We start from the raw sequence: 72,089 nt of genomic DNA, 5'->3' as shown, positions 1-72,089 counted from the left end.
GAGTGCGCGTTCCTTTTGCTGTTGGGTGAATTCATCCCGAAGCTACTGCGGTTCCAACTCAACAGCGTGGGAACGTGCGCAGGGAGGGCTCTGCTGCTCAGTCCCCAGACTTTCTGGTGTGTCTGTGACTCCAGGATTCATGACGCCACTGCCTGGAGGGGGAAGAGACGTGAAAAACACAGTTTGTCGGAGTAGACAGAAATGCCAAGACCTAAAACTAGAGTTCCAGTTATGTGTTTAGCTGCAGTTGAAATGAGAATTTATTCAGCAGGAAGGACATCAGCCAGCTGGGGAGAGCTTTCTGAGGCAGCAGGGAACGGCATGGAGTCTAGTGAGGCGCGTGCAGGTTTACCTGCCTGGAATGCTGGATCCAAGGCAGAAAATAAGGGGAGATGCTAACAGGACCATGGTAACTGCGACTCTGATTATTCACGTAACAGGCCACGATAACCGTGAGGCAGAGTATTTGGAATTTTGGTTGGTTGAGCAGTTGGGATATAACACAATAGGAAATAAATTAGCTGCTGGATGAACTGGGTGATTGAGTCCTGGATTAAGGTAGTGATTGCAGGAATAAATAAGAGTAGAACAAGACATTACATGGAAGAAAAACTGGTCAAACTTGGCAAATGTTTAATGTGAAATTATCTAAATTTCTTGAGGGCTCACTCTCTGGGTTGAATTTGGACCACAGACGCTGTTGTTTTGGGAAGAGACTGATTTTATAAAACTTTGAGGAACTCAGTCTTTGAAGTTGAAAATGTCTAAAATTCTGAATCCAGATAGGAGGTTATAGGTTGGGGTTTGGGTCAAAGCCCGATTTTATCCTACTTGCAAGCTAATACTTTTGTTGGGGGTTGGTTAAAACTTTGCACAGTCCTTCAGTAACCTGTGCCTAGTCATTTGGGAAGCTTTAGTCCAGATAGTTGGGAGGTAGAAGTTTGGTGAATTTGGAGAGGAGGGGAGAAATTAGATGTAAAGATACATTATCAATTATATTTCTCCTTTACAGGTATATATTTACTCTCCTTAAGTTGGAATTAGACACTTCAGGTCAAGAATATGCTTGATACCATTGATTATATGTGAATTGTAATTCCTGTTTCACAGACAAGGTGGAGGAAACTGTGATCTCTGCATTGGAGGCAAATGTATATGTATGATTTGTGGAGCAGAATTACCTTTTCATTCATCTCTTCTTGCATTGTTGATGGCAAAGGATACACACATACACATCTTTGAACTTTGAACTTTGGATTTAGTTTTCAAAAGAACACAGGTAGAATCGTATACTTAGGAATTGAGTGGGATATTTATACACTGCTTCTTTTCCTAAGAATTAAGTAGGTTAAGTTTGTAAAAATGGTGAAGAAACTGTAAAGTGCTTTGCAAATATTGTTAAAATCATGCTGTTTCCAGACCTAGTTTCTTTTGGAATCCATCGGTTAGAAAATGCGGATAAATAAATGTATTTTTAGAAGTTGAAATACTGGAACATCATTACCAAACATCATCTAATAGAATTGAAAAATTCTGAATTCCTTCTCAAATATGATTTTATCACTTTTTAATATTCATCATTCAGTCTTTTAAAATGCCTGTTATGAGTTTACATCATAGTATTTATGCAGTTTTGTATCCTTCAAGAAATTAACCTGTATTAAAAAATGTATACGCAGAGCAGAGCCCGCAGCACTTGTAGGAGGCGGAGAGGCGGTTCGGTTGTCGCAGCTGGAGGGGTGCTCCCAGCACCCAGTGCCTAGAGGCCAGAGATGCTGGTAAACAGCTTACATGCTTAGGACAGCCCCCAGCAACAACGAATTATCTGCCCCAAAATGTTTGAGGTGCTGAGGTTGAGAAACCTCACCCTAGCAGAGATTTGTCACTGTTGTCACTGTCTTCTTTGTCTTTTTTGCATTGTTCTTATTTCCCATGGCTTGCTGTCTTAACTGATTACTCCAGTTGCGTAAGCTTCCCATATCCTTACCCTGTGAAGCCTCCCTCTTCCAGTTCTCAGGCACTGCAGTCAGAACAAGTGGCCTCTGCTTTCCAGGGTTGCCCGTGCTTCTCTTCATCTCTGAGCTTGTGTTTGGGAAGAATATCTGATTCTGTTAATTTATAGCAGTGACGGAATGATGGCCCATGGGGATTATCTCAAAACCAGACCAAGCCAGTTGCTTGTTAACCCAGAAGAGCCTGGATTAGAAGGGTTTTAGTTTCTGTGGAGGAAGATTTTTAAGGCACTTAAGCAGCAACTTATTCTGCAAATCTATCTTCACAATTAGTTCTACTCAGCTTCAACTTTTCACAATTTATTTTCCTCAAAATTTTAACTCAGAAGTCCTAAAAAATCTTCATATCTTTCTCATAACTCCATCCCTCTCTCCCCTTATTTTCATCTGTAACATTTTTGGCAGAATTGTTTTATTTACACATCCAGATTTCCTGGAAAGAGACAGAGGCAGATGGTTTGAGGTGCAATATGGGAGAAAGGTGAGGTCATGAGGGTGGGTTTAAGATATACTGCAGGATGTGGGATAGACAGATATCAACATTGGGGGAGTGACCAGAGCCATTGTGTGTGTGTGTGTGTGTGTGTGTGTGTGTGTGTGTATGTTAGATGGTTGAAAGTTACAGTCCTTTATGTGGGTCGCTATGTCTCTCCTTGTGTCTGCACTTACTTGAAATGGTGTACAAGAGTTTCAAATTAGTGTGGAAATCTAAATTATGTACATGTTTCCACTTTTGGATTTTTAAGTTATATTTCATAAGTGGATGTAATTTAATACATTCAGTATTAAATCGATGTTTTATGTCCTTTGTGATTGATTTAGTTTATAATTTATAGTTTATTATTTCACTTTGTGCCAGCTAACTGTATTAGTTTTAATTCTTAGAGACTAGCTTGTCTGAAAAAGTGGGTGGGTTGGAATATGCGTATAACTGTAGACACACTCTCCTATCTTGAACTTTCACTTGTAGCTCTTTGGTGTAGATATTTGTAGAAAATAATTTGACTAGTTTCTAATGAAGAAATAGATAATGTAGCTAGGTTTGAAGTCGCATTGTAGAAGTCGCTTCTCCAAGACTGCAGCAGTAAAGGCACTTAAGTATGTTGCTGAAACATAAGACAAGACTGTTCCTTGAAATCTGCCTTTGTCCTACAAGAGAACAGCTTTGTTAATGGAATTTAGTTCTTTAAGATCAGAGTGAATACATAAATGTTAGAAGCCTTGGTCAGCACAGTGTGATGCCTAAGACATGGTTGATGTCTCAAGTTCCTTAGGAAGAAAATACAATTTTATGTTGGGGAAAATGCTCTTATTATCTGGTTTTTAAATTGCACAAGTGAAAAGGCTGTACAGAGCACCTCAATTACAAGTGATTTTTCCTGAGGAGTGGGAATGTGCCAGCCTTAGCTTATTCTTACAGATCGTCTCATATATTGTAATTGAGTTTTCCTGTAAACACGAAGATCTGTGATGTCAAAAGATTTTTGCAGATTTTCTTCCTCTATTCATAATATTGTCTGATCAACTTTCTTTCATAGAAAAGGAACATGATTCACTTTGTTTCTTATGTAATATTGCTCTCCCACACAAAGATGGCACTGAGCCACCGTCAGTGAGCTGTGCGGATGGTCTCTTCTCCTCTGATGTCAATGGCATGTTCATTCTATGTTTTTTGCCCTGTTACATTTAATTTAGATCAGAACAGAAGATTGTAGTCTTTAGATTTAGGAGTTAGGAAGGAAGCTTTTGTTTGCAGGCATTCCTGGGAAGCAAGATGCTGTCCCCTGATGGAACATGAGAAATAACCCTAAGGGCTGGCACTTAGGGCATACTTACTGTATGCCAGGTTTCTGGATGGAGTTGATACACCAAATGCCCAGGTTAGGGTGTATCAACTCACATTCCACAACATCTCTGTAAGGCTCTGTTACTCTCATTTTATAAATGAGGGAACAGGATCAGGGAGGGTAAGCTATCCAAGTCAGAAAAGCCCTTTAGCTATTAACTGGGGAAGCCAGGATTTGAATGTGTTCAGTCTGGCTCCAGAATTCATGCTCTTAAAAACTTAACTGCCTCTAAGAAACATATGCTTTAAAAAATATAATGAGTTTGTTAGATTCTGCCTCTGTAAGAAGGTTGGATCATTTTACAATCAGAGCATAATTGAGGCTCTTTGTGCTTAGAGTATTTGAGCCATTTGGCTTTTGGTCAGTCAAGTTCTTTGCAAGGTTTTTGGTTGTTTTCATTTTTGATGTTAGAAAGTGTTCGCAATTAAGAGAGGGTAAGCAGCTAACAGGAACATTTTATGCACAATACCATTTCAGTTTTGCCAGAGATAAATTTATATATGTATTCATTTTTTAAAAGCTGAGGACAGGTAATAAATCTCTGGATGGTGAGATATGGGTTCTATCTTTTACAAAAGTATCTATTAGAAAAGTAATCCCTTATGTAATTTTGTGATCAAGTACTCACAAAAGACATCAGGGGAAAAAAAACGTTTTTTTAATGGCAGTACCTTTAGTAAATACCAGTATCCTGGTGTCTTTCAAAAAAGTTACAGGAAATAAAATGCTTTTCTCAAATTATAAAAGAGAATAGACCTGCTAAGCTCTCCAGTGGCAAGGAGGTCAAGTTCTGTTTTTTCTGCTTAGTGTCTGCTGGCCATTTTCCTCTTATTCCTGTGTGTGTGTAGGTCGGTGAGTTTTTGGTGTAGCTTTACTTCCCCCCTCCCCTGGTTTTTCTTTTAACTGTGAAAATTAGTTATCTGTTTTCTCCATATCACAGGTACAATCTAATTATTCTTCTGCCAGTTTTACACATAGGCATTTGCTTGATATACTATGTTTGTTTTTCCCTAAATTTTTATCTTAAAAACTTCTATATTTTCTAAAAGGTTGGTAATACATACAGTCCAATGAACATCTATATACTTTTTACCTAAGTTTACTAACGGTTATCTTTTGCCACATTTGTTTTCTCTCTCTTAATATATATTGTTTTTTTGTTCTGAACTCCTAATTTCATACCCTTAAATACCTCAGTTTGCTTCTTACAAGTTTAAGGGCATTGTCCTTACATAACCAAAAAGATTGTTTTCTCTTTTTAAGTGTGGGGATGTTCAAATTTCCCATGGAGCTTGTAGGTACTAGGCGCCATGTGAATTTATTTTATGCAGATTTCTGGTGATTACAACTAAGGACTGGAAAGTAAAATGCTGTTGGTCTGCTTTTTATGTATAGATAATGTCATAGTAAAGAGACATTGACAAATAACTACCCTGCAGGATGGAGCATTTTATATAAGAACAATGGCACAATAAGGCAATAGCCTAGAGGTTATCATAGCATTATGACCTCTTAGGATAAAGATATTAGTAAGGATGAGCCTGGCTCAAGAAGATGCTAAAGTAGAGGACAGACAAACAAACAAAACCCAGTACTAGTCCAAGTGGAAAGGTATCTGGCACATAGATAAACTTCAGTTATCTAGAAAGTTTCCTCAGTGGAACCTGTCATTTTCCTTTGATGTCAGATCACTACCATGTTACTGTAGTCTCAGTTAACTGGATTTTGTCTTCATCACTGTCAGGAAACAGATCTGTTTTCTCCATTGTTGAGGACTTTACATGATTAGGACATCCTCAGTGAGTGTTATATGCTTTAGCAGAAGGGAGAAAAGGAGTTAAAGGTCGGCATCCTTTGAGTCTTTCCTGGTCTGTTCCCTGTGGTTCCTGTTGCCCTGCTTGGGTAATGTATCCGAGTGATAAAAGCAGCTCCAGGTCTGTATTCAGGGACTACAATAGAATATTCATTTTTTTCATTGTTCATTGTTTTATTATTTTTACTCCTAGATTTGTAGGTTTGTTTCCCTGTTGAGTATTTTTTTATTCCCTATTAATTAAAAAAAATTACTTAGGCTGAATGGGTTAGAATTTTCTCTATAAAAACTTAATTGCTTTTTCTCAACTACTATGTCTTCCTATTAAAAAAATATTTTTTAAACACTTAGCAGTTATCATTCCCTGCAAAAATTAGACCAAAGGGAAATGTAGAATGTCTTCATGGTTATCTGATTCTATCCAATAAAAGGTATAAAATTGACTATGTTATTGACATGAAACCTTATTTAAAAAAACCCTTTTCATTTTGGGGTAAATTTAGACTCACAGAATGGTAGTGCTAGAAGGAAGTTTTGTACTCTTGGTTGGGTTACTTAACATCTCTGTGCCTCATCTTAAGATTAATTGTACTCGTCTTATATGGTTGATTTGAGGTTTAAATGAGATAGTATATTCATTGATTGATTAAGCCATAATTTACTGAATTCTTACCTGCTAGGCACTGTATGCTATTGTAAGCACATTAATTCATTTAATCCAGGTAACAACACTATTAGGTACAGATACTGCCATTTCACTTATTTTACAGACAGGGAAAGTGAGGCACAAAGAGGGAGGTAACTTGTCCAAGATCACTCAGCTAGTAAGTGGCAGAGCTGGGGTTCTAACCCATGCAGTTTAGTTCTACTTATAAATAAAAGCTAGTGCTTGCTAAACTATTGAAATATGAAGTAAGACGTTGACCATGTACTTCCATGGTTATTGAAAAACTTAGTTGCAACAGCAGTATGACAGTTACAATGCTGTCCAGAAAGTCACGCAAAATGGTGCTGAAAGTTGCATGGGTAGTTGCAGAGACAGGTATCTGAAATGCGCTCATAGCATCAGTGGAAGATTTTTTTAAAACCTTATCTAGTGAATAGATCTATAATAATTTTATTTTTAACAAATTGCACTTTGCAAATGCTAGACCTATTAGACATTCTGATACTTCTTGGATGAGTATCATAGGATCACATTTCCTGATAATTGATGCATGGCTGTCTTATCAGCAAGGTATAGGCTGCTTATTTTTAATAAATATAAATGAAAACAGATATTTCCATGGACCAGTAAGTGGATTCCTTAATTCTTATGGCAGACATTTACTGAGCCCCTATTTTCTTTCTTACTCTGTCCTAGGTAATGAGGGTACATCACAGAACAAATCTAAGTCCATGCTCTTATGGAACTTACATTTAGGTCGTGGAGGGATGTGTCAATAAATGATAGTGTGAAGGAAGGCAAAGCAGGGCTAGAAGGAGTGTGATTGGGACATAGGCTTTCAGACAGGATGATGAGAGACAGCTTGTGAAGAAATTGAGTAGATGTCTGAATGAAGTGTGGCAGCCAGCGCTGCTCTGGGGGAGGACGGTCCAGGCAGAGGGACAGGCATTGAGGCTCATGTGACTGCAGAGTAAGGGGACAGTGGCAGAAGGTAAGGTGAGACAGATACGGGAGTGGAGTGGGGGAAATGCAGCCTCCTGTAAGGATCATGTCAGCCTTGTACACCATGGCTAGGACTTCGAGCAGCTGGGAAACCTTTGGAAGGTTTTGAGCAGAAGACTGACATGATATGACTTCACTTCAACATTAGTCCTCTGGCTGTTGTGGGAAAAGGGGACTGCAGTGGGGCGAGAGCGGAGGCCAGTTATTTGTCATGAGCTTTGACTGTCTAGAACCTTTTAAATCTTGCTTTGCTTGGTACATTTTCAGCCTTAAGAATTTCATCTCCCTAATTTAGACTCCTCAGCCTTTCATTTGCAACTGGGACACAGACACGTACACTAGTCTTCTTAAGTAGCTCCTCTAATCAGGAGCATCGCTGGAGACCTGGCTTCTGGCTGAGCAGGCGTGTGTGCTTGCTGAAGTCTTGCCAATGCTGTGCACCTTTCAGACAGCTGTGACAGGTTTCCCCCTGGTCATTTAAAGCTTGTGTTTGTGATACACAAGGGGCATTGGAGAGGCAGGGCTCTCCACTAGGGTTGATGTTTTTCACAAGATGTTTTGGGGGTAATTATGGGATATACTCCTGCTTCTGGGGATACCTGGATAGTCTTGAGGAAGATAAAAGTGGGGAGGGTGCCAGTATTATTGTCAAGTAATACAGTAATACTTCAAGTAAAAGAATATTGTTTGGGAAGTATGGGAATTGAATGAGATCATAATGGAGAATGCTTTATCGTTTATGGAAAAGTCTGTAGATTCTGGGCCAGGTTTCCGTTGTAGGATTTGCACGTTGATTTGCAAGAAACACAAAACCTTGTATTCATATTTGTGTCTGGTGTTCCTTTGCTTGGCTCATGATGTCTCTTGGTTCGTGCTTGTTCTTATAGAAGCAATGATATTGCCAGCGTTTATTAGGGCATATATTTTCATAGGTTGATGGAACCTGGGAGAGTCTAGCCAGTAACAGGGGTCAGGAATAGGGTAGCCGATTAGGAACTGGAGTAGACAAGTAGGCAGCTTGGAACTAGGGCATCAGGTCTGTATCAAAGGGGAGATAAGATACAAATACGAGTAGATCAGAGGCCAGGGTCTATTCAGACGTGGCTGAGGAGGGGAGTGAATATTTAAGTGCATCAGTGAGATTTGGTGTTAGAGCTGCATCGGTCCCTACTTTTTGAGCTTTTGACTGGTTGCTAAGGTATAGGAACAGATCTCAGTTAAGTAGGTGCAGACTCCACAAGTGGGAGCAGGCAATTCTGTGGCATCTGACGGAGCCAAGTAGCGCAGGAGCTGGAGACCAGTATGGGCTCCTGTAGGGGAAGCTGTGCCAGTTTCAATCACTAGCTGTGGAAATCAAATATATATATTTGGTGTATAAGAAGTACATTCTTCTGTATTATTTTGTTACATGTTTTTCCACATCTTCAAGGTAGATGTCAGTTTAGATTTTAAACTGGTTTAAAAGATCCCTATTATATGCTATATTTAGATAATTTTTTTCTTTTCTTTTCTTTTCTTTTTTTTTTTTTTTAGTCATAGCAAAAGTGTGAACCAGTAACTTACCTTGTTCATGATGAGGGTAATAAAATTATTCTATAAAGTTATGAAGATTGAAACCAAAGTTGTCTCCTTGGCACTGTCTTCTAATTGCTGTGTGACCTTGGGCTTGTTATAGATCTCAATTTAATTGTCTTTATTTTAGTTTTATTTTATTTTTATTTTATTTATTTATTTACTTATTTATTAAATGGAGGTGCTGGGGATTGAACCCAGGACCCTGTGCATGCTGATCACATGCTCTACAACCTGAGCTGTCCCCTCTCCTCCTGCTCTGTTGCTTCTTAAAGCAGTCTCTTGTCTCCAGGGCCCTGGCAGCTTGGCAGGGGCAGGGTTGTGTTTTGCAATGACCGAGACCAGGGTGCCCTGTATGCTGTGCTGGGCATGACAATCAGACTGCCGGGCCTGTAGGGGCTGGCTGTGCCACGGGACTGGCCACCTCACACCTGTGTCTGCAAAAATCAAGGTGTGCTGGGTACAACCTCTGGTCAGGATCCACATCTTGCAGCTTTCCTTCTGCTGCTCTGCTCCAAGGAGACCCTTTCCAGAGAGAGGGGATCCCCAGGCCCTCATTGTCCTGCCCCCTGTGACTCGCATGGCCACCCTGACCTGCAGCACAGGTGGCGGGGAGGTTGCGTGTGGCTCCCTGAGGAGCTGGTGTCCAGGGCAGCCTTGCCCCAGGGACAGCTGAGGGAGAGCTGAATCTTTGCCCTAAATATATGTGAATGTTTTACAACCAAGTAAGTTAGGGAATATTCCTTTAAATAGTAATCACTTATCATGAGATTGAAATGTTAAATACAGGAAAGTTCCCCTCACGTGTGGCTTTTCCTGAACACACACATAAAGCACAGCCTCATCCATGTGTGTCCAGGCCTGAAGGTGCCCCTCGGTCACTGGCCCCAGGGCAAGGCGGGGCCGCCCTGTGGGATTGATCGGGCTGGTGGCGGGGACCCCTTTGAGGCTGCTGTCTCTTCTGGTCCAGCTGCCCTTTTAGGAGATAAGATTAACTGTCAAAAGCTTTTCCTTTACAAAATAGACAATGTCAAGGATGCCTTGTATGAACAAAAAATAATTATGGAAACAAACTTCTAAATTAGGAGTTTGGGACTAACAGATGCACACGGCTACATCTAAAATACATAACCAACAAGGGCCTACCGTACAGCACAGGGGACTGTATTCAGTCTCTTGTAATAACCGATAATGGAAAAGAATCTGAAAAAGAACAGATTTACATGTATAACCGAGTCACTCTGCTATACACATGAAACTAACGCAACTTGTAAATCACTACCCTTTAGTTTTTAAAAAATTCTAGTTTTCAGATAATTGATTTTCTTCAGCAAATGTTTCCTTGCTGACTTTTCATTGTTCTGTCTGAAATAACTGAAGATGGGTTGGGTTCACTGGTGACTAACCTACAAATGGGTAACCTTGATGATAAAATAATCTTAGTATATCTCATTACAGTATAATGTAATGTAATATAGCACAATAATACAATAAAATAACTATATTCTGTTCCACAGGAGGAAAATATAATCATGGACCCACAGGAGTTTGAAGCTGGAGGGGCAGAACTCATCTCTCATCGGCTGAAAGGAGTTGTCAGGGAAGCACCTGGACATTTGTTGGCTTCTGGAAGGAGTGTGATCCTGTGTTAGACACTTCAGAAAAGAGAGGGGAGGGGTATAGCTTAGTGGTAGAGCGGGTGCTTAGCACGCACGAGGTCCTGGGTTCAGTCCACAGCACCTCCAGTAAAATAAATAAATAAACCTAATTACCTCCCCACAAAAATAAATAAATATAAATAAATAAATAATGAAAAATACTTAAAAAAATTAAAACTTTGGAAAAGAGAAATCTGGGACCGATGAGATCCTTACCTGCCCAGACCCTTAAATTCTCGTTGTCTATCCCTGGACACAAGCACAGCATTTCTGAGGTGTCTGGGACTCTCACAGGCCCCCCAGCCCTGGGAGACCGGCCCCCACATTGGACAGACCTTCCAGCTCTCAGGAGGTGGATGAGGGCTGGGCCCCGCTGCCCCACAGACACACATCCTTGGTATCTCCTTCCTTGTGACACCTGGGTCTCTAGTCTGCACTGTGTAATGACTCCCCTGAGTGAGGAACATAGCACTGGGCATCTAGAAAAGATGTTATGAATAGCTGTCAGTTGATCTTAAAGCTTTGACTTATGAGTGGATGGCTGCTTCTGAAACATAGATAAAAAGACGGCCTGCAGCTAAGCCGAGTGCAGCCTCCTCAGCTCCAGCCTGGAATTCTGCACTGTTGCTTTGGTCCTTCTAGAAATAGAGGTAATGTCTTCCAGTCGGTCCACCGGGTGGACTTTGGAAGGTGGAAGATGCCTGGCTCCTCGCACTCCATTCCATCACATCCAGACTCCAGACACTGACCTCTCCTTGGTGGTGATTTTCGTGTCTCCAAGGAAAGTGGTGGCAAAGTACATTTGGCATCCATGTGGGCTCCCACTAATATAGATAGAGATGTTAAGGGTGGATGTGGCCTTCAAATTGCCACAAATTAGACAAATGGGTTCGCCATCCCCCAGCTGCCGGGGACACCGTGCCTGGGGTGAGGCCCCAGGGTGCTGGTTGCCCTGGCTGGCACCGGGAAGTTGTTCAGTAACCGAAGGTGTTGATCTGGCTCTGAATCTCTGCTTTCTGGAGAAGGGTTGTTTTATTTTGTTTTTCAAATTCTGCCGTCTAAACCCAACCTGAAATTTTTGGTAATGTAGTTTATTCTTTTTAACTTGTATGTGTGTATACTTGTTAAATGTTTTGTTTTACAATAGTTTTACACTGCTGTGTTTTGTTTTTTTTTAACTGATGTGTAGTTACAGTGTGTCAATGTCTGGTGTACAGCACAGTGTCCCAGTCATGCATTGCATACATATATTCATTTTTATATTCTTTTTTACTAAAGGTTATTAGAAGATATTGAGTATAATTACCTGTGCTGTACAGAAATTTGTTTTAAGTATTTTTATATATAGTTAATATTTGCAAATTTCAAACTTCTAAATTTATCCCTTCTCAGCCCCTATTTCCCCACCACCAGTAATAAAAGATTGTTTACTAACTCTGTGAGTCTGTTTCTGTTTTGTCGATGAGTTCATTAGTGTCTTAGATTCCACATATGAATGATATATGGTGTTTTTCTTTCTCTTCCTGGCTTATTTCACTTAAAATGACGCTCTCCAAATCCACCCACATTGCTGCCTGCTTGTTTCTAATGCTGACTTTTATAGTCACTCACCCTCTTTCTGTGGTTTGGTTTGGGGGCAAAAATTTGAGCTCATTGGCTGTGGCAGCAGGAAGAAGCATAGATGGCTGGATGGCCCGTCTGGAGGGCCACCGCTGGTAGGCAGGTGCTTTACCACCGGTAGAGACCCCTGTGTGGCACTGTCCCCGTGATGCCACCCATTGGCCGGGCCACTTTCTTGCATCAGTCACCTTCCAAATGCCCTCCTGCCCTGCTGGCGCAGGCTGGCCGATCACTCGTCTCCACTTTGCATTTTTCACTTGCCAGTAAATATGTCCTGGAGACCACAGCACATGAGTGGTGACATTCCTCTACCTTTCTGTAGATGCATAGGCTCCCACAGACACCACCCTCGTTCCTGTTTGCAAGCTGTGCCTCACCATCCGGTGCTCTCCTTCCTTGAGCATGTCCCCCCCCAACCCCGCCACACATACACACTTCTAGAGGAGGCCCAGGAACAGCTCGTGTGGGTGCTCTGAGTGCACCTGTCACATGTATTCTGTGCACAGGATTCAGGCACAGGTGACCAGGAGCTTGGGGGGTCAGCCTCCCTCTGGGGGGTTCTGGTGGAGCCGGGGATGGCTGCTGACCGTTGCATTAGGTGTCTGTTAGGTGACAACAGGACCCTCACCTGTTGGGGACAGAAAGCCTTCTCTCCCTCCTCTTGGTCTTAGCTTTGCTGTCACCTTGGGGGAGCTCCTCAAGGGAAACTCTTGGCAGTCATATGCTTTGACTCTCTGATTTCTGTTTAATAACCTGCTTTATGTTCTCAGGTTAGGTGCAGAGTAGGAGGTGCAGAAACTCATGCTCATCTTCTGCCCTGAGGTGAAGGCACCAGTCAGGGGAGCCTTCCTGTTTGTGGGCCCCAGACTTGGGAAGGGCGCCCTGTGCTTGACCATCTGTGGATGCACAGTGGGGCTTTGGGAGTTCTGTCACCCCTGTGATGCTGGAAGTAAATTTTTCTCCACATTGGGTTCTCCTGGAGAGTGGATGGGCCGTCGTGGTGTAGGGTGTCATCACCACTCTAAAGAAGCTGGTGACCCAGCAGCACGTTCAGGGCCACTGCTCAGAACTTTGGGGCTCTGGGGACACTGGCACCATCCCTTCCTCCTGCCTCCTGCCCTGTTTGCACAGGAAGTGCCTTCTTTCTGCCTGTGCAGGGACGGCTGTCAGTGCTGGAAAGTAAAGGCCACATTCAAGGCTGGGTTTGCATGTGTCTACATTGAAATTAGTCAAAAGTAAGAAAACTGAAAATTCAGTTCCTCAGCCACATTCCAAGGACTTGATCACCACAGGTGGCCGGCAGCTACCTCGGTGGACAGCAGAGAACATTTCCACCACCCCGGAGACTCCATTTATTTTACACTAAGTGACAAAGATGTGCCTTGTTTTCAGCACTGATTTCTTTGTCCATCTTTGCTGTGAGATAAACTACCTAATGTGACCTTCTTCTCTGTTCTGGTCTTTATAAGTATGTGACCTGATGCACGCAGCCCCTTTCCAGAACATCTTGCCAAGAGTCCACATGAAATGTGAACCAGTGTCCTCTGACCAGGATGGGGGAGCACATCTGTGTGGCCAGAGGGCTCAAGGTGTTTTGTTTTGAGTTTAGTGCCTGTTCATTGGGATAATGGGTAATTTAATATAGTTAACTGAGTATTGAATCACTGAAGTATTTAGGGCTGAAATGATGTCTTGGATGTGTGTCAGAAAAGCTTGGGGAGGGGGAGACGGTACAGCTCAGTGGTAGAGTGTGTGCCTCGCCTACACAAGGTCCTGGCTTCAGTCCCCAGTATCTCCATTAAAATAAATAAGCCTCATCCCCCCCCAAAAAATAAAACCCCTGAATTGCTTAGAAGCAGGGATGTTGAGTATCTGTCCAACAAGAGTGGCAAGAGTTCGTGATCCTTGCAGCAGATGGGCACAGAGGGTTCACTGTCCTGTGCTCTGCTTTTGATTACTTTGGATTTTTCAATACATTGTTGGCTGGATTTGCATTTCTCTACTTATTAGTGAAGTTGAGCATCTTTTCATGCGCAGTTTAAAAAATAATGACAATAACAAATACTGGTGATGTAATAGAAAAGAACAAATCTGACTCCACGTTAGATCTGTTCCTTTTGCTTTAACCCTGTGCCCTGTTTTCCAGGCTTAGCCTTGCCGGCTCTGCACCTTTTGGGAAACAATGTTGCCTTTAGCCTGAAATAGAGAGGAGAGCCTGTTCTCCAGGCACTGGGCTTTAAGGCTGTCAGCGCTTCTGCACTCCGGGAACAACAAGCTGCAGACTAGAAAGTAACATTTGTTTTGTTGGAGGTTTTGCAGGAGCACCATGACCTGGTGCACGTGGACAGCTGCAGGAGCAAAGAACTCCTACAGCAAGAAGTTTACAACAACTAGCACACATCCCACTCTTTTTTTTTTTTTTTTTTTTTTGTATAGAATGAGCATGTATTCTGACTGGGGGAGGATGGTTCTCCAAGGCATTAGTCGGCCATCCTCTCAGTCGGCTGGCTTTCCAAATAAAGTTGCCATTCTTTGCCCCAACACCTCATCTTTTGATTTATTGGCCTGTCGTGCAGTGAGCAGAGTTTGGACTCGGTAACAGTTTGGCACATACAGCAAAGCGATTCCGTTATACATATAAATACTTACATATTTCTTCTCTTCAGATTTTTCTCCATTATATGTCATTATAAGAAATGGAATATTATTCTTTGTGCTCTACAGTAGGACCTTATTGTTTATTTTATATAGAGTCATGTGTATCTGTTAACCCCAAACTCCTAATTTATCCCTCCCCCACCCTGTGCCCTTTGGGAACCATTGTTTGTTTTCTGTGTGCAGGAAGCATTTTTAGAAGCAGATTCCGGTGAGCTATAGGCAATGTACATTTAAAATTCTGGTAGATATTGCCAAATGGCTTTTCAAAAAAGACCGTACAACTTCACACACCCACCAACAACATTTGGGAGTGCCTTGCCAACTCTGCACATTATCAACCACTTTTCTTTTTTGACAATCTGGGAAGACAGATTCTCACTGTTGCTTTAATTTGCTTTCCTTTTGTTAGGATTGAGGCTGGGTATCTCTCTGCCTCCCCCTCCCAGAACACACAGACATCCCTGTTCATTGGAAAATACACATACAGAAAAAGCAAATTTCTACTGTATAGCACAGGGAACTATATTCAATATCTGGTAGTAACCTGTAATGAAAAAGAATATGAAAAGGAATATATGTATGTACATGTATGACTGAAACATTAGGCTGTGCACCAGAAATTGACACATTATAACTGACCATACTTCAATTAAAATTTTTTTTAATTAAAAAAAGAAAATACACATACAGAAACGTGCACAAAGCTTTATTTTACGTGTGTGTGTGTGTGTGTGTGTGTGTGTGCACGTGCGGGCATACACACACATTAATGAATAGATACCAAGAAAACACTTGGGCAACCATCACTCAGGTCAAGAAACAGAACACAGAATGTGACAAGCACCCCAAAGCACACCCTGCCCCCAAACTCCTCTCTGATCATAATCCCCTCCCTCCCGCAGAGGTAACCACTAACTTGTGGTCACACCCAAATAATACAGTCTATTTTGGCCTATATTTGAATTCTCTGTGGATGGAATCATATCACACACGTCCTTTGCCCTGTGTTGTGTTTGTGAGATTCATGCCCTGTTGCATGGTGATCGGGTGTCATTTCACACGATTAAAAATCATTTCAAATTCTCTCTACACTGGGGGCTGGGGGTCTTCTCTCTCCCTTCAGTGTCTCACTGGTGTTGTAAAATCTCCCCACATTTCTAGGGAGAAAGATTAAGAAGGTGGGATGGGGGCTGGGAATTGGGAAGAAGCTGAGGCTCAGAGAAGCCAAACAGCCAGCAGGCGCCAGCCCAGATTCACATCCACGACTGTCTGACACCAGAGTCCAGGCTCACTGCCCCATCCCAAGGAGATGAAGCAGCTCCACACAGACCAGGGGCGTCCAGGGTGACCCAGGCTCTGTACAGGGCACATCTCAGACAGCGAGGACTGTAGGGATGCAGAAGAGACTGAGTTCAAGGAAGGCTTCCTGGAGGGGGCAGCAGTTGACCTTTGCTCTGACCCTTCTTCCTCCCCAAGGCCCCTGAGCCCCTAGCCCAGGGTGGGGGCTCCAGATGCTCTCACCTCTGGGCAGTGTCTTCTTGGAAATGACTTGCCTGCCTGGCCCCAGATGGGTCCTGAGACAGGTTAGAAGGTGGAAGCCATGGGCCTGTGCTGGGCCTCTGGGAACCCTGTCGTGACTTACCCTCTGCCCTCGCCTTGCAGACACAGCCCTGGACTGTGACCTGAACTGTGAAGTCAGGCAGGACAGGGGCTTTGTGGACAAGGCAGGGGATCTCTGGCTGGGCCTAGAAAAGGGGATGGGGCTTGGAGCTGCTCCAGGCTGGGTTAAGAGGGATGAGGCCCCTCAGGTGTCCCCCTGCCTCCCAGCTGATGCCGAGGTCGGGGGGGACAAAGAGGAACCAGGCATGGCTGGGGGTCTTCCACTGGGAGAAAAATCATCAAGAATTTTCAAGCACACAGGTGCCCAAACCTTCCTTTGAAGGGAAAAGTCCTTCTGGATTTTCAGTCTAGACTGGGGGTCAGCAAACATTACTCCAAGAGCAAGCTAGTAAATATTTGAGGCTTTGGAGCCATACTGTCTCCACTGCAGGTAATTGGTTCTGCCACTGTGGGATGAGAGAGCCGCAGGCAACACGGAAACAAAGGGAGGTGACAGTGTCCCAGTAAAACTCCACTCAGAAAAACAGGCAGTGGCTGAGCAGTAGTATGTCAACCCCATAACCCAGGTGGAAAGGGAAAGCTACCAAGGATGAAACTATGAGCTTTGGGCTGGACTGTGGTGGCACTTGGTGCCCTGGGAGCTCAGAGAAGAAGGGTCAGGATGGGTTTGTGAGCAAGGAGGAGTTACTTAAGTCCACTTGAGCTGGGCTGCAGAGCGATGCCAGAGGGAGTACATTCCAGGTGTGGGGACAGCAGGGGCCAACACCTGAAGGGAGGAATGAATCTTACAGTCAGGAAGTTGCCTAGGGAAAGAGGATGCTGGCTGGAGACATAACACGGACATCCCTGAAAGACAGCCTTGTAGTTAGACTTGACGGTGTGGGCACTAGGGAGCCATTTCCATTTCTTGAGCAGGAGCGGACCTATCCTCAGAGGGTGGGGTGAAGATGAACAGATGGGGCTCAGAGGATGGCCAGGGGGACACTGGGGGGGTTCTGGTTGGTCTGCGACCCCACCACCAGCTCTGCTTTGCCATTGGCAGCAGAAGTGGGTCTGGGGGCCTGGTGAGTGTGGAGCCATACCGCTGGTGAGCTGTGACAGGGACAATCTGCACTATGATGACCAGGATAACGGAGCGGCACGTGCACTGCCTGCAAGGTGAGGGGGCCACGGGGCGGCTTGTGTTCCTGGACTTTCAGCATCGCTGCTCAGCTACCCTGCAGGGATTCTGACCCACATGAGCGGCTCTGAAGGCAGAGCTCAGGGCCAGAGTTTCAGCTCCTGATACACCGTGATGTTCCTTCAAACCTACCTCAGACTGGCAGCTGGCCCTCCCCACACGCCCAGTGCCACCCGGCACACACACCAGGGCAGAGCTCTGGAAGTGAGCTGACTCCCCTCTCTCCCCCTCTAGGGGAGTGGAGAATGCCGACATGACTGAAGCGCCTACTGTGAGCCGGGCCCTTTTCCAGAACTCCCTGACCATTCAAGCCAGAGGGCAGCATCTCCTCACTTCAGAGGTGAGGATGCTGAAGCCCCTGGAGGCACTCCGCCAGTCTGCAGCAGATCCAAGCTTTCCTATTCCAGCACCAAATCCGGCCTCCTCCCCGAGTGCTCTACGTTCCTTGGCCCTAAGGATCACAGGGACTGAAGAGGGTGGTCAGAGGGGTCCTCAGTTCCTCTCCCCCACTTTTGGCCAAGATCCAAGCAATTGCCTGTGGTGAACATCACTGCTGGGGCTTGGCACGTGGGGTCTAATAACCACAGGATTTAGGGGCTCCCAGGACTGAGGGGTGTGTGGCCCCTACAAGATCCTGAACCTTCTGGCTGAGATGAGGACATCAGAGCCAGAGAGCTGAGGGAGCCACAGCAGGAGGGAATGTCCGTGTGGAGAGACGGGGGACACAGGGGCTTTGCTGCCTCTGCCTGGAATTGCTTTCTCATCACCCGCATCTTCAGCCTCACCTCTGGCAGGTACTGGGTGCCTGCTGTGGGCCAGGCACCATGACAGGCATGTCACGTGGTTCTTTCATCCTCATAGCCTGAAATCAACCCTTTGGAAACGTTATCATCCCCACTCTATAGCTGAGGAAACTGAGGCCCAGTGAGAACAGCAACTGAATTCCAGGGATGTCCTCACCGGGTGGATTCTGTATCCCAGCGCAGGCTGCCTGACTCCTGAGATCTGCACTGACTCCCTCTGCTAACAGAAGTTGGGGGTCCTCGGGCAGCTCCTGTGGGATCAGTCTTCTATGTGGATTGTTTCAGAGCTGCACGCCCATTCCTCTGAAGTGGGGACCTGTGTGGTCCCCATTTTGCAGGTGAGGAAACTGAAGCAGCTCAGAAAGGTGAAGGGCCTTGGCCAAGGTCACAGAACCCACATTTCCTGGGCTCAAGTTGAGGCTTATCTGAATCCCACCGTGAACAGAGAATCCCTAAAGCCTGCACCTTCCAAACCCCTCATCTTATGGCTGGTGAAGTGGAGCCCCAAAGGGGAGCAGAGTCTAGCCCAGGCCCACAGTGGTCATTGGCAGCAATGGGACGCAGGTCTCAGTGGAGTCCCTCACATATAGTTTCCATTTTACAGATGGGCCAATTGAGGTGTGGAAAAATAAATGGCACAGAGAAGACTAAAGGGAGAGTCAGGGTGGTAAACCCAACTTGAGCGCACAGAGCTTCCCGAGACCCCCTCTCTTCCCTGCCAGATCCCCCAAGACCTGTTCGGGGGCAGGGCTCCTGGCTTCAGCCAGCCTGACCCTGGGCCCGTTTCTCTACAAGTTCAGATTTTCTGCCATCCCAGCCCTGAGCCCCTGCCCCTGGCCTGAGCAGTGCTCTGCCTCACCTGTGTTGGTAAGCTGGGGGTCTCGGCCAAGGGCGGTGTGAAATTGGTGCTGTGTGCCTTCAACTTACTTATAATACAGTGCTGCATGTCAATTATCTCTCAATAAAACTGGAAGAAATAAATTGCGACTTGGGAGACACAGATTTGGGTAAAACTGAGTGTTTCAAGGACGGGAGTCAGGGGCTTATAAAGACAAAAAGCCAAGAGGGTGTCAAAAGTTGCCTGATGAGAATTGTGACTGACACTGACGTGAGCCAGTCAGGAAACACGTGTCCTTAAGGAATCACAGCTTATTTCAGGGTGGGGGCTTAGTAAGTAGCTGAAGTTTCTGGCAGGTGTTCCGGATGACGTCATTAGGGCAATAAATGCTCACAGGGCCGGATTCTCTGTGGGCTGAGACATGCATAAGTCTCACCTCCTTCGTGAGCCCTCTCGAGCAATGCAGACTCCATTCTTGTTTTTCTTTCACAAAGGCAGTCTTCTGCTGCCGGGTGCAGTGACCTCAGCTCAGCCTGGAGGACGTTCAGGTGAGCTTCAGCTCACTGGCTAGTGCTGGAGGGAGAGCAGCGTCTGCCATCGACCTCTTCCCTGCAGGCGCGGCAGCGCCCACGCCCGCTGAGAATGAGCACAGCTACCTGTGCTCAGGCTTGAGCTGGGGTGGGGGCGGGGAGCGGTCCTCCTCCCTTCTAGACTCATCTGGCTGGTCTAAGAATTAACCTGACATGAGGCAGACTAACAGGAGGAAAATAAAAATTGAATAACACGTATACTTCCTGTGTATACCCATGGGAGACAGCCAGGGTAAACTGAGTGAACTCACCAAGAAGGCTGCAGCCCTCACCTTCAACATCCTCTTCAGCTAAAGACTAAAGAGGAAGCTGCAGGCAGCGGTCAGTTACAGAGGTCAGCTACATGGAATGCCCGGAGGAATGAGAAGTTCAGTTAGACAAGGGCTGGAAAGGTGTCACTTTGGTTTAGATGTGGGAGTCATGAGTGACTCGCTGCGTGGGAATGGAGGAAGGGAAGACACACCAGAGTGGGTGGGGACAGACTGCTGGTGGGGAAGCAGGCAAATCCTTCAGGAAGTTTGTCGTCAGAAGTAAGACTGTCTGGTTCACGTGAGAGGGAAGAAACAGAGGGAGATGTTTACAGAGAGGGAAATTTGAAATCATCACTGAGAAGGAAGAAGGTGCAAGTTAACTAAATAAAAGTAGTAGGATCGCTGGGCAGTGCGTGACTTTCTTTAGCAGCACTTAGATGCCTGGGGGGATGTAAGGGGGAAGAGTGACAATCAGTCTGTTGTGCAGTTGGGAGTTTTGCCAAGTAAGCACACTGAAAAGACAGAAAAGGGAATAAAGGATCTAAGTAGGAGTTATTAAAAATTTAGCTCCTGGAAATTGTTGAGAAGGAGAGTATTTCCTTTACCATCTTACATTCAGTGATTGGGAACCTGCAAATTAAATTGACTAAAGCTGATTACTGTGAGAAAAAAATTATGTATGAACACATGCAGGAGTTCACAAAGCAATGGGATTTGAAGGGGTAGCTAAAAGTGGGGGCTTATATGCAATTTAATAAGTGACAGGAAAAGGAGAAAGGCATTTTCTGAAAAACAAATTACTTCTTGGTGAGAGGGGAGAGAAAGGGCACTTATGGTAGAACAAGTGACATTTAGGGAAGATAGATAACGCCTTAGGAGAATGTATGGGAGAGATGGCATGTTTGTGACAATGTCCGTTTGAGTCTGGTGCTCAGAACTTGTCTCTAATTTTAAGACTGTTTCCAAAAAGTAAATAAATAGAGAAAATGAAAAGCCTGAGGCAGATTTCGTTTCTCCATGAGGAAACATCTGTGAATCAGTGTTTAAGGTAACATATAGAAAGCTTGATGGCACTGTAACGATTGTTGTGATCCATCAGAACACTGCAACAGCCACAGCAGATCCAAACGCTGTCCGCCTAAATCTTTAGGTCTATAGACAGTGATTAACGCTGGAAAATTCAAAAAAGCTATCAATCAACACGGCTCCATATCAACGACAAGTTTGGTGGGTGGCTGGGTGCTGTTTAAACAGCTGGCATCCGGGCTCAGTTTGAGTATATAATACTCCAGAGTGCTGGGTTTTATTCCCAAAATCTGCTTAAAAGTCAATGAGATGCAGAGAAACGTGATTTAAAATACTACATCAATTTTAATCATGCCCATAGAATGCAAGAGTATTTTCCCTTAATAAACAGTGTCAGTATCTTACATAACGGGAAGTAAATGAAATGTTAAGCAAACAGCCCAGCAGGTAAATGTTTACTATTTATCTTGCACATCATATAATTATTCTTCAAAATCTCCACATATTCTTCACGTGCTTTCGAAACCAGATCTGGACTTAGACGTGACTCGTCCATCAAGGCTATGAGAGAGTCTCTAGGACTTAGATCCAAGTTCAGTAGTAGCTGGAAAGAAAATGAAAGAATTAGATTCTTTACTTAAAATACTTCATAGGTAACTAAATGTCAGTTTATTTTTTAAGAAAAGCTGAGACTCTTCTAAGTTTTAAGAAGAACGAAAAATACCTACATACGATTACAACACAAAATACAAGATTAGTACTCTAGACTTTGCCCAGGGCTGCATGTTGAATTAACTGCCCCTGTGGCTAAGGATCAGAGCCCCCGGTTTTCTCATTCTTCATTCATTTACTCGGCAACCATGTACTAAGTCACTGTGACAAGCACTGGAATCACAAGATGAAGATGACAGAGCCCACCCTGAAAAATCATGTACCGTAAACTGGAAAAATAGATGAACCGGCAATTTCGGTACAGAGACATAAATGCCATGACAGGTATAAAAGAGGGCACAGTTGGAACACTCAGAAGGGACGTCCAGCTTTGTGTCAATACTGTCCCCTCTTTGGTGGCCGTGACGTGTAAGCAGATACCCGAAGGAGGAGGAGAAAGTGTGGGCGGGAGAGGCAAGAAGCAAACACACAGAGCGGAGGCAGGAAGGGCGCCCGCGGAGCCGGACGCAGTCGGACCAGCCGCTGGAGCACAGGGGCAGGGCAGGGGAGGAAAGAGATACGGCTGAAGCCTTTGGCAAGAGCCAGATCGATGTGGGTGTTTTTCTTCCAAGCTAAGGAATTTGGAATTTTTCCTGAGGGCAAAATGTTAACCCCTGACAAAGTGAATGACAGGAAATTAATTGTCATCCACCAGGGGACAGGTACATGAGCTGTGATTGCTTGAGTCTGGGTTTTTGGCCTCAGTCACTACCAAACTCGAGAAGCTGACGACCTCCATGCTTTCTGAGAACAGGTCCGTGTGCAGGTGACAGGCCCACGGGGACAGCGGGAGAGGAAGGGCACAGCCAGAAATAGAGAGAGAACACAAACTTCCTGAGTTTTTTTTAAAGCTATGGGTCATGATGAATAAATGAGGAATAAGTACACTTATCATTATGAATGAAATTATGCTTTCACGTTTTTCATTAGATATGTGTAAGAAAAGAATTTTACATAGTATCTGTTATTCAAACAATAGGAAGAGGTGCCATTTCTGTTTACAGTGTATTTTGGAAATCAATGTCTAAATTTAATTCAGAAATGTTGGCAACATACCTTCTTTTAATTCTCTATCTGTATTATTCTCCAACTACTTCCGCATCTGAAATAAGTCAAATATTATTTTTAATGTGTAAGTTAAACAAGAAACACTATCATAGGAATGACAGCTAGCTTAAGAAATGTGGCCTTTAAATAAATACTTTTAGGGACTTGACCTAACTTGAGGATTGCTTAAATAGAAAAAATAATCACAGGACTAAAATAAAATAAATTCCTACTTACTTTGATTTTAGATAATAGAGAACATATATATGTAAGGCTATTTAGATTCCCCTGATGGAAAGCACAATAAACACTGCCCTGTCGGATACACAAAATCTCAGAGGGCGATGCCCAATCTTATTAGCACAAAGAGTTTAAACAATTCAAGTCATGTTCTACACTGAATGCATTACTCTGCAGTTCTCAGAAAAACTGCCCTTTATAAAAGTTTAGTTTTTTTTCACGTTAATGGATTTTTCCTTAAAATGAGATTTCCATTCCTGCACTTTTAATTTTAAGGTCTGTTCTTGCTAATGTTTTTAGCACAGAACTGCAGATGCATAAAATGAAGAAAAGTGTTCTGTTATAATGTCAAGTGAAGATTCTACTGGCAAACAAGTTAAGAAAATGTATTTTGCTCTCTGTATATGACTAAAATATTTATATCAGAAAATCTGCTTGAAGAAAAGAAAAGGAGAGACTAGCGACAGTTTCAAAAGTTGGATTCTGATTCACAACTTCCTAGAGTTAGAAATACGGAAAACAATACGTAATTCTTTAAATGTAACTTTGTTTCCATTCTAGAAATTAGGGCCAATTTTTTGAAACTTGACTTAATTAGTTAGGTATTTAACTATGAAATGTGTGGGGACATTTCAAACTACAAATGTCCCCACCTACAGTGTTCTTTTAAAAACCTTTCTTATAAAAGTCACCCGCTCACTAAACAGGGTCTAAACTAGTCCACCAGACATAATAAACACTGCGGTGGTAACAGCGACACGAGAGCTGAGGCCTTTGTAAATGTTAGGTGCAAAGACAAAATTTGGGGCTACCATTTGCCAGTATTTTCAGACTGTTTTCCATAAAACTGTCTGACAAGAGCATTCTACAGAGGCTTTCTGCCATCAACAACGTGGCAACAGTGCCAGGTGGGTCCTGTGAAGTGAAAAACGCCTAACAGATGAAGGGAGAAGACTTTACTGAAATAAATTCATATAACCGTTAATAAACACTACGCAAAATGTAGATCACACTTTCACATGAGCTGAATGTAAGATTACTATCTTTTCCTCTGCAAAGCTATTTTTCTAAATAGGTACTTCTGGGACCTTTATGTTTATTTCTACGTGAGGACCCCCATGTTCAGATGGTGGAAGTGGTCTGAAGTCCAACATTAATAAGGAGAAGGCACCTGCAGTTTTACTTAAACTTTTCCATTTAACAAAAACACAGAAAGGTGAGAAAATTATACACAGGAAGACAATGTATCAGCAAGTTTTAATTCTAATGGTTTTTAATTAGGAGCATTCTCTCCTAACTGGCAGTTTGCAGACTATGTCCCATAGAAATGGAAGGTCCCACTGGGGACACTGCAGGATTGAGGTCAAAACTGAGGTCACAGGCTGAAAGATAATGCTGCCCTCTCTTTCCGAGATCAATTTGATAAAAACACACTTGCCACACACGTATACACACACGTTCATTTCCAAAGTGAATATGTTTTCAGATTATTGAAACTTTTCAGTTATACTTTGGTACCATTCTTATTTTAAATGTTATAAACATAAATACAATTCCAGAAATGTAATAAAATCAAGTCATTTAACTGCTTTGATTCATTATCCTGTTGTAAATAGGTTAATGTATGAAGGAAATGACACTTGTCAGTTTGTAACTATTAAATGCATGTATTTTGCAGCAGAGAAAAGAAACGAGAAAGTATTTGTTGATCAAGGAGCTAAAAAATTAAGTACAGAGAAAAAAGTGAATGAAAGAAAAAGAACTGGAAGAAGTTGAGTGATTGTCTTTCAAAAGATAACATGCTTCCTCATTTGTCCATTCAGACAAAATGAAATGAGGGCAGGAGGGAGTCCACAGGGCAGAGAGCTGATAGCAGAAACAAGGTTACTGAACTCTGCCTCTGCCTTATGAGAAGTGAGCTTAACTACTGTGATAGTTTGATTAGAATTAAAATTCAGAGTGGATGGGCCCTGCCTTGGAAGCCTACTTTTAAAAGAAACGTGACCAGATTCTGCTGAGACGCAGTGCTGTGTCATGTCAAAAGTTAAAGTCTTAGGAATGTTCATCGTTTTAGCTCTGGTGCACTGCTATAATCCCATTTAGAAAAAGGGCTGCTAAACTGAATGGACATTTGAGAAATTTAAGTTACTTAAATAAATCCTTAGAAAATGTTTGAAAGTGTCAGTAATACACGAAAAGTCCAAAATCAATGAGTGTAAAATTTAGTCTTCCTATTTAAAATAGATCTGAAGGACATTTATTAACTATTGTGGCCATGCTTCACGTTAGGCATATCAATACTAAAACACTCTTGAACACAAAAAAATCTTTAAAACAGAGAAATTTTGTCTGTTATAATACTGTCTGGAATCCATTTTTAAGTTTTCAGTTCTCAGAAAAAAATTCTATGTGCAAGAAAATCTAACAGTGATGTATCTGCTCAGGCTAATTTAAACTTTTTGTATTTTATAGTAATATAATTAAATAACACAATTGAGTAAAATTGTAAAATTGCTTCTGACATGTAGGACAAAACACCCCAGAAATAAACTAGAATGTGAAATCTGAGGGTAAAAATCAGCAAAACAGATACGGGGTCCACCTGTCACCGCTACAACGATGTCACGTGACAAAGCTATACTTCATTCAGCGGTAAGAGAGGCAATAAACCCAAGTGTTAAGAACTGGAAAAAACTTGCTTCGACAACCAGCACGACTGAAGTCACAGACTTAGAGCAACACTTCTGTCAAGTTAGAAAAAAATGCTGAGTAAGCTGGAACTTCACAGTAGGAACAGTCCAAAATGTTAAAACCTTGCACATAAAGGAGAATGTTAAATTCAACCCCAATGCCATTTTTAACATTTTGCTTTCTAGAGCCATAGCTGAAAAGCTGTGGAAGTATGTTGTTTTGTAAAGCCCCATGCAAAAACCCATCCCTTCCTGTCATTTTAAACAGTATCTTCATACCTCTCATAGCATTACTTTATGTTTTCCCAGCAGAAATAATTACATCCCTAGCAATTCCACAAGTCACCTTCTTTCTCTAAGTCTGACTAAGAAATCTGTAAGCAGTAAATGTACAGTAACTCCTGTGAGGCGCCCGGCAGTGCTGAGGGAGACGTGTCTCTGCACCCGGACAGAGCGGGGCTTGTTAACCTCCCTGCTAAATCTAGCATGATTCGGCCCCACGGCCCCACGGAAGAACTACGTGTACCTCGGAACTACAACACTGAGGTTAAAATAAATCATTTTCCAGTGTATGTAGAAGTACTAAAACATAGACACCTCTTTCCCCAAAAAACATTAAAGGAGAAAACTGTCCTCAGGAGCTTTCTCTTGCATTGCTTTTGCACTCACACTCTTCCACCATCATCCTGCAAGGTGACACACTGTCGATTTTTTGGTGACAACTAATGAAAACATTTCGAGTTTGCATCATGCTTAGCCACTGGCGGAAGTGTTAGCCATGCATTTTTTTTTTTTTTAACACCACGCAGTCCGGTTTCATGACTCTGAAGCACTTAGACTCAATTTACCCACAACACTGTCTACGAAACCTGAGCTTTTTTCTTCTTTGATTTATTATGACACGAAGCCAAGTGAGAAGAAATGGGTTGAGACCTCACTTAACAAGGGCCCGTGTTACCCTTCTCTGCATCAAGAAGATCATGAAAACACCATCAAACCATAAACCAACGCACACCGCTTTAAATGGCTATTTTAACAACGATACACAATGCAAACTGGTTGTAATTTAAACACTCCCTATCGTTGCCACCTCGGCATTCCTGCAGGTGAGGGCAAGACAGAGACATAAGTGAACTTCTTGTTAAAAATTTAAGTATTTGCTTTACTTGACTACATATTTAGAAATGTTCTACAACTGCTCAGTAAGACATTTCATAACAATTAAAATAACAATGCTATAAGTAAAATAGCAATTAAGGATATACTCTTACAGAAGAAAATGATAAAAATTTTAAACTTAAAAATGGAACTTAATATTTTTAGTGTTACAAGTTTATTGAATTCATAAAAAGAATTTATCTTGGATTCCTTTAACTAAAAAGCATCCGCATGTGGTTAAGTAGCTCAATGCCAATCATTTACTTAACTTAGGGGTAGAAAAACTGGGCTGTAGCAAAACTTGAAAATTACTATCAACCAATGCCAAAACGAAATCAATCAGAAACTAAGCCAATCAATGGAAAGTGGATCTCTAGTTATTTGGCACTAATACTTAACTTCTAAAATAGAATTTAAAATGGAGCTTTTTAAGAAATTTAACATTTGTCAGTTTAGTTGCATCTATTGAATAAAGTTAATGACAGGTATCTCTTGAAAACTACAAATCCAGGGACTTTAAAAAATTATAAAATTTGTCTCCTTTCTTTATTAGAACAATTAACTATGGCTTCTAATTAGTGTGCATCAGTCAAAGAAACAACTCAGAATTTCATCAAATTAAAAACAAGAATTGTATCAGAAATCTGAAACCCAAGGAAAAAAAGATAATATAACTAACCCGGAACAAGGGAACGCTCAAGTTAGTTGAAGGGTCGGAAAAAGTCCTGAAGCGCCTTCTTCGAGTAGGACTCCTTTTGGCCTCCACGCAAGTACCTGCAGCAGAAGGCGGTGCGCCAACAGGCCTTGCAGGAACAAAGCCAGCGAAAGAGCTCTTGTGCTGTCTCTCCAGCAGAAGCTTAGTGCTCACCTCGGCCAGCCTCTCATTAACCCTGCGAGGATCGCAAAACACAGATTTCATTCATTTCATTTTCTTCCTATGTGTCTTTTTACAGTTGCTATAATAGTAAACAGATTGTCCCATTAAACTGCGTTTTAACACCAAAAATACGTCAGCGAAGACCTACTGTAAACAATTACAGTTTAAAACTGTCCTAAAGAAGGACGTACGTGCCTGGGGGGGGCGCTTAACTAACAAGTACTTCAAAGTGGGAAGAGTCAGAGATGGAGACGCCCCCACAGAGGACCCCCACTGCCTTCTGCACCGGCTGCATCTAGACATACTCACCCTCAGTAAACCAGTTTAGAAATAAAAGATAAACCATTCCTCAAAGCCATTTTCAAGCATTTGCTTTCACCCCCCTTATATACACATTTCACTCATTACCTGGGAGAAAGGAAGCATGCGGCACTGAGCAACAGTTTAGAGCCACCACCTCTGGGGGGCACCAGGCGGCACAGTCGATGGTGGGAAAGAACTCCGACAGCGCCAGGGGCAATTTCAAGTGACCCCAATTTCCCAAAGCTCACTTTGTTACTTCGCTTTTACCAGAGGCCTACATCAGCACCTGTTTTCCATAATCAAACTCTCAAGCGGATTTTCACTTTTATGGGAAAAAACCAAAAAGCCAGAATAGCGCTGGGTGTCTGTTTTAGCCCGAGCCATCAGAGGGGCATCAAGCGCCCCGAGCAGCGAGAGGGGCCCCACCGAGCTCCTTCCGCAGAACCACACTCAGTGTCCCGGCATCACGCCGCCACGGCTTAGGACTGTGTCCGTGAGCGCCTGTGCTTTATGCATATTTATTTCATGCATCCACCAGCAAGATGTGTCCTAAGGTAACTGCCTCTTTGCTTTACATCGACAACTTTCATAGGAACGCTCTACTTTTGGATAGCGGGGAGACCTGTAGCTTGTAACACTGCTACTCAGGCACCGAAGGTGGGACCCGCCCTTTCTATCTCCCACACACCCCCTTGGGCAGGCCACCACATTCTTCTTAGCCACTTTGTGAACCACTATGCTGCCCTTCAACCCTATGTGAAGTTCCCCCTATGCCCCAAGCATGCCTTTATGTAGCAGAGACAAACTTAGAAGGGTACAGTACTTCGTCTCAGGGTGCCCACGAGCGGTGACACCAAATATCACAATCAAGAAAGTAAATTCACCAAACACCAGCATGGGGTCCCTTGGGTTTACATTCTGCTCTTCCAAAACACAGTTAATTTTAAACTCATTATCATTTCTATTTATGGGAATTCCAGCTAGAAATTTTAATATGGCTGTCTAAATTACAAAGTTTGCAAAACCCCTAGCTTAAAGACTAGATCAGGTTAAATATATGCAAATATAAAAAATAAAGTCATGTAAAAGCAACAAAAGGCAGGGAGATGCAAACTGCCCTGGACTGACATTTTAAAGGGGAGTTCATTTGCTAACATCATTTCCCCAAATTACACTATCTAGTTAGTTTTCACTTGCTGCTCACCTCATGAACCTGGCTCAGTAAGAATTATGCCTTAGAGGCAAATTAATGACCTGAGTTATTTTCTATAATTCTACGTTTTGACTTACGAGGTAAGTTCACTTGCCAAAGACTTTCTATTTTCTAGCTCTTGCAGGTATAGTTGTTTGTATTTTTCCAATTTGTTTTCATTACAATCACTTTTAAGTTCAGGCTCCAGATCTTTAACTCTGGGTTCCGTTTGACTAACTGAAGCACGCTTATACTCTTTCAACACGTTTTCTTGAAATCCTGCTTGTGCCTAAAGCAAATTAAAACGATACAACTTTAAAAATAATTATAACCTGAGTAATTACAGTCTATTTGTTCCCTTTAGTTTTGAGTCAATGACTCAGAGAGCAATTTTAAGTGTGAGAAAAAAGCTGAATGTTAAACTACTTATCATCAATGTCAAGTGAATTAAATCTGAATTACAAAATTAAAGTTGAATCACTCTTATATTAGTACTCATGTAATGTGATAGTTCAAAGAATAAAAGGATCAATTTAAAATTTTAAAAGTTGAACAATACAACTTAAGAGCAATCCCCGAGTGTGGCACAGTATTTACATCACAATATATTCTTCTCCTCCTAGTAGTCTTGACTTACACCAATTGGTCTTAAAAATGATTCTCTAGTGAGAATTGTTCTGAAAGACCAATTTAGTGATAGTGATGATGGAAACTGAATTATTTAAAGGGAGTAACAAATGCGGCCTTCCTTCCAGAAATCTATGAAACAAACTGCTATATGGGAAGTAGAGGAAACACATAAAATATACACATCAGAACTGTAATTCTCAGCAAAGTGAGTTAGAGCACGTTACAGATCAGTGTCTCACCTGTAAAAACTGGCTGATTTCTTTTAGTTTCTCTACTACATCATGTCTTGCTTGTTCTTCAGTTTCCTGTCTGTGCTGCACAGCCCGCCTGAGCTCTTTCAGTGCTTCTACTGCATCCCATCTTGCTTGCTCTCCAGGCTCCCGTTTGTAATGCTCCACTTGGCTGCGTTCCACTGGGTTCATTTCGAGGTGACGTCTCAGGTTTACTGCTTCTTCCTCCAACTTCTTCTTCTCCTCCTCTAGTGCTTCACATTTCCTTTGCATCTCTTTCACAGGTAACAACTCCTTTAGAAGAAGCTGACTTTCTGAACTCAGATGGAGAACTACTGAAGATGTAGACTCCTCTTTTGCTGGCAGATCAGCATTCTGCATGAAAAAGATAAAATTGTTTGGTAATGAGGTTAGCAGACTGAGAACAGCCTAACTCTAACCCAGCATCAAAGGTTGAAATAAATTCAGTTACAATAAAGTGGCATGTCTACCTTGTGGAATGGAGAAACTCAAATTACTCAGAAAATCAAGAAAAAAAGTTCAAACCACCAAGAGTCACAAAAATATACTGTTTATTTTCATCATCTTTGTTATACATTTGTATTTGATTTTACAATCTTATTTTCTGTAGTTGTTTCATGTCTTTCCTACATAAAATGACTACAAGTCACCTCTTAGTAGAAAGTCTCTTACCCCTTCCTTCCCCAAGTCTCAACTCTTCATGATTTTTAAAGTTTAGAGAGATCATATTGAGTTACTTAGGGCTGAATTAATAAATGCCTCCCAAAACAAGACTTTGAAAAAAAGACTGCAATTAATACATCTTACAAATATGGATTCTAATGCCATAAGCCTTTCTCTGAACTACAAATATTTTATGCTAGTTTGAATTGCATGCCAAGGAGCAATGAATGATTCACAGAGTTAAGGAGAAATCTATCTCCTAGTGTAGTGGTTTAGTAAGATGACCCATACATTTTTCTAAACACACAAAAAAGCCTTAATTCTTGTAATCCTTTGTGGCTCTCCACAAAACAAGAGAACATACTTAACAAAAACAAACAAAAAAACTTGCTGGAATTTCAGTGACACTGACTTGGGAAGAACTGCTTTCCTTCAGATAGAAGGATTATTTGCTGAGACAAGGCAGGCAGAGGTGGTGGTTGTAAAACATCTCTACAAATTCGTTGGCACTTCCCCTGTGAAATTCCCTCCCCTGAAGTATGCACTGGCCTCAGTTAACTGGTTTCCAGGGGACAGAATGCGGGGGCACTGCTGTGTGGTTTCTAAGGCTAAATGGCCTCTGACTTTCACTCCATAGGGATGCTCACCCTTAGAACCCAGCCACCACGTTGTGAAGCCCAGGCCACCTACTGAGTCTTTGTACACACAGCTGTCCCAGCTGATGACCCCAGGGAATGTCCTCAACCAAAGCCAGCTCCAACTTCCAGACATGTGCATGAACAAGCCTTTAGATTATTCTAGGGCCCGCTTGATGCCAAGTGGAGAAGAAATGAGCTGGCTCCACTGAGCCTTGTCTAAACACAGATTTGGGAACCAAGCAAATGCTGTTTGGAGTCACCAGGTTTTGAGGCAGTTTATTATATAAATTATTAGCAATAAATCACTGGCACAGATATTGATATTAAAAATGGGGCACAACCATTAGAAAAGAACCCAAACTGTGGGGATGCCTTTGCACCTGGAGGTAGGTGAAACCTGAACAGATGTAGAGACGAGTAAGAGTGAAAGCCCAAAGTGTCCACGAGACGGTTAGTGGAAGCCTGAGGGCCCTTGAAGGGCTGAGAGTGAAGGATTCTAGGCCAGGGAAGGAAATGACACTGAAACCGGAGGGAACGGGACACTTGCTACCGAACAGCTGAAAGTAAAATTGATGAGAGAGATAAGCTAAAACAAGCAAAAAGATTATTAAATAGAAAGGAACCAGGACTCACTGGGTTCAAATATCTCTATCCCATTTAAAGCATCTCCACACGCCCAATTTTCACATAATGGGTAAGCAGAGAAATGGCTTCCGGCCGAAGATCAAATCTAGGGTGCTGCCAGGAAAACAGTCTAAAGATGAAGCCAAGACATTGTTAAGACCTTGGAAAGGTTTAACGTGCTGCCTCAAATTCCTTTATAGATCTTAAAAGCGTAAGAATTTCAAAGGCACGGTCCCACAACAGCTTCACAGGAAGCCCAAGGTGAAGAGTTTATCTCAAAAAGACGTGAGAATAGCTTTGCCAATGGCAGGAACCCCAATAAAATTCACAGGAAACTCAAAGTTTTAAAGGGAACTGTGGTAGCAAAAACTACTGCTTGCTAGCTTGGACTGAAAGAGACAGAGACAGTGCAAAATGGGAAGAGGCCTTTGGGTTTTTCTTAGAAGGTCTACGAGGAGGAAGCTGGCTTGAGAGAACCACTCAGCTGCAAACGCAGGTCACTGCTCTTGAAAGGGACATAACCAAGAGCTCAGAGAGGGCGGCGAAGGAGAACCCCCCCCCAGGGTTAGGAATAAGTCCTAATCAAAGAGCCGGCAGCATCAGGCTGCACTTCAGAACTGCTACGAGCCAGTGTGCCTCCAATCTTCCAGCTGTGAGAGAGGGAGTCCTTAGCAGTTCAGCAGAATGTCGGGTGTGTGGCGGCGAATAACCCGTGTCTCCTTATCCTCAAGCCTCAGCACTGAGGGGAGTGAACCCAAGGGCTGTACTCCAGAACCACCACGCCCAGGAACCTCAGCCTCACCTGGACCTGGTGAAGATTGGAAAGTAAGGCCCTGCACTGGAGCCTGAGCCTAACACCACAGCGACCGAGACCTGCTTGGGGACTGAGTGGGGATAAGTGGATTTCTCGTGTGGAAGCAGTAAGAAAACATTGTGGCTAGTGAGTAGATTATGCTGGTTTTTGAGTGTCTCCATAAATTTTCAAAATTAATGCCATAAAAAAGGTAGAATAAGGGCCAACCTTAAGTGACTTGCTCCTAATGAACAGAAAACAGTGAAAGTCACACCGAGTGAACTGCAGGGCTCGGTTTGAAAAGGCAATTCAGCTTCTGCCTCGCTCTTAATCCTGGAACCCAGTCTCAGGTGGGCAAGCTCAGGCCACAGAGACAGCTTACGTGTTCCAGGGGAGGGGGTCCACCTGCCGGCCCCACCTAAGCCACAGCCCACCACCCACATAAACCATCAGAAATCAATGGATGAACCTTCACGTGATTCCAGCCCCCCGACTTCGAGCTGCCCCACCTGAAGCTGAGAGGAATAGAGGCCAGCTGTCTTGGCCACACTTTTCCTAAGTGCAGGTTGTGAACAAAATAAATGTTTATTTAAGCCACTGAACTTTGGGGAGTTTGTTAGGCAAAAACAGATAAGCAGAAAAGTGGATGAAAAAAGACAGTAAGAAATGTAACTTGAATATACTAGAAATTGGTCTCCTAGAAACTGGAGTGTAACAAACGTTGAGATTAACTTATTAATGACAAAGTGCTGATGAGAAGCAGCAGATAACTGAAAGAAAGACCTCAGAACTAGCGAGAGGGAAGATACTTTAGCGTTCCTCCAATTACAGCTCCTTACAAACAGGCATGTATTTCACAGTTTCCCCTCAACTTTGAGGTTAAGGAAGACTGGTGAGCAAGGAGACACAGGATTTGAAGTCTAATAATTGAAAAACAAATAGAAAGAGTCAGTTTACCAAAATCAGCCTTTTTACCTCATTTCAATTAACTGAAATTCTAAGAGACAGGCAGTTTGAGAACATATTAATCTAGCACTCACTCTTCATTTTCCTTTCCTCAGAGACAAAATAAAATATTATGGAACCATAAATGTAGTGTCCTTTCACAGTATTTAAATTAAATACAATTTTTCCTTTACCTTACTTAAAAGCTTGTTGGTAAGGGAAGGTAAGATTGTCTCAGCTTCATGTTGTAGCACAATGCTTCTCCATATCAGAGATTGACTTTGAACTTTTGAAATTCAAATTACTAATCTGTTATCTGTTTCTGATAAACTGATTGAATATTATCTAATTTTTAACAGCTGTACTCTTGGAAAATTTTCCTTGGATGGGATGAAATATTTATTTCATTAATTATGCATTAAGCTATAGAATACAGCTAGGCACCTCTCCTTTTAAGTAAAAGGAGGTAGACACAGGGAGCTGAGGATACAGGATGTACACCAAGAACAAGATCGGCACCAGTGTTGCACACAAGAACCAAGCCAAAAGAGGACTTCATCGTGAACGGCAAGATGATGGATTAGAGAGGTTTCCAAAGAGGAAGGTTGATTTAATCTTTCCCAGGCTTAACATTTTGCCTCTAGATAGTGAAATCTATGGATGAGTCTATGAATTATAATGAATGCAACATAATGAAGTATATTGCAGACTGAGTCAGCAGACCCCGTGACCATGATTTGATGGAAACTGGAGTGAAGTGGGAGGCACTGGGTGAGAAACTAAAGGTCTGAATGGGGGGGAAGGGATGGACTTTACCTTTGCAAGCCTACTTTCTGTCATGTCACAGAGTCAGCAAGGCATAAGCTGGCCACAGGCCCCTTCACGAAGCAGCAAATCTCCACAGAAGTAGAGTTACAGACATTCCGTGACACTGACTTTTTATTATTATGTAAAACAACTGGAAATATGCAAGAAGACTCGGAAAGGGTTCTCAGAACATCTGAATTGGTACTGGCATAGGACAGACATAGATCAATGCATCACCACTGAGAATCTAAAAGAAACCCTCACATTTACGGTCAATTGATTTTCAATACGAGTGTCAAATAACTGAATGAGACAATAATAGTCTTTTTAACAAATGGTACTGGGACAACTGGATATCCACAAGCAAAAGAACAAAATTCGACCTCTACTTCATACAATATATAAAAAATCAACTCAAAATGAAAAAGCTAAAACTACAAAATTCTTAGAAGAAAACACAGGGGTGTGTCTTCATGACTGGATCTGGCACTTGTTTCTTAGGAAAGTAAAAGACAGAAATAGATTAACTGAACTTCATCAATATTAAAAACTTCTACTCTTCAAAGGACACCATCAAGAAGGTAAGAAGGCAAGCTCCTGAACAGGAGGAAATACTTGAAAATCTTACATCTGATCAAAGGCTTGCACCCAGGATACAAAAAGAACTCTGACAATTCAATCATAAAAAGACAACCCAATTTGAAAATGGGCAAAAACCTAAACAGACAGGTCTTCAAAAAGATACACAAACGGATAAGCACATGAAAAGATCCCCAACATTCTTAGTCATCAGGAAAATGCAAATCAAAGCCACAATGAGATGCCAGCTCACACCTAGCAGGAGAGCTGGTGGCCAGAGGTGACAGGAATGCATAGAAATTGGGAGAATTATACACTTTGGATAAAAATGTTAGATGGTGCAGCCACTCTGGAAAACAGTATGGCAGGTCCTCAGAAGGTTAAACAGAGTTACCATATGACCCATACGACAGCATTTCCATTCTTAAGTCTGTTCCCCAAAGAAATGGAAACATGTTTACATCCAAACTTGGACAGAAATGTTCACAGCAGCATTATTAGCAATAGCCAAAAAGCAGAGGCAACCCAAAGGTCCATCAACTGATGGATGGGTAAAAGGTTTAGCCCCACAACCGAGTACTGTTCGACAATAAACAGAAATGGAAACACTGACAAGCACTGTAACATGGATGAAACTTGAAGATGTTTTGTCAAATGAAAAAAGCTAATCATGAAGGACCACACAGCATGTGATTCCATTCCTGGGAAACACCCAGAGCAGGCACATCTATAGAGACAGAAATCAGACTGGTGGTTGCCAGGGGATGGGGGGCTACGGTGCTGGGGGTGATGGCCAAGGGATGCAGGCTTTCTTCTTGGGGTGATGGGAATGTTCTAAAATTGATTGTGGTGACAGCTGCACATCTCTGAATATACTAGGAGATACTAACTATGCATCCGAAATGGGCGAATTATATGATACGTGAATTTTTTCTTTTTTGTTGGAGGGAAGTAATTAAGTTTTAATTATTTATTTTTAGAGGAGGTACAGGGGATCGAACCCAGGACCTTGTGTATGCTAAGCATGCACTCTACCACTTGAGTTATGCAATCCCCTTATAATATGTGAATTATATTTGAACAAAGTTAAAAAAAAAAAAAAACCCAGAGGCAGGATCTAGCCAATTGTCTTAATTCTCTATTTTGGGTGTACAGATGTGATCTGAATTTCTCCGTGCATTGACAACATCTCTAAAATGAAGAGAAAATGAAGGCAATGCCTAACTTCAACTGGTTTGTATAATGACCTTTCTGCACAAGGCATTCTGAAATCCATGAAATAAATACACACAGATTCGATACCCATTCACAAAAGTGAAGATGAGACATGACAATTTTCTGGAACATTCCATGAAACATTATCCTCTGATTTGACCTAGCTTGCCTCATTGTGGTGAGAGATCACTAAAAAATACTGTTTAATAGGAAACAAAAGTTAACTTCTGTGAGGAAAGAGGTATAAATCTCAACTTCTCTAAGGGTAAGTATTATAAGAAAAAAATAAAGAATGGCAGAATGAAAGTCCAAGTTTAAGAAACAAGTGCATTATAAAGATAATAAAAGTGAAATTATAATGAAGATGCAAAAGAAAGCTGTCCCTGAAAAGCTAGTGTCCTGCAACACTCTGGGCTGCACACTCACGGCCGACGTGCTGAATTTCATACGTACTGGATTCGCAGTTTGATGTGACTTCCTCTCTCCATCCCGTCTCTTGTTTTCTGAATTAGTCTTATGATGTGCTGTCACCTCCAGGGACGCTTCCAACATGGACACTCTCTTTCGGGTGTCAGTCACTTCTTGTTGAAGCTGTCTGATATGGGCCTAAAGAGATAACTCTGTTACTGAATTTTAAGTCATCTTATCATTAAGTTACATTAATAATATATAACTCCAACAAATGGACGTTGAGAACTATCCCCACAGACATCAATTCGCCTCCTTTTCCTCATAGGCACACATTCCTGTTTACTGAGTTCCATTAAAGACACAGAAGGTGTGACCCTCCTGCCTTACCGACAGTAAGTTAACTTAGACGATGGATGCAGCCCCACCAGCCATTCCCTGCTCCTCCCAGGAAGTGGCCAAGCTTTACCCCCACTAAAGTCTCAAACAGAAAGGGGTGTGTGGGTGGGATGAGTGGTGGTAAGTTCCACACTGTGGAACATTCTCCCACTTTCTCATTAGAGGCTTAAGTTCAGAGTTCTTCACATATTCAATCTGGTGTTTAAAGCCTTCCAATAGACTCCTATCTCACAATAAAAAAGGGGTTATTCCAATGGCCTTTGGGGACCCGAGACAACCTGGCCTCCCCTGCCTCCTGGACTGCAGCTCCTACGGCTCCCCCCACCCCTCCCACTCACTCCCTTCCTGCCACTCAGGACTCTGGCTGCTCCTCCTCAGTCTGAAAATGGGACCCCAGTGCCAAACTCGAACATCACAGAGCACTCCAGTTCCTCTGTACTGGACAAACTTAGAGCCAAATGACAGTAACTCAGCCTTGCAATGAGAACTGTGAGCACATTATTTGAAAAAATGTTCAAAGTAAACTATAAATAGAACAGGGGAGACTAAGTCAAACAGAGTTTTGTTAAAATTTACATTTGTCCCAAATTATGACTGAATGAAAAGTAGATGCCTTTAAGGAGTGGAGAGGTCATAACAATATGTGATTTGAGATGGAAATATTTCTAAATTTAATTCCAATTGACATGAATAAAAATAAAGTTATATCAACGAACAATGTATGAAAAGCTACTGAAGGAAAAGTACTGCAAGATAAAGCATTTACACATCAGTTCATCAGGGAAATCTGGATTTAACTGTCAAGGTAATCCACACAATTGAATCTTTTCTCTCTTTCTCTCTCTCTCTCTCTCTTTTTTTTTTTTTTGTTTACTTTTTTTGTTCACACAACTGAATCTTAATTTCAAAATACTCATTTTAGTTCTGAGCATTTCATTTATCTGCTTCACGATACTAAAATGTGGTGACAGAAAGATTAAAATGATTTGGGCAGTATAAATTACTAAGACCTGCCTGTATCTGTCAACAACTTATAGCTTAATCTCTTAGAATTTCAGGTGACACGGCATCATTACTCAAAGTAAAGCACCTCTCAGGTCTAATTTTTGTCTGCTGGATACAAGAAATGCCTTTAGGCTGCTTTACAGTGTATATATTTATAGCCCGCACATTTCTCATATTCAACTAGTTTCAACGTTCAGCTTTCATCAGATACTACTTTGAATTTTCTTTGAGGAAGTCTGAAAATTGGTTCCCTTTCTGGGTACTTACTTCCATTTCTGCTCTGTCCGTTTCATACTGACACAGTCTGTGCTTTAAACATCTGCATTCATCGATTAACTCCTTGTTTCCTTCCTCCAGCGTCAGAACTCGTCTGCTCATGGCTTCAAGTTTTCCCATGTGATCCAGAAACAGCTGTGGGATATTAAGTATTGTCTCTTCACTTCTGCCTTCATTTTGAGCAACTTCCAGTCGCTGTCGAAGCAACGTGTTTTCACTCTGTAGTTTACATATTGTCTCCTTCAAGAACGCCTGCTTTCCAAAGTATTTGCTGTATTCCCCTTGTTTGCTCTGAGACAAGGGTTCAGTTTCCTTGTTTGAACGCTGGGCTTGGCCTCGGTCCCTATGCACGCATTCTAATACCAACGTCGTTGGTCTAAGAGCATCTCTCCTGGGATGGAGCTCAATTTCTGGGCCACGGAATTGACGTTCAGCTTCAGGAAGTTGCTGAGGAAGCACCTTGCTGCTATCTTTTGGGTCAGACAGCTCAAAATCCATTGTGTCCTGTAAGTGAAACCCCTCATCTCTTACTCTTTGAACTGTACGCAATAAACTGACATATCATAATTTCCTTTGAAGTGAAAGACTAATCTCTAAGTTTATACAACAAAAACTTTGCAGTAACTGGGTATCCAACTGGAAAAACTTAAGGTGGATACAAATCTCAAACTTTAAACAACCAGAAATCCCCCAAAGTTCAAAAATTTAATGAAAGACAGTGAATCCATGAAAGTAAAAAAGAAACCACAAAAGGATGTTTAAGAAGCTCAGAATCGGAAAGGCCTTTCTTTCTCTGAAATACAACAAACCCAAAAGGCTTAAAAAAATACAACAAACCCAAAAGGCTTAAAAAAATGAATAAATCTGACTACACTTAAAAATTATATCTGACATCTTACCTTTACAGCTACCCCCAAAGTAAGAGCCTTAGCTCTGTATAAATTGGGACAGGTTAGGTTTCCTAAAAACTTCTTTCCTGAGAATATTCCATAAATATTCTCCCTTTCTAACATTTTTAGAGCGAGTTATAAGAATTACGTCTACGGATAAATGATAAATCTAAGCACTGTTCCAAGCACATCTACAAACATCAGTTAACTCATTTAGCTGTGACAATTCTGGAATAAAGGGTTGGAAACACAAGCAAGCTGCAGGGTTTCCCCCAGGGCTTCTGACTCTGACACTTACACCAAACCAACGCTACTTCTCTAGGATAAATACATAAACACAACGGAAGCCTTGTACTTCCCTAATGGTGAACACACTATAGGTCAAGAAGGTCAAATTAACAGAGCTCTTCTTAGAAAATCAGGAGACTATTTGCTTCTGCAATAATTTTGATTTCTTCTTCATGGTGTTTATAACAGTAATGGATGTGAAATAGCAGGGAAATACAGTGAACTGTTTTATTAAAAATAAAATACTGATCAATAAATTATCACTCAGTACAGATTACGGCATATCTATCACTATATTCGAAATCTCCTTGTACTGAAATCGGATACCACATGGAGCAGGGCGTTCCTTTTCATCACACGTAGGAGAATGACACCCAAACTACGGTTTCTGAACTGGCTACGCTTTTCCTTCCTTAAAATCAGTGGAAATGATAAAGTTACCTCTCCATTCGTCTATCAAAGGAGTGAGATCACTGCCAGAAACTAGAATGCCTGCCGTTAGGAGCAACAGTTTTGAGATAATGGAAAGTTCATCAATTCCTATGGGCAATATTAACAGCCTCTCCTTGGATGAGGCCATTGTGAATGTCACTACATCACTGTTGCCGGCAAGTGGACTTGAATTCAAAATACTGCTTTATCCAAAGGACCGGAAATGAAACCTCCAGAAAATATATTTACATATATAGGCTTTTAAAACCCTCTATACTTTCTGTACCTACAGTATTGGTTTTTAAACTATGTAAGTATACAAATTCATACACACACGTTTGAAGATGACTAAAGAAAATACCTCAGCATTCATTTTCTTAGTAGCCTTTTCTGCCTCCTTTTGTTGGGAAAGATGATGGGCCAGGATGTCATCTTGTATTACTCTGGCATTCTGCACTCGAGAACGTTGTCTCTGAGCGTCATTTCGCTCTTCTAAAACCTGGAGACATATTACATTAGGTTTTGGGTTTTATACCATGAAAAAAAGACAAAAAAAAACTTAGGAGGGGAATCTTTAAAACATTTTTTTAAACCTGTTAAAAAGAAGTAGCCTTTTTAAGCACAGGGACCTTTAATGCATATAAATAACTCAAATTCTAATATACATGACAGCTAAATTTATCACAGAGCAAAAACACAAGGGATGTAGTATCATGAAAGAAAAACTTTTTTAACACTTTTGAAATTGAGTTATAGTCATTTAACAATGTTGTGTCACATTCCAGTGTAGAGCACAAGTTTTCAGTTGTACATGAACATATATATATTCATTGTGACTGTTTTTTGTTGTGAGCTACCACAAGATCTTGCATATATTTCCCTGTGCTATACAGTATAATCTTGCTTATCTATTCTGCATATGCCTGTCAGTATCCACAAATTTTGAAATCCCAGTGAAAGAAAATTTCTTTATAAGGCATTTAACCAGTTCCATCATAGTCTCAAGGCGATTTAACCTGGATTTTAACTTCAAAAAGCCAAAATTAACACATGGATTTGAATTAGACTTGTTATTTTGTTGAACGGACCAAAACTGTCAATCCTTATGTTAATGATTAAGCTCAACTTAACTTCCATTCCTTCATTCAGAAAAGACACAGAGCATCTGTTAGATGCCAAGAACAAAAAAGAAATTAGTAAATTAAGCTCTAAATGTCATAGTTCATATCTAGGATGAGATAACTTTTATTTGTTTTAAATGAAAATATAGATTCATTCAAAAGAATATTATAAATAATATTGATGAAACAGTGTTAGAGATATGAAACTTTCACGTTAAGAATAATTTACCTGATTTGGTTTATTCCTTATGCCCTTCGGTTTGCATTCTAGTGCTCGGGCAGGGCTTTCAATCTGTTGCTTCAGGAAAACTTGCTCATTGTCTTGTTTCTCTTTTCTTTTTAAATCATCCTCAGGTTTTTCATATAATGTATAAGCATTTTTCTTCTTCTTTGTTTCTTGTTCTAATGTGAATCTGCAGTGAAATATGCTTACCTTAAAATTTATTTTGTTAGAAAATAAAAAGTTCATTTTATGATCTGGTTCTTCACAAGCTGATTTATTACCCTAATGGAATTTCTATGTTCTCAATTTTTTTTTCATTTCTAAGTCTCACATTTTAAATTCCTCAGTTCAATCTCTTCATAAAGATACACACAGACACACACACACACACACACACACACGTTTGAAAAGGAACAATGAAAAGACAAAATGCTACTGAGTTTCAATCAAGAGTAACTCTGGTCAATAGTGTAGGAAAGAAATTTTGCAATTATTCACTAAGGTTTGAATTGAAAATTACCCTCTTTTCCCCACATAGTCATAAGTTACTCCTTCATTGGGACAGAGAAATTAGTTACTAGTTAAAAGAGAAGTTGCTATTTAGAAACAAGTTTATAAGTTCATGAGAGATAAAATTTCAACTTCCTGAAGTATTACAGGGACTCCTACATGATCTCCAGCGGAAGGTAACATCCGCAGGCATCTTTTCCAGAACACAGACCCGCTAATTAGCATAATCCAAGGCGAGGCTGGGGAGTCTACTCCCTGATGCCCTACACTTTGTTTCTTCTTTTGCAATACTTGAACTTACCTTGTTGAATATTATTTATTTAGTAAATCATTTTTAAATCCCTTTTGGTACAAGGCAGGATCCATAGTAAGTAATTAAAAAATAAAGAGTAATCCACGCTTTCAGCATAGACGTTTGAACTAATCTTATCTCTGTATGAGAGCGATGCTGAATAAACTAACCAGTAATCACTTTCCACTTTACTTTTTAGTCCATCCATTCATATGTTAACAATCAAACTGCATAAACCTTTTTTGAAAGTTTCTGCCTTGAGAAAAATGGTCATTTCATAATTCTGCAAGTGGGAATGTAAAGTAATACAAACTTTCTGGAGAACAATTGAGAGATAAAGATCAAAGAATTTTTTTAAAGAAATGTAGAATGAGGAGATATATATATATATATATTGCTGTGTTATTTCCAAGAGTCTCACATTCCACAATATTAATGAAATTTTCTTCCCTGTAAAATCCCAAAAGGGAAGTTAGCAATTATGACTTCTCCTACATACCTACAGTATTAAAGTAAATATAGAGTTCAAATATTTCTTTAAAACCAAGAAATTCAGTACCTCATTTGGCGGAGCTCTCGTTCCCACTCCATATTTTGAAGTTTTAACTGTGATTTTGCTTCTCTTGTTTTCAGCAGCTCTGTGTGTAGCCAGTTCACCTTCTTTTCCATTTCTTTAAGTTTTCCTCTAAGTCGTGTGCAGTCAGATTCTTTAAGTTCTATTGATCTGAATGAATCAACTGGATCCTGAATTTTCAATAACCTATCAGAATCTGCATTAGGAAGAAAACAAAAATAGAAACAAAACATATGAATAATTTTTGTGTATAAAGGACTGTGCATTTTCACATTCATTCATCCATACATTGAACAAATGGATATTGAGCATCTATAACGTGGAACACATTCTTCTAAGCTCTGCAGATATTAAAAGAATGACAAAGTAATATTATGAACATTATGCAAATAAATTTGACAATTCAGATGAAGTGGGTAAAATTCCTTGAAAGAGAGGAATTACAAAAGCTCAATTAAGAAAGAACAAATAAGCTAAAAAGCCCTACATCTTAAAAAGCAAAACAAAAGTCCTATTTAAAGACCTTATGACAAAGAAAATTCCAGTCCCAATGGTTACACTGGTGAATTCTTCCAAATATTTTAGGAAAATTTAATACCGATTCTACACAAATTCTCCTCAAAAAACGAAGAGGAAGAAATATGTCCTCATTCTATAAAACTCACATTACCCTGAATCCAAAACCAGACAAAGACATTACAAGAAAGAAAACTAATGTCGTGAAAATGGAGGTAAAATTTCTAAACAAAACATTAGCAAATTAAATCCAACAATGCAGGATAATTCATCGTGACCAAGTCGGGTGTATCCCAAGAATGCAGGGCTGTTTTAACAAGTAAAAATCAATGTTATTCATCATATTAACAAACTAAAAAAGAAACCATATGATCGTGTCAGTGGATAAAAAGAGGCACTTGCCAAACCTCAACATCTATTCCTGACAAAAACTTTCAGCAAACTGGGAACCAAGGGAACGTCTTCACTATGAAAAAGATCCGTGCTAAGCCGACAGCTGGTATCATACACAATGGTGAAAAACGGAATGCTTTTCCCAGAAGGTGAGGAACCGGACAGGAGTGGCTTCTCTTACTCCTTCTATTCAGCACTGTACAGGAGCCTGTGCAATCAGGCAAAATAAAGAAACAAAAGGCATCTGGATGGGAAATGAAGAGGTAAAAGTGTCTGCTAATCAGCGGGGAATATGACTACATGGTGCAAGTCAGCTAACTCCAACTTGTGGGCTGGGTTGCTTGCTTTGGTAAATAAACTTTTACTGAAATACAGCCACGTCCATTAACTTGTGTATTGTCTACGGCTACTCTTGTTGCAACGGTGACAGAGCTGATTAGCTGTGAGAGAATGTATTTATTGGCTGCAAGTCTTAAATGTGAACTATCCTTAGTAACACAGTAATTTAAAGAAGAAAAAGTTTGACTACCTCTCGTTATGTAGAAAATCTGAGAGAATCCATAAAAACACTACTAGAACTAACAAATGGGTTCAGCCAGGTTGGAGGGCACAGAGTCAGTATACACAAAACAACTGTATTTCTATCATCAGAAACTAAAATTTAAAATATATTGTTTAAAGACAAATAAATAAAAATATGCTACTTATAACCTCACTGAAAAATAAGAAATACAGGTAAACTCAAAAAAGACAAAAACACCCAGACACTAAAAATTCTAAAATCTTGCTGAGAAAATCAAGGAAGACCTATATAAATCGAGTAATAAATTTTGTTCAATGTTAAAAATTCCATATTGTTAAGAAGTCAATTCTCCCCAAATTAATCTACAGATTCAACATAATCTACATCTCATTTCCAGGACACTAGCAGACTTTTTTTTTTTTTTTTACATTGAAAAGCTGATTCTAAAATTCATGTGGAAAGAAGGGTAAAAAAAGGAAACAAGACGAAGCCAGAGGACTGTGGCCTTTAACCATGGAGCTACGAGTGGCAGGAGCTGGATTTTAGGCAAGGAGGTAACAAAGACCTGAATTTTAAAAACTGTCTAGTAATCTTGGTTGCGGTGTAGACCAAGGTCCCAGGAGGTGGAACGGCGGAGAAGAAAGTCCTGAGGTGATTTCAGTGTTCTAGGAGGGAAGTAGTGATACCCTGACCTTGGGTGAAGGCGTAGGAGCCCCAGAGTCAACAGAAAGCACAGGGAGAGGGAACGGCCACAGCCCCTGGCTGGCAGCGCACAACACGTCTGCTTCTGCTTTAACACAGCGCAGGTTCCTGAGACGCAGCGGACTGTAACGGAGCCGCGCTCCCTGGGCGGCACTAGGTGTGCACACGTTGCCGCGAGACACTTAGAAAGGCTGTGTAGTCACACGGGGGTCCTACCTTTACTCTCCGGGCCAAGTCGCTCGATTAGCCTCAGGGTGTTCTTATAATTAGGGGAAAGCGACTCGCAATCCTCGGAAGCTGTCCCCGGTGACCGAGGTAAGTCATCGAGGCCATCCAGAGAATTCATCTGCTCTTTGACCTACAAATAAATAATGCTATTTCACAGTGTCTCCAACATAGTTATAAAATATGTTCAGTGTACAGAGGTGATATCCATCTTTCTATGAGAGCAAAAACACACACACTTTTCGAAAGAACTGATTTCTGTCAAAAGGCTAACTTTATCAGTAGTGTTTCTAAATGATCTTGAAGTAAACGTTTCTACAACAAAGGAGGATTTTCTGTTTCTCCACTCTACCTTTTATAATTTTTTTTTAACTACAGGAAAACAATATTCAGGATGGTTTTTTGCCTGAATTCCAAGGATAAAATTTAACTATAAATTAGTATAGATCCTAACAATACTTTAAGTTTTGTAACTAGATAAAATGCTATTAAAAACTAGATATTAAATAGTGATTTATTGACTCTAAAAGTCTAGTTTGAAAGGCAATTTCTTTTCAACTGTTATTAAAGCACAGAAAACAGTATTAAAGAAGAAATTTAAATTTACAATTTTACATACCTGTGAGAGGTTATTTTCCCTTCCATCACGTCTTTCTTCCTCTTCCTCAGATGTGCTTTCTAAGTCTAGGTCTGCTGAAAAATGAATATGCTTAGTTAAAATTCACTACTTAGAACAGCTAGATAAAAGGCATCATCTTTATAAAAACATAAAAAGCATTTCATCAATTGACAGTTTAAATTAAGCTTAATCTTTAGCTGGATATTTACTTCTTTAAGAAATACTTCTAATTATTTAAAATTTCAACAAACTATTTGGGAAATACTAGATGTTACCAGATTACAGGCATACAAACATCTCAAAGTTTCACTCACAAATTGATTCACCAGACATGAACAAAACAAAGAAATAAAACAAAATTTAAAAATACAGTAGAAATATACAAAGTCACCTTCTCTACCTCCTAACAGTACCTTTTTAACAACATACCAAGCTTCAAGAGCAATGTTATTCATGCTTCCCAAAATTACTGTTACTTTTTATGCTTTTATCTTTCCTTTATCTGAAACGTTTCCCTTTATTGTTCTGACAAGTTCCTTTTCCTCTTTGAAGACTCAGCCTGCTCTGTGAAGTCCTCCTTGATTGCAGCTCTCTTTCTGCAGAGACACAGGGATCTCTTTCCTTGGAGTTACCTTGGTACTTCACAGATTTTTCTAGTGTGTCTTCACCAGCTGAACTCTAAACTATTTCTTTACATGTCTATCCTCTTTGCTCTTCTGCTGCAGAGGACAAATTCTTAAAAGTATCTTTCTATAAACAGTATTTATTAGAAAAACTTTGAGTATATAACTTGTAGTCACTACTATAGGAGATAACTGAGAATCTTTTGTAAATACATTAATTCTACAGGTAAGGAAAGAAAACATAAAACTATAGGAGCAGAAAAAATATTGTATTACTTATTAATACAGCTCTGATTATATCACTGATTTCACATCCACGAGCCCTGTTTAAAACAGCAGTTCTCAGGTGCCATCTGAGAAGCCCTGAAGCCCCAAGTTCCCTCCATCTAGGAAGTCCAGGAGGTCAAAACTAATTTCACAATAATACTGAACGCTATTTTCATTCTCATTCTCCATTAAGTGTGCAGTGGAGGTTTCCAGATACATGACATGTGATAACATTATAGCTCTAATGGCTAATGCAATGTTTCTGTGTGCTTGTTTTTTAAATCTTTCAGTTTCATTTTCTAATATACTAAACATCAATAGATACAACCCACTTAAAAGTTCTTCAGAATTCTCAATAATTTTTCATAGTATAAAAAATATCTTAAACCCCAAAACTTTTAGGATTATTTTTGAAAAGATCATGTCTACCAAATACTAAGGTAGGACTAATAACTTCCATCATTTTTAATAATCAAAGACACCACACACACACTCTCCTAATCAAAACATCCAGTTGGCTTAAGATCTTTGGGCTAGGGAAATAGCTAAGTGGTAGAGCACATGCTTAGCATGTACAAGGTTCTGGGTTCAATCCCTAGGACCTCCACTAATAAATAAGTACAGAAATAAATAAATATCAGCAATGTGATAGCACTCGATGAAATCATTAAAGTGAAATATGACTGACATGTTAGCAAGTGAAGCTTTACCCAACGTAAAGGTCAGAATTCAATTAAGCATTTTAAAACTGGAAAAATCTTAGAACCTAATAATCAATCTCTCAGAATCCCCGAGAAGTATAGGGACTCCAAACTGAGCACTTTAGTGTCTCCCAACATCAATAGAAACATCCGAGTCAAAGCTGACATTTTAAAAATCTATTTCTTATGCTTATATATATTTTTCAAACATGGATACCGATCATAACATCTGCCTTACTTATGTCATCTTTCAATTAAATTTGAAAAAGTAAAAGGAATTAGGAAAAAGAAGACTGTACTTCATTTCAGAGTTAAATTTGTATTGCAAAATTTACCTGATTTGAATCTTTGTAAATTCCTCATTGCTCCTGTGTTTTTAGGAACAGAATCTTTCACTCCAACTGCAGGCTGAATGGTTTTTGAAACAAACCGATTAATAATGTACATTTGATACAATCTGTAGTAATAATTCAAGGGGGGAGGGTCTAGCTCAGTGGCAGATTGCCTACTTAGCAGTGCATGAGGTCCTAGGCTAAATTCCCAGTACCCTCATTAAAAAAAAAAAATTCAAGATAAAAGTATAAAAGTTTTTACCTTCAGGTGAGGATATTTTTCAGTAGCATCTAAAAGCCAAAAGGGACACATAATCAATTATAAGTAAATATGAAAGCCAACTATCCAGTCATGCAGTTAGTACTGAGCGCAATCCTCATGCTTGCTTTGGAAATGAACACGTTAGGTTTCGGTGTTTTGATTTTCAGGGGCAGTTAGGACAGCAACAAGGCAGAAATAGGAATCCATTATAGATACTGAATAAAGAGCAGGAATATAGGTTTAACAAAACATGCAGGTAAGATCTCAAAAGTACGATTATATTTCACATGACTTTATAAACTAGAAACGTGCACATGTACCAGTGTGAACATGCTGCCCGAGGAGGAGAAAAGCGATCTTTAATCAGAGGAACAAGTCACGGCTCCAAGAAGACAAATGTGAAAGCTGACGGTAAAACGCAACAGCACATCTTCCATGCGACTGACACCATTAGACTACAAGTATTTACCACGCTCTTCAATTCGTCCTGTGATTTAGGAAGTCCACAGTTGTGATGGCAGTTCATTTGAATGTGCAATTCACTTCTCGTCAGAGAAAGTGTTATGAATTGATCGGCTTGGATACACACTTGTAGAATAATCGTTCATAAAAATATTCATTTTTTTCCATACCCACATGGGCTACCGGTATGCCTACAGTTCTTGGATCCTCTAGCCGTCAAAGTTTCTTGATCCACTCATGCAAGAAAGAGTGTATACTGAGGTTTCAATATTGAAATCTGGTGATCAAAAAAAAATTTCATTGCCACAGAATTATTAGACATTAAAAGTCTTTTATATTTCAAAACCTGTGTAGTATTCACTGAAAATAACAACTTTAGCATTTATGGAATGAATCCTGTTAATTTCTTTTATTTCCAAAATTGGTTTGGTAAATCAGGCTAATGATTAAAAGGATTATTGTGAAACAAATATCTTATCAAAACATTAGGTCTCATTAAAATCAACAACAACACAGCCAATGCTTCATATTCAAATTAATCTCACTTGAATAACAAATACCAATTCAACATGTATCTTTGAAGCCTGATAGGAGGAGTGGCTGTGGTTTACCCCAATTCTAGGCCCCCTCCTGATTCCAGTATTCTCTGGAGTGGCAGTGATCTAACCTGGCTTCAGTGCAAATATACTGACGCCATGGAAAAGGAGTTCTCTCAAGTTTCCCCTCAATTCAAAAATCACCTACCTGCGGCCTTTTTTCCCTCCTTCCTTCCTTTCACTTTCCTCTTCAAAGGTACCCCTAGATCTGTGGTCTTAATTCTTCCCCTTCTCTATTCTTTGGACGCATGATGCCCACCACTCCTTTTCCCTCTCTGCTTAGCAGCAGTATCTTACATCTCTAATTTCTACTTCAACACTTTGCCTCGCTCTGGCTATGAACGTGCTCAGAAAGAAAAACAAAATCATGCATTTCCTTGATGCTGTTGTGTCTTTAACTCCCCAGTGGCTCTTTTTCCAGATCCCCCTAAACACAAGTCTACCCTCTGAGCATGATCTGAAGACCAGCAACAAGGGCATCACCTGAGAGCTTGTTAGAAACGCAGACCCACTGCTCAGAATGTGCACTTTTCACTGGGTCCCCAGGTGACTGAGTAAAATGTGAGCAACTCCGGTCTATACAGAGAAGCAGACTCGGACTTAACTAATCCTTCTGAAATCCAGCCGCACGCGTCTCACTGTAACACTTCCCCGAAAGCTGCATCGGGAGTTGCAGGCTTTTCAGTGGACTCTTCACCAGGCTCCAGCGCCCCTGCCCTCCCCGGAACGCACCCTGCCCTCTTCCTCTTTCCCACTCTCTTCTGTTGGCCTATGAGACACCATCCTATAAGGCAGCAGCACGCTGCATGACACGAAGGTCCAGACATTGACAGCTGACCACACACGCCTGTGCTCACCCACGGCAGGCACACGCAGCTCTGCGTGAGCAGGTACCGCAGTCCTCACCGCCTTCCTAAGGGTCAGTGGGCGGGGAAGTGGAACATTCTGCTGTTCCTCCCGGACAAGCTTTGGTGCTGGAAGCAGCTCACGTCATACCCACCTCATTTCAAACACTCCTCTTACTTCTTCTAAAGGACTATTCTGCATTCATTACCACCTCCTGCCAGGGACCCCCCTCGTTTTCCTTCATTTACTCCCCTCTTCTCTACCTCTCTCATTCTTCACTCTCTCCTTCCCTCCTCCTGATTTCCTCGCTGTCCTCAGGTCACAGAGCATCTTGAAAGAAAGCTAACAACTGAGCTCCTTAAACAGCATTCTAGTTTAATCTGTTGCTGACACCTGATAAGATATACAATTTACTTCCTTTCTTCCTCTTTTTTCTCACTATACGTTCAACAGGTGATTTTCTTTGGCTGAGAGAATAGATCCAAATCCATGTTTTAAATCAACATTCTGTCAAATGACTTTTTATAAAATACAGTGCTTACTTTCTATTTGTCCATTTAATGTATTTTTTTCTCCTAGACCTGCAGCTCCAGATAAATGACCAACATGGCTCCGTAGTTGAATCTCGGAGGTAATCTGTTAAAATTAATATTAATAATGAGTTGCATAAAGATTCCCTTATCCCTTTCTAAGAAAATACCTGTGTTTCCTACCTTATTATTATTTTTAAATTTCCTACTTTAAAAGCAATTAGACTTAAAAACAAAATAAGCATATCCTGGAAACCCAAACATTTAAAGAGAAAATTTCATATAGACTCTCTAGATCAAGTCTATCTTTTATCTTCAGTTGGCTTCTGACTCTGTAAACTGAGCATGGAAAGCCAGAGCAAATATTTTCATAGACAAAATACTGACTTATATGCAGATTTCAACAAAGAATTAACTTCAAAATACCTAATTCCATTTTGCATTCCTCGACAAAAGAAGAGGACATTTTAAAAAATACACATTTTTATATGTATAACTGAATTGCTTTGCAGTACACTTGAACCTAACATTACAAACTGACTACACTTCAATAAAAAATAAAATTTAAAATATACATATTTAAATATATTCTTTAATAAGTATACGTGCTATAAATTTAAAATGTTTCTTAGGACAGATATTGCTTTTAATATTAAAATAACATACTCGGCATGAAAAGAAGGGTTGGAGTCTGTCATGCTGAGTATCAACAGAACACTGTGGAAACTGCTACATTTTAGTAAACAAAGGCTTAGCAGAATCTAATGATTATTTGATAAAACATTTATTGATAGGAAAAATAGATGAATAAAGTACCAAATTAGAAAAAAAATTTTATGTTTAAATTAACAGCAGAGAAATTTTAAATGTAATTATGCAGCTTTTCAAAAAAGTACCATAAGCTTTACTTTACTAAGGGAATAATAAGAACACTTTTTAGTGACCACCCGCATGTGCCAGGAACTTATCATGCACATTCTCTTCTCTACACACAACAATAATTAAAGTGATCCTAAGGACGGTTACACACTTGCTGCTTCCTGGCCACTCCAAGATGCTGGAGCACCGTGATGAGCAGATGGGACCCGCTGTTCCCTCTTTCCAGAACATCTCTCCCCGGGACCTTCGTGTGACTGGCTCCTTCCTGTCCGTCACCTGGCAGCTTTGGTCACACTCAGCTCCTTTCTGACTACCTAAATTCCACCCTTACTCCACCCCCGGCCTAACTACAAACTCCCCCACTGTTGTCTAACCTAACGCTCTCCACGTTCCTTAAGTGAAGGACTTACTGTCCCTGATAAAGGGTTCCTGTTTACTTGCTCTTCTGTTCCTGCCACTACAGCCTAACCCCTCAACTGCGACATTCAGTGTCTAGCTGCCTGGTGCTAGTCGGTGTTCAGGAACAGGAGTTTATTTAAGGTCAAAACATCTCAAGTCCCCAGAAGGCGTCAAGTACCAAAGCACTACATACCTATCGGAGATGTCCGGTACTAGTTTGCTGACACTTAACGTACCCCAAATGAGAAGTCCCCGTGCCCGCTCTAACGTTCCCATTTTATTGTCCTTCAGATTTTAGAAAAGTGTCCTCAACATTTCAGTAGGTCCCTAGTGGCCACTGTGATCATCCTGTCTTACATTTCTATAGCACCCTTTACAGTTGACAATGTGTTTTCACATTTGTTACCACAGTTTTGTTCACGACACATAACCTGAGAGGTAGGTATCTGTACCATCTTCTTGAACCAGGTCACTGACATTCAAACAAGTCAGACAAATGTTTCCAAGATCCCACAGTGGGTCAGAACCAGGATGCCACGTCTGCTGACTTCAAGTACAGTGCTGTGCCACCAGGCAGGAGCTGCCGGGATCCAAGAGCTCAGGCTCTTACCTCTTTCCACGACTGTCACCTTGGAATAGGTCACCACTACCCTGCACTTAGCTGCCTTCAAGCCCGGTCGCCATAAAGGTACTCAGTGCACGCTATTTTCCCTAACCGAAATGGGCTGTCCTCAGAAAAACATCACTAACCCAAACTGCTGGTATTTTAAACCCACATACTTATTACTATTCCCCATGCTTTTGCTTCTCCTGAAATGTTCTTTGCAGCTCTGACAATCCAAATATATTAATACTTTGAAGTCACAAGCACTGTCTTTTCAAGGTCAAATTGGTTAAACAAACAAACAAAAACACCATTTTTTTGTGGGTTTTTTTTTTTTTTTTAGTACAACCTGTTTCTCTCTGAATCTCATTAAGAGTTTTACACATTCATTTATAACAAAGAAACAGCTGGTCACAGGCTGACCAAGAATAATTTTCTTTAGTTTTTAGAAAATGTAACTTCAGAACCCAAGCTGATTCCCTATGACTTCTAAGCCTTGGTTTTTGCACTGCATACACCAGTTTCATTAGGTGAGTCTGGAAAATTAACAGAAGTGCAGTCTGCAGTGATGTGACACGTGGCACGGAATGACTTTACTAAGTGTGGGTTAAAATGAGGAAAAAATTTTGCTGGGCAAATGTAAAAGTGAGAAAGTGAAGTCAAAACATCCCTGCATTTATATTTTAACATGACTAGTCTAGTACAATCTTCAGGCAAGAAAAACAGGAAAATGTAAGTATAACAAGGCATGTGGAGAAATACATGTATTTCAGCATCTATATATGATAGATGGGTGATGTGTCAGTATCGTCAGGGATATACTATGAATGAAAGCTTCTGTTTTACCTTTTTATTATATATATAAAAATATATAAATTACACGTGCAAGTATATATATTATTCTTCAGCAAATTTTATACAAATATCAAAATATATGATATATAAAACAAAGTCTTTTGTTCATAGTATATCCCCAATAATACTGACTTGTATTAATCTACAACCGTTTGTTTGTAAATACTACTATAAGTAAGACTTAAATTTTGTCACTAGAAGTCGCTCAATTGAACACGGTCATCTCTCACTACCTGAGCACTGTGAATTATTACTAGAGAGAGAGAAAAATCGATTTTAGAAAGTTCCTAACACATCAACTTTCCACCTAGAGAAACAACAGGTAATCAGGATTCTAAGGATAATATATAGCTTGAAAAGATACATTGAATGGAACATGAGAGGGGGCTAAAAAGAAGGTTAAAAAGTTTTCATCTCAAATTCTAAGCTCACAATTGGTAGATACTGGAAAACAGACTGTAACTTATTCCTATTCATCATATACTTCTTATCTATTTCCTTGGCATTTATGACAGATTTCCTGTCATAAAAACTGAACTTTTACAACCTAAACAAAGGGAATAGAAATTTAAGTCATATTTTTAGAATTCAAATAGATTTCATTATGACATAGTACGTGTACTATATTACCTGTAACCATCAAATAGATTTCATTATGATAGAGTGTGCGTGTTATATAACCTGCAGCGTGGTGCAGAAGTCCATGTCTCCTCATGCACTCACATTCAAAAAATACTAAAATGCTTCTTACATTTAAGACCTTATTCTAGGTGCTCCAGGAAATGCACAATTACGTTCCCTAATCTCTAGCGGTGTATACTGATGCAGGGGTTATAAAATGAATATGTAAATAACTATACTACAAAGTATCTGAAACTTGAAATTTTAGAATGGGACACGAGGACTGGACGTACTATTTTAAACTATAATACAAAGGAATTCTGAAGTAGGTTTTATCATATGGTTGTTATTAAGAGTCTACTTTGAGAGCTGGTTGCTATTTCAGGGAAAACATGTATTCTTCAATTAGATGAAGAGTTTTGAATACACTCTTAATGGGATAATTTAGAAAACACAGAGGAATCTATAATATGGATTTTGAGAAACAAAATTTTAATTTCTAAATTTTTATAATTTCAACTATTATTATAGTCTTAATGCAGAACCAGAGATAGAAATAAAGTAAAACAAACAAACAAACAAACAAATCGAAAACCTCTTTCCTCACAACTCTCTGATACCAAAATAAAAAGTGTCCAAGGGGGAAAAAAAAGACACATGCTATGCAGTTTTGGAACTGAAAGGCCCCAGGAAGAGGCCACGATTATCACAGTAAGTAGCTGTGTGCACTGAAGATGTCCCTGAGGCACAAGTATTATACAAGTGCCGTCAGTGTGGTTTTAAAGTCAAAGAACCCTTATCCTTGGCCAAGTTTCACACTTCCTCTATTGTGGGAAACCTTTTCACAGTACAGTTTTCCTGTCACTATATATCTTCTAGTCCATTTTGCTTCAGCCTTATCTTCAGTATTTACCAAAGTAAAAAAAAAAGAAAAGAAAAAAGAAAAAGAAAAACATCAACCTGCCATATTTTTATTAAATGGGTTACTCTGACCAACTTTCTAACACAAACATAAAACAATGATAGGCAGACCACTGCTAAATTTTCAGAGTAAATACTACACAAAACTAAATTCAGAGCAGAAAAATGAATTTCACAAAAGAACACTTTACCTTGGGAGGAAGAGCTAAGTCATCATCTGATGGAGGCCTTGAATCATCAATATCATGTTTGGGTGAAACGCTTTGGAGCAAAAATACACATCAAAAATGAGTGAGTTCATTTCTTTAAACAAACTAGTCACAAAAGTCTATGCTGAGGGATAAGAAAGCAGATTTGGGAGCCAGGCTCCCTGATGGTCAAGTCACAGGTCAACTACTTGCTAACCATGGAATCATGGGTCAACCAGTCAACCTCCTTAAGCTACAGTTGCCTAGTTAACTAACAGTGAGCTGTAACAGCACAGCTACTCTGCAAAGCTGTTGTGGTGACTGTACGAGGTAACAAATGTCAAGTACATAACACGGTGTCAAACCCAGAGTAGGACACTCAACAAGCCTTGTTTCTTTTCTCCGTGTTCCCTTAGTCAACATGTAATTTTTAAAAATCCATAAAATCCTACCTGATGACAGAGATATCTTCATTCCTCGGTGAAACCTCAACCACTAAATCCGCTATTAAAGAAAAAAGTAAAATAGACTTCATATCAGCAATAGAAAAATACAGAATATTGAAAGTGTAAGACCAATGTTCTGTTAACAAGCATTCCTTTGGGACCACACCTGGAGACTACACACTTGAGTGAATACTGAGTATACTCCTGGTAGGTAATTAATGCATAAAAACCACTTCCCCTCCTTTATATTTATCAAAAAGAAAAAGGGTGTTTATCCAAACTTGGAATCTTGAAGTGAACTGCTGTTTACAAGGACCAAAATCCCAATCAAACTTTACGAGACTCACAAAAGAATGATAATCATTAGTAGAATGAGTATCATAAACTGACAACGTCACGCTCACACAGCGTGGTGTTTCTGCACGACACCCATGGGACTAACCCACCCTGCCACTTGGCTTTGTCGGCCTCATGTTATCTGGGCACGGTCATCCCTATTCGCTCACATACGCTCTAGGGCTGCCTTCACACTGCAATGGCAGACACGAGTAGATGTGACAGACACCACATGGCCTAAAATATTGACTCTCTGGCCCTTTATAGAAAAAGCTTGTGCATCCCTGCTTTATGTCACAACCAGGAAACCCTAAGACTCACATCGAATCTTCTTACTCTTCTGCTCAACATTCTTCAGTGGATCCATGCGGCTGCCATTGCTGGTTCCCAACTCGACAACCATTTCTTCTTTGTCGTCCTTGCCAGACAATTGCAACTGTTCTTGGATGTTTTCTGCCCCAGTACGCGAAGAAGGTAATCTCTTCTTAGCTGCAAAAAGAGGAATGATTATTCTGCGGTCATCACAGTAACTACATCTCCTTCCCCCGAGGCTGGCTTAGGCATGAGCATGCGATGTAGCCCAGCCAGTAAGATGCCAGAGGAAGTCTACCGGAAGCGTCTCTGTTTTCTTCCTCGTTAACAGGAAACATGCAGAGGGAAGCAGCCCTCCTCGCCTGCGGATACTGTCAGGTGAGAAGACGACGCTGGGAGCTGCTGCCAATCAGCAGACCAGGAAAGGCGACATCAAACACCAGCAGCCTCACAGCTGAAGGAGGGACAGCGTCTGGGATCCTGACGACATCACCGAACCTTCTAACCAAACCTGACTCCTGCTGCTGTAGCCACTGGTACTTGGGGCTCCTATTATTATTTGCGGCTAAGAGCATTCTGACACATTTCCCAAGGTCTACAGCAGACCTCCTCCTTTCTGTAGTACTAGAAAGGCTTTCAGAAGCGTGCCTGAGCTAGGTAGTCACCTCGTTCCCAACCATTCCTACAGCATCCTTCCTGCACCAACAAAATGAAACTCACAGATCCTGCAAAGTTCACTGGCACATCTTAGCCTCTGCACTGCTGTCCTTTCTGCCAAATGTAATCTTCAAAGATGTTCTGCCCACCAAACACTGCCCTTCTGCCTCCTTCCCTGGCAAACTTCTGCTCGCTCTGCATGGCTTACCTGACATCCTACCCACTTTTCAAAAACTTCTTTCCTCACCATGGACTTAAAGTTTTGGCACATATTAAATACCAATAAAAATATATATAAAGACAGTTACAAAGTCCTCGTGGGCTCTGGGACACAGTAAGCAGCGAATAAAGTAAAGCAAATCATAAAAATGGTGATGACAGTAACGACCTCCCGGAGGCCAGGAACTGTGCTTTTGACCTGTTTGCGTTCTGTAAAGTCAGAGTGGCGATTAGTACCTAAAAGACACTTGAGAGTCATCTGTTAAGTGGATGAATTAAGAGATAAGAATGTTTTCTTTGAAAATCCTGTTTAAAAAAAAAGACATTAACCAGGGACAACTCTGTTGTGTTATGAGCACCTTGAAGACCAAAACACTGTCTATTCCATCTTTGTATTTCCTACAACGGAAGTTCTTTGCTTGATCCAGGTCTACCAACTTAAAGGTGCCCTCATACAGTGCAGACTGAACAGCATCCTAGGGGTCACATCTAGGCAACACAGCCTTCTTCTTTTTTTTTTTTTATGTGAAGCATTTCTGTGCTTTTATTACAATTTGTTGAGTCCTGAGTTGTGCTATTTGAGTAATTATTATGACAATCCTTTAACTAATGGCAATAGAAAACCTTGTTCCAACAAAATATAGTTTCATGACAAGTATCCCCTATCCCCCAAAAAGAAGAAAACATCTGACTCTCATGAAGGCAACATATCTCATTCTGTTGGCACTTCTGAGGAATGCATCAGTAAGAAAGAGACCTTGTTGGTGTAATGATGCAAAAAGTAACCAGTGCTTCTCAACAAGGCACTGCTTTCCTGACTTCTGCCCTATCACTAGGAATCTTTGAAAAACAGTCTCTTATTAGTATGCTACACACTGGCCCAGCTGTGCAGTTCTAATTGTTGGCCATTTGTTTACAGCACCAGGAAGGTATTGCTGAGCTACCAGTGTTAAAGACAATAACTTTATAGTGAGACTACTCATTATGCAATAACTAGCATTCATTTACCGGAAGCAATCCATTTACTGTAAAAATTAAAGATCCAGCTCTGTAACAAGGCCAACTTGTTATAATGTTAGAGGAAATGTACAACAAAGTGAAAACCCTGTTTTTCTTATTTACACAAAGATATAATATGGGATTTCAGGAGCCATGATTAAAAAAAATGAATTTCTTTTCAGACAATATTGTCTCAGATTTTAAAGTACCTACAATTAACTTCTTAAGGAATTCTGAATATTAGACCATTAAGAAAACATTAATGAAAAATATAAAAACATACATGAAATTTACACACTGGCTTGTTTGACTGCATTTTCATTATCAAAATTTCCTCAATCTTACTTCCTTATCTATGGTAGGCCCAACAAGAGTAACTTATTACCAGAACTCTGTCCCAGGTCGCTATTTTGAGGAGGAGTAGTTGGTATATTTCCATTTGTGTAGTCGACAATCAGCTGGTAAAGGCTATGTATAAAAAAATGGGATAAATAAATATTACTACTTGAATACTAATATGAAAAATAATTACCAAGTATATTAAATTCTTAGCTTATTTCAGACAATATCAGAGGTAATGTCAAAACTTCAACTGTCCCTATACTTCAAACTTGTACAATCTACACTTTTAAGTTTAGGATGTATAATTAAAAAAGAAAAAAAAGGAAGGTGAAGTAGTCATGAACTGAGGGCAGTACAGCTCAGCAAGTTAACTAGAGCGAGCCTGACATATGGAAAGTGTCTCGAACTCAGAAGTCCCAGCTCTATAAACAACAGCTATTTGTTCCTGGAAAAGGGGCTTCTCTTCAGCTCAAAGTCTTCCTTTATAAAACTGGGATCTTACTGTCTTGTTAGGCAGTTAGTTATTAATACTCATAAGAGTATTATGAAGATTTAATGAGACAATGTATCCCTCAGATGCTCAGAGAAATCGTGGAAGAATGGAATAATCTGTTCTTGAACTTTAATGCTGGATCTATTTGAGAATCCCAAATAAAACCCAATGTGTGTTTTTTTATAGGTGTAACATTTAAATGTGGCAGTTTTCAGAAAATGTTACAAATTATGGTGATTAGCTGTTCTTTGTGGTTTATAATTCAGGACACCTCAGCTACTATATAACTTGTAGCTAAACTCATTTACAAATATATGACCTCATACAAGCATATGTATGAGAACTAAACAAGCTGTCACGCTGAAGTTTACGTGTCGATCGCCACGAAGACCGCGGAAACTGGATCAGCACAGGCATCCCGGGAGCAGAGGTCAGTCATGACCCGACTGCACGACCAGTTTCTTTTTCCTTTTCTTCTTTTAAAATTTTATTAAAGGTCTTTAGAGAGCAACATCCAGACCCCAGACTCAGCTGCCAAGGAGATCCTGTTAAAACTAGTTTTAGTACCAACGCTGCAGCAACAGAATCAAGGGAAACAAGAGAACGATTAGCATGCCCTCGCCCTGCCCCAATGCCTCGTGGGAGAGGATTGTCACTGTGGCCTTAGGGAATCCCTTAGGTTCTTGAAAAATGCAAGAGGAAGATTATAGAAGAAAGCCCCCAAAGGAAAATACAGGATTTTCTGCTCTGCTAAACATTTCAAGACCCAAATAACTAGTTAGAAAAATCAGATATGTGACATTATTTGGACCCCATGCATAGGGCTTTCACTGGAATGAAATGGAGACCAGTAGGACCCTAAGGATAAAGGTCTTACAAACCCTGAGATAAAGAACCCCGTGCCCACTGCTCCATCTCACTAGTCTGGCCTTTTGCTGGTTTCCAGCTGGTGATGGGGAGGGTCTCACTGCCATCCCCAAAGTGCCTGCTCCCAACTAGGAACTCTCACCTGTCATGTAACAAGTAACAGTTAGTCACTTTCAACCTCAATTTAGAGATAACTGGCATTTTAATGTAAACACTTACTGTTTAAAACCATTACGACAAGCATATCTTTCAGCAGACATTCCGTGTAAATCTCGAGAACTGGCATTAACGTGCTTCTGAAGCAGCAGCTTGACTGTGTCCGGTGAGTCATGAAACACAGCAAGCATGAGCGCTGATCTAAAATAAAAGAGACAACTTCACCCTTAGGAACGTAGTTAGCGTAACTCAAGCAGTTAATTTCGTCTAGTTTACCAAGTTACTATCCTGCCTAGCCCTGGAGAACTGACCACTTACATGCTCGAGTGCTCATCTTTGCAAATTACCTCCAAGGCCAAAATGGAGGGCCAAAAAGAAGCCTCCTGTCCTACTTGGGTAGCACATAGTAGAAGTTGCTAGTTTAAAGTCCTCTGATGGACAAGAAAGGATGCTGAGGTCACTTATCTGAAGTAGGTAAAGGTTTAAATAAAGGATTCCCCATTTCTTCTCTAGTCTGAAATATAACACTTTAAAATCAGGTAAGGAGAAGCTGTTTGCAGGCTGAAAACAGTAACATGAATAAAAATAGCAACACAAATAGTCACGGCTGCAGTTAATCGCGCTGAGAAGCATGTGCCCGGCACTAACCTGAACAGTCTACGCGTGGTCTTTCTTAGGCACAGCCACCCTTGAAGGATGTACGACGACCCTCCTTTACATGACAGGAAACATACTGGTTGGTGATAAGTCATGTCCCCCAGGTAACACACCTGACCAGCACGAGAGCTGGGAATTCAACCTCGTCTGACTCTAAAGCCCAGCTCCTTCCTCTCTATCATCCACCAATGACCTGTCTTCTTTAAAGGGAGTGTTTATTCAGTAATTCAAGCTATTTTTCTTCCTTCTACCATTATCAACTGAAAATAAAAATATCAAACTGTACTAGAAATGAAAAAGGATAAAAACTGATGAGCCCACAGTATCTGGTCATAGTTACTCTCTTAGTGATACTCACTTAGTGATAACCTAATCACATCACTATCCTTCAAAGAAAGTAATTTAAAGCAGAATCATCCAAAAGGCAAAACAAACTCCTCTCTGTTTAATATGCATCTTTTAAAAAATATATATACACCAAGTAGAGGTTAAAAAAATTATAAAAGAATGAAGAAATTCAACACTTTCTCATAAGGTAAATTAAAATTAGAGTCCATACTGATAAAGCTAAAGTGAAAACCCTGAACTATGGTAAGATCACATGACCAAAAAAATCAGGTTGCAAATGACAGCAGTCACTACCATAAAGGAAGATGAATCCTGCTGCATACCGTTCTTCGTGACACCAGGCAGAATAATTGCTTTTCTACCTGACTGATGATGTGTTGATTCCAAGTTAATCCTCTTCTTATTAAGTTAATCTTTCTGATTGGCTGTTACTACTCTAGAACAACATTAAGATTAAACAAAAAAAAAAAAAAAAGAGGGAGAGAGAACAAACTATTGTACCTTTGCATCTTGTCGACTGCATGTACATCTGCCCCGTTCTCAATCAAAAATTTGACCATCTCTTCTTTGTTCTCCCTGACGGCGACTAAAAATGGTGTGAAGTTATACTGTAAAATAGTAAAAACATTTGATAATGTACAAAATTACATATACATTTCAAAGCTGAATTTAAAAACTGAAGTCTCTGAACTTAAAACATATACTATAAAAAAGTAAATAACAAGTAGCCCCTTCCACCTCGCCCCTCTGTGCCCCTTCTCTTGAAAAGGTTCCTCCTTGGCCTCCTCGAAAGTTTCCCTGTGAAGTCATTCTCTGAAACCCACTTCAGACATTTGCTGGTTCCAAGAACCTTCGCTTCTATCGCAGCACGTGTCAGGCATTCTCTACTTACCTTACTGCTCAACTACTACTCCTGACACTCTAAACACTGCTCCAGAGAGAGCCATTTAGCTGCTGAATCAACTACATTTTTAAGGAGCCACGCTGAGGAGAAAGATACCATACTGTCTGCAACATGCATAACCTATCCAGTTACAACTACGACTAATCTCATAAAGCTTGCAGACATTCCAATGGGAATATGACTACTTGCAAGTAAAGAAAAGGTTTTTCTTAAACCAACTTATAAATTCTAATTTGAAAACTTCCATCCCACTCTTAAGGGATTATTATAAAATATGAAGTAGACTATAAATTAATATAGACTGACTTTAAAATATTGAAATATTTATCAAAATATACAACAGGAATTGTAAATTCAAATGCTTACAGAGGCAACATAGGTGGCCCGAGTAAGTGAAGGTCCCAGGTGAGGACAGCACACCGGAGAACGCACGCCCCACCGAGAAGGGGCCACCTCTGCAGGGCAGACCGCACAGGAGCCTGGGCTCAAGGGGGACCAGATTTGATTCTTTAGGAGAAGTTCTGAAGTGCAGATTTCTGCACAAGTCTCCTAAATTTTAAATGTTGACTCAATGTGTGGAGACAAACTGAACATACCCAGGGCCATGTTTAGTCTATAGCCCACTTGTGTTTTTATGTTTGCTGTGTTTCCAAACAGTTGGGTGTAAATCAAGTATTTGTATGTAAAACCTTGCCTTCCTGTAGAATCATATGTCTTACACACGAAAACACTGGGCCCCAACATGTAATAAAAATTGTGATTAAGACTCATGATACCCACTTCAAGAATTTTTCCAATGCCTGCTAAAACTACAATCTACCTGTATCTTATTCTCCCTGATTGTTAATCAAATGGATCATCAGTTCAAAAGACGGCCGAAACTAAATTATTAAAACAATTCCAATTTGTTACTAATGTCATGGGTCTTGATGTTTAAAACTGCCATCTTGCATGGTACACATATATACAATGGAATATGACTCAGCCATAAAAAAGAATGAACTAATGCCACTTGCAGCAACATGGAAGGACCTAGAGAGTCTCATACTGAGTGAGGTAAGTCAGAAAGTGAAAGACAAATCCCATAGGCTATCGCTTAATATGTGGACTCTAAAATATGATACAAATGAACTTATTTACAAAGCAGAAACAGACTCACAGACATAGAAAACAAACTGGTGGTTACCAAAGGGGAAAGGGGGTGGGAGAAGAATAAATTAGCAGTTTTGGACTAGCAGATAGAAACTACTATATATAAAATAGATGAACAACAAGGTCCTTCTGTAAATACTACAGGGAAATATACTCACTATCCTGTAATAAAACATAATGGAAAAGAATATGAATATATATATGTATATATATATAACTGAGAAAGAGTATATATAACTGAATAAGAAAATATATATAACTGAATAAGAATATATATAACTGAGTAAGAATTTTATATATAACTGGAAAAGAATATATATAACTGAATAAGAATATAAATATATAACTGAATAAGAATATATATATATATATATGTATATATATAATAGAATCACTTTGCTGTACACCAGAAACTATCACAACACTGTAACTAGACTTTAATTTTAAAAAGCTGTCATCTTGATTATGCTAGGGCTCAGTGAATCTAACAGATATATTGCAAGAGTCTGTCACACAGCTTTAACCAAAAGAAGGCTCATGATTTCCTATTACTGCAATCAGAAAAACCCTGTTGACCTAATGACCTGGATGGGAACAAATGGTGCAAAATCTTTAAAGGGTCCGACTCTACTTACTGAATCACTCACCACAACCAAGTTTCTAAGACTGTCAGAGTGCCACTGAATGATCAGTGGTTAGAAGGGAAAAGGAGCTACTCTTCAAGGCAACAGATACTGCCAGTAATATTGCCAGGAAGAGACAGATAGAAGTCAGGCTAACATGGCTGGAAACGAGAGCACTGAAAGAAGCAGCATTTATCAAACTCCCGCTCTTCCAGAGACGTCTTATTTTTGAGATCTGTGAATTTACATGTATTATATATATCCATTCAATAGTCCTTAACCAAGGGTTGTATCAGAATCTCAGGGAAGTATTTCTAAATACCTGTGTCCAGACCTGAGTAGACTTATTCAATCCAAATCTTCAGGGCAGAGCCAGGAGGAAAAGCAGGAGGACCAGCTTTGCCATCACTTCCTCCCCACCTACAGCCACAGCCCCGCAGGGGAGCTGCACCCGGCTGAGCATGGAAGACCCCAAGGTGAAGGTGTACGTGGAGAGCCATGTGGCCACCAGCACAGGTGAATGCCCCTGCTGGCTGTCAAACATGACCTGACCTCACTTGCCCAGATTCTAGAACCTAGGATCCTGGGGTGCTCAGGGCCTGTGGTTTGCTGCCTCCCCTGCCCAGGTGCAGTCACCCAGCTCCCCCTGCTGGGTACTGGGTTCCTTCCTCCTCCCACCCACCCCCAGGCAGGCACCCAGCCCTTGCCATCACTTCACTCCCCGCAAGCTTTCATCTTCTGTAGGCTCTGAGCCTACCACCCACTCCCAGGCACTTTCTAATGGGAAGTTGCTCCTTCTGGGGTACAAGTGCGGCTGGGAGACAGAGCTCTGCCCTTTCTGTGGGCACTACCTCTAGCCCCTGGCCTTGGCTTTGGAGTTGTTTCCATGGTAACAGGGCCTGATGTATTCAGTATACATACTACTATAAATAAAACACCTGTAGCTACAAATAACCCTGTATTTCAAATATCTTGCAAATAGTCAGTTGAGCTATACCTTGTTTATCGCCTCGATGTTTGCCTTATAGCGGAGCAGCTCTGCTGCAATTGATGTTTCTTCAGCCAAGACGGCGTAATGCAGAGCAGTGTTCTGACAGTTGTCCGCAAGATTTGGGTCAGCACCCTGTTTCAGCAGGATAGTGACACACGCTTCTTTCCGGCATTGTACAGCCTGTTGGTATCATGCCAAGAAACAGACTGTAAGTGCTAGGCATTCCAAGTTAACATTCCTCAAGCCCCAGCAGCTTCTTATATTTAAAACAGATAAATTCATTTTTATTCTAAGTAAGTAAATTGAATCCATCTCACGTGGACACGGTTGGCTGCTACACACCTTGATGAGAGCTGTCTTGCTTTCCTCATCACGAGCATCCAGGTCACACTTCCGCTGGATAAGGAGAGCCACCACTGATGACTGGCCGCTGGCGCAGGCTAAGTGTAGTGCAGTCCTGAGAACATGAGAGGACTTTTTAGGAAATTAGAGCATACTAGTTCAAAGGTACAGTTACTCGTGTAATTGTAAACATTCAACAGCATGCTATTCCTACCCCTTTGAAACTAACATTTAGTCTTCTTATCTTAGTTCTTTCTATGGGGAAAGAACAATATTCATTAGCTCTAATTACTCACCACATTAATGGAAGAGCTACCTGTTTGAATAGCAAGGGCATGCCGTTGAGATTCAGCTCACCTTGGGTCTGACTTCTACTTTAACACTGTCCCTTATTAGCTCTCACTTAGCCTGACTGTGCCTCAGTTTCCTCATCAACAAAATGGGCATGAAGTAGTAGTGATCTTACAGGATGCCGCTGTGATGCTTAAATGAAAAGCTATGCAAAGTGTCTGGCAGTTCAACAGCTCAATAATTGTTAGATAATATTATAATTGTTACCGTTACTATTTTACCAAGACAACATTTCAATTGAGTAAAATGATAGTGTATCTACTTTGCTGCTGCAAGGATGAGAGAGAACACTGTACTTCAATGATTCTAACATGCTCATTGTCTCACACTTGAACATCTCTGACATGGGAAGGCAATTTAAAATCCATGTCTTACAACCACAGTTGGCAGCTCCTCCTAGGCCCGCCCCACCCCGCACCACCTCTGTTACCTGTTCTTCCTGTCTCTGCTGTCTACATTTTTCTTATGTGACAGCAACTCCTGCACTGTACGCGTGTCACCTAAATATGCGGCTTTGTGGAACTCCTTTAGCTCACACCTATGGACATGATACCCAGGCACAGGCTTCTCACGATCCCTGCGCTCTCTCTGATGGATGCTGAAGTCCACCCAGTTCACGAACTCAACGAGTCTCTTCTTCATCTGGCTTATCGCCTTCCGACACCGCTCACTTCCCTCCTGGTCTCTTGCCACCTCCCAATCTCAGCGCTGGCGCTGCAGAAGAGCCACAGAGGTCTCGCTGCCACACCTTGGCTGTGAAGCTCAGCGGCTTGGAATGTTTGGTCCGGGACACTCGTAGCCTAGCAACAGCACTGACCCTCAACTGTCCCTCAACTGTCCCTCCAGAGCCAGTGTCCCTGTGAGTGTGCCCAGAGGCCCAGAGGCCCAGTGTGCCCGGTGCACACGTGGGAGCCTAAGTCATTTCAAATCTCTGCAATTGCTTGTGGGCCATTTTGGATTCCTTTGAAATGTTGGTGCTAGGTGGCTGAGTGTTTTGGGACATTTCCAGAAGTGAGGCTTGACCCTGAGAAAGCCATGTTTGTATGCAACTGCGGTTAGAGTGGGGTGGAACCACAGGATGCTGAAGGCCTAGTCCCCCAGAGAGCTCCCCACCAAAAACCTCTGTATCTCCTTAGCCCCCAGTGTATTCCTTTCCCCATCCCTCTGGGCCCCAGCCAGTCTCCAGGGAATTTAGCAGATGCAAACAGCAAAAAGCTGTTTTCATGGTTTCAGAGATTGTGGCAATATGTATCATTAAGTACAAACTTGAGAAGCCAACACTCGCTCTCTAGACGAAATGAAAATGTGTTTCCTCATGTCTGCTGACCCTGCTCTGTGGCTCTGCCTTATGTTTACACGCTTTCTTCACTGTATTTTTTTTTTTTTTTTTGCTTTTATTTCCACCAATTAAATCTTGAATCAATCTGAGATTTATTCGGGAGCATGGTACAACATTTGAAAACTTTTTAAGCACATAACTATGAAAAGACCACGTCAGTTACTCAGTGAGGCCACGCTGCTGGCTGAGCACTTGCAGGAGGGGGGGAAGGCAGGGCAGGCCTCTTCTTCCTGCCTAACTCCATCCTTCCTCAGCTGGCTAATTATGGCTTCTGGCCCTGCCAGGATCAAAACTGCAGGGGGCGGTATAGTTCCTATGTGGCTGACACTCCTGGGAGCTGGTCTTGAGTGGACTGGACCTGGCAAGTGTTTTGAAGCTGACTCTCTCAGGGGCATTTCTGTGCCCCCACCTGCAATTCCCCTGACCTAAGGGAATGTGGTGTTACTAACTTCCCCATTTAAACTATCTTTTCTATTAGCATACACTGTTATTGCCCTCATCTTATAAAAACAGATGTGTTCACCCTCCAGCTGCGGCCCCATTTCTCTGCTCTCCAGCACACACGCCTCCTGCCCCTGCAAAGGAGCTGTTCCCATTCGCTTCCTCTGATTCCTCTCATTTTCCACCCAAGCAAGTGTGTCCACTCGCTGCAACTGCTCACGACAGGGTCACCCACCACCCACCACCCACCAGGTGCTGACTCCAAGGGGAGCTCTTAGTCCTCTCCTCGCACAGCCCGGCAGCCACACTTCCCACCGCTGCTCTCCCCGACTTCCTCAAGCCCTTTCTTCACGGGGCTTCCGGGTGTCAGGCCGCTCTGGTTTCCTCCCACAGCCCTGGCCGTCTTCTCAGTCCCAGCCCCTGAATGCTGGCACACAGCACCCCTGAGGCTCAGTCTTCTGGCCTCTACTACTGTCTGCTGCCGCCCACATCAGCCTTAGGGCTTTATGTGTTATCTACAAGTTGGTTAAGTTCCAAACTGCTATTTCCAATCCAGACCTCCCTCCTGTATTCCAGACTCAAATACCCATTGCCTCTCAAAGTCATCTCTTGGAAGACTAATAGGACCTCTCCTGGGCCGGCCCTCCCCTGTCCTGCTCCCTTCTGTGCCTGCACACTCCTGAGCCTGCCCTCTCATGTTCCTGCCCTACTCTTGGTATACATTTGCTCACTACTCTCAAAACCCTCAAAACTTTCTCTTTAAATTATGGATTATTTTCCTAGTACTTTGACCGCTTTCTTGATAGTGACCCTGTACCATCTAACATTTTAAAAGGTTTTTCACACTTCTTAGTTTTTCCATGCTGTTTAATAACACTGCAGCACATCCCAGTCTTTTGAAAATTATATGTATTTTGCCCTCCTAGTCTTCTGTACATTGTGCTGATACTCCAGTCTTGTAGGTAGATTCCCCTTCATTTACTGTTAAAGGCGTAGGTCCTTGTGTTGTCACTACAGCTCTGACAACTGAAATGAGTCAGCTTATGTACATGCTGTGCTGTGCATCATGCTTTAGTGAAAAGATATCTATTCATGGGCCATTTACGCTACTCCCAAGTCTTTCCAGGTGATCTGCATTCATCTGATCACTGAAATAGGTTCCTGCCTGCCTATTTCTTCCATGCTCCGGTACTCTGGCTCACCGGCAACGTTTTAAGCCAAATTGTGTATACGATTTTCTTTACGTTACCAAGCTTGGTGTTCTCACTTAGCCCTTGATTTATACTTCTTCAAGCTTTGGCTCACACCCAGATCCAGGCAAGCCAGTCTTCTTGCACAGACTTGGTTCCAAAGGCCAATCAAGTAAGGCATTTTTTGATATTGACTGAACACCAGAAAAGTGGTATTTCTCTACCCTAAGTGAAGGCCACAAAATATGTACACTTGCTTTCCTATTTACGAATACGAGGCCCTTAAAGGAGTTCTGTAATATGTCTGATAAGGAGTCAGTTGCTAATCTCGTGGTTTGCTGCACAGAATGAATTGTTTTGCTCGTTGCTTTTAAGATTTTCTCCTTGTCTTTTCAACTGTCTGTGCTGTCTAGTTGTGAATCTCTTATGTTTGTTCTCTGTAATGTTTGTTGAACTTAGGTGTGCAGATTAATGTTTTCTTTGAATTTAAAAAGTTTTCAGGCATTATGCCTTCTAAATTGTTTTGTATTTTTCTCTCTTCTGGTCTGCCAGTTTTGTGCGTGTTGCCACGCTTACTGGTGTACCACAGTTCTACGAGAAACTATCTCAATTTTTCACTGTCTGTCAGATTGGATAATCTCTTTTGCCCTGTTTTCAACTTTACTAATTGTTCCTTCTGCCACCTCTAACGTGTTGTTGAGCCCCAACAGTGAGTTTTTAATTTTAGTTATTGACTGTTTCAATTTTAAGATCTTCATTTGTTTTCTCTTAATGTAATTTTTATCTCTTGCTGTTATCATTGATTTCTTGAATCAGTGTCACCATACTTTCCTTTAAATCTTAAACATGGTTTTCTTTGAATATATTTATAATACTTTGTAATATACTACTACTATAGTACTTGTATTCTGAGAACATATTTATAACAGAAGCTTTGATTTTCTTCTAAATCCAATAGCTGAGCTCCTCAAGACAGCTTCTCAAAAACATATGTTTACTAAAAGTGATTATTAAAAAAAGAGATGACTAAATGAGCATAAAGTCATCAATGTGAAGGATTGAGACACAGAAGTAGTGTGTTTGTGGAAAACTTTCTTTTTGATAGCAGTTTAGGGATTTTCTCAGAACATTTTGTGTATTCAGTCTTGTGTGTGTGTGTACCATTAAAAGAATTAGTGGAAATAGAAAATCATCTCCTGTAATCTTCAATCTTCTTCACAAAACTGTTCCCATGACACCCTCTACTCTTTTGCTAATAATGCTGTGTTCAAATATGATACTAATTTATATATAGCCACAGTTTCAGATACCTTAGTTTGGATCAAGCAAATAAGAAAAAAAGATACGAACTGAAAATAAGATACAAACTGGAAAAGTATAAAATGTATAATGTGTAGATATATGAAATCTTTATCTATTACAAATAATTAAGTATAAGCATTTTTTTTTAATTTACTTTATGTGACACCATCTGCATAATTCAGGAAGTCGACTTTTCCACAGCGCTTTATTATATGTCGATGAGAAGCTTTGCATTGTGTCCTCTAGCCCAATGTATACCTTCAAGCACAAAACTTACAAAGTCTATTCTTAGAATCATCTCTCCCCACCAAGGCCAAAGCTTTCATCTGTACCTCAGTTCATCTGTTATTTAGGATAAGTACTCTTCTATGAATGTATTCATCAATTAACTTCTGATGGGTTAGCCCTATAATTTTTTCCCACTGAATCCAAGCAATAAATACACTCAAATTAAAACATTCTACCACGTAAGTCTTACTGTATTTTAATATTTAACAATGTTCCTTTAACCTCAATTTATAGGTTAATACTATTACTGTGTATTACCTGAATTTAAAACTGTGAACATTTTTGATGTAGCCTTTACCAATATCTGTAAACTGAGCTACAAGTGTAGGGAGGATGGGATAAGTTTATGAGCACTGTAGAACTCAATGGCTATAATATTTACTATGTTTGTATGTTATATTTAATTTGAAAGACAACCTTAATTCTATTAACATTCTGCATAATTCTTTCCAAGATTTATTTTCATCAACGTGTATGTGTGTGTGTGTATGTATACATATATGTGTATGTGTGCTTATGTTTATAGACAGATTTATACTCATGTAACTAAGAATAAGCAGACTTATATATAGGCCTGTACTTCTGAATTTCATGACTTGTGTCATTAACATTTCACTGACCACTATTAACCAAAATTTGATTCTTAGTATGTGTTTCATATACGCAAAACTTAAGTCAAACATTTCTGTATTATTATTAGTTTTTTTCCTCCAGAATCTTCATTCTCATAAATAACACTCCGAAGAACATCTCTGAAAACAAACCTGAGCTTGCATGTCTTGATTATTTCTAGCATTACTTCTAGGGAAAAGCCTTGACTGGGTGGTTAAAATGAATTGTTTGTGAGCTAAATAAAGGTTTAAGCTACAATTATTAAAAATAAATTCTAATACATAATTCAAATTTGGTCAGGTAATATTTTATACTACCAGAAAAATATTATGTAAGGATTTTTATACTCTGATTTTCCAAGATGTTTGGTTTTTACATAATAAAGTATAAAGACTAGAACAATATATTTTTCAGATAAAAATAAAAACAGTACAACTCTACACTTGTATTAACTCTCGCTTTCTCATATTAATTCTGTATTCTCAATAAAAGTATGATCATAAGAGATCACAAGTAAAAAATTAAATCTCAGATTATTAATATTGCTTTTCAAAAAGGCATTTAAAAAGGTCTGCTGTTTGCATTTATATTAGGAAACATCCTTTTTAAACGTCAGTGAGCATACTCTCCAAATGCATTTACTTAAGCATTCTTATTAATAGTCCTGGTATTATTTTAATAAGAAATATCTAATCAAGATATTTTATATTTAATCCAAATATTGTAGATAAATCAGAATTTATTAATCACTTACATGCAATCAGAACATTAGAATTTTTAAAGCTACATAACTGTTGATTTATTGAGATACGTCAGCCACCAAAAGTAGCAAGTAATGAGAACAAATAATTTATGCTGGGTAAATTCTAATCATATTTCTTTAAGAAATTGTGTAGGAAAATGAACATGTACAACTATGATGAACTAATTCCTTCAACTAGAACAGTCCTGGATGTACTTAAAATATTGAGATTTCATTTAAAATACTATTTATAGTCTTTCTTCCAAAAAATACATTTTAACTATTTTGGTCTCATTGCCAAGGGGATCGAAAAGGAACTCATAAAATGAGATTATTGTAATTATTTTATTTTCCTATTAAAATGGCAAGACACAGATTGAGTTTAACAGATACCATGAGAGAGTATATTCTTTTTGACTATAAAAAATATTTTCGAGGTCTTTTTTCTTGGTAGTGGGATGTCACTTTGCAGGAGAAATATTTAACTACAGATGTATATAGATACAGATACAAATACAGATATACATATGTATATTCTATTTGCAGAGAATTATTTATCATTAAAAGGTATTCATAATAATCTCTCTACCATTTATGAAATGAAAAACTGATTTAAAAACAGCAAAGTTGACTGAAGGGAAGTTATCTTGCAATTTATGACAGCATCTAATTTAAATCCCTACTTTCTGACTTCAATCAACATTGTGACTTTTAATTAAATTGACACTAAATAATAAATTCTTCAGCATAGTGAGATAAGTGGATTCCAACTTTATTTCCTAGAAAGCATACATTATTCACTTACGAATATATCTGAAAAAAAAAGTTTGTAATTATTTGGAATCAAAACCAAAATGAGTATGACTCATCAAAACATGTCAATTTTTAAAATCGCAATTACCACATGAAATGGTTAAGGGTAGAACTTAAATACATGGATTCTATTTTTCTCACTTTTAAAACATTCTCTGATTTAGA

At 40.5% G+C, this 72,089-nt stretch overlaps 2 protein-coding genes across 6 annotated transcripts; both read right to left on the bottom strand.

The window, feature by feature from the left end:
- Window positions 1–21,479: 21,479 nt before the first annotated feature.
- Window positions 21,480–58,467, bottom strand: LOC135321030 (ankyrin repeat domain-containing protein 26-like). Of its 5 annotated transcripts, none has more exons than XM_064484590.1 (15): window positions 58,357–58,467; window positions 56,106–56,273; window positions 55,455–55,506; window positions 55,006–55,075; window positions 50,548–50,641; window positions 42,924–43,134; window positions 41,569–41,752; window positions 40,580–40,717; window positions 38,600–39,112; window positions 36,974–37,126; window positions 30,245–30,610; window positions 29,474–29,664; window positions 27,683–27,893; window positions 22,925–22,970; window positions 21,480–21,761 (listed from the first exon to the last, which is right to left on the bottom strand). In XM_064484590.1, exons 2-14 carry the CDS (start codon window positions 56,185–56,187, stop codon window positions 22,959–22,961), a joined length of 2,277 nt encoding a protein of 758 aa, XP_064340660.1. In that variant the 5' UTR covers window positions 56,188–56,273; window positions 58,357–58,467; the 3' UTR covers window positions 21,480–21,761; window positions 22,925–22,958. The 5 variants fall into 5 exon arrangements, with proteins under 5 accessions (XP_064340660.1, XP_064340662.1, XP_064340661.1 ...); XM_064484592.1 differs by lacking the exons at window positions 50,548–50,641; window positions 55,006–55,075; window positions 55,455–55,506; window positions 56,106–56,273; window positions 58,357–58,467 and adding exons at window positions 45,289–45,430; window positions 45,917–45,990; window positions 47,843–47,915; window positions 48,102–48,130; window positions 48,734–48,809; XM_064484591.1 differs by lacking the exons at window positions 50,548–50,641; window positions 55,006–55,075; window positions 55,455–55,506; window positions 56,106–56,273; window positions 58,357–58,467 and adding exons at window positions 45,289–45,430; window positions 45,917–45,990; window positions 47,843–47,915; window positions 48,102–48,130; window positions 48,571–48,772.
- A 152-nt stretch (window positions 58,468–58,619) lies between these two features.
- Window positions 58,620–66,603, bottom strand: LOC135321031 (ankyrin repeat domain-containing protein 7-like). The gene is made up of 5 exons (XM_064484595.1): window positions 65,628–66,603; window positions 64,847–64,961; window positions 64,511–64,684; window positions 61,336–61,442; window positions 58,620–60,030 (listed from the first exon to the last, which is right to left on the bottom strand). Exons 1-5 carry the CDS (start codon window positions 65,837–65,839, stop codon window positions 59,889–59,891), a joined length of 750 nt encoding a protein of 249 aa, XP_064340665.1. The 5' UTR covers window positions 65,840–66,603; the 3' UTR covers window positions 58,620–59,888.
- Window positions 66,604–72,089: the final 5,486 nt, after the last annotated feature.

Source organism: Camelus dromedarius, chromosome 3 (genome assembly GCF_036321535.1).
Source record: "Camelus dromedarius isolate mCamDro1 chromosome 3, mCamDro1.pat, whole genome shotgun sequence".
Taxonomy (NCBI): domain Eukaryota; kingdom Metazoa; phylum Chordata; class Mammalia; order Artiodactyla; family Camelidae; genus Camelus; species Camelus dromedarius.
The sequence above is the reverse complement of the archived record's forward strand: the minus strand, read 5'-3'. Positions and strand labels throughout refer to the sequence as shown.

Bases quoted from the DNA above. Each gene is read 5' to 3' on its own strand.
- LOC135321030 (XM_064484590.1), bottom strand. From the start codon at position 56,187: ATGGTTGTCGAGTTGGGAACCAGCAATGGCAGCCGCATGGATCCACTG. The intron at 41,753-42,923 runs GTACTGAATTTC...ATTTCACTGCAG, and splicing joins CGAGAGCTCCGCCAAATGAG to ATTCACATTAGAACAAGAAA. The intron at 39,113-40,579 runs GTATTTTCTTTA...TTTCACTTACAG, and splicing joins CTAAGAAAATGAATGCTGAG to GACACAATGGATTTTGAGCT.
- LOC135321031 (XM_064484595.1), bottom strand. From the start codon at position 65,839: ATGAAGAAGAGACTCGTTGAGTTCGTGAACTGGGTGGACTTCAGCATC. The intron at 64,962-65,627 runs GTAACAGAGGTG...TCATGTTCTCAG, and splicing joins AGCAGAGACAGGAAGAACAG to GACTGCACTACACTTAGCCT. The intron at 60,031-61,335 runs GTACAATAGTTT...CTTTTATTTTAG, and splicing joins GCAGTCGACAAGATGCAAAG to ATCAGCGCTCATGCTTGCTG.